The sequence below is a fragment of the Helianthus annuus genome, chromosome 2 (assembly GCF_002127325.2).
Source record: "Helianthus annuus cultivar XRQ/B chromosome 2, HanXRQr2.0-SUNRISE, whole genome shotgun sequence".
NCBI classification, from domain to species: domain Eukaryota; kingdom Viridiplantae; phylum Streptophyta; class Magnoliopsida; order Asterales; family Asteraceae; genus Helianthus; species Helianthus annuus.
In genome coordinates this window covers 72,854,922-72,927,010 of record NC_035434.2, presented here as the reverse complement: position 1 = coordinate 72,927,010, position 72,089 = coordinate 72,854,922, and the positions used below count along the sequence as shown (strand labels likewise).

General features: G+C 37.0%; 4 protein-coding genes, 1 long non-coding RNA gene and 1 other non-coding gene across 6 annotated transcripts; 2 read left to right on the top strand and 4 right to left on the bottom strand.

The window, feature by feature from the left end:
- Positions 1 to 12,922: 12,922 nt before the first annotated feature.
- LOC110893834 (metalloendoproteinase 4-MMP) lies at positions 12,923 to 16,176 on the bottom strand. The gene is made up of 3 exons (XM_022140983.1): positions 16,171 to 16,176; positions 15,589 to 15,727; positions 12,923 to 13,170 (listed from the first exon to the last, which is right to left on the bottom strand). The coding sequence occupies exons 1-3, from the start codon at positions 16,174 to 16,176 to the stop codon at positions 12,923 to 12,925; spliced, it is 393 nt and encodes a 130-aa protein (XP_021996675.1).
- LOC110919128 (replication protein A 70 kDa DNA-binding subunit B) lies at positions 16,103 to 19,909 on the top strand. Its single transcript, XM_022163410.2, has 11 exons — positions 16,103 to 16,385; positions 16,515 to 16,661; positions 16,758 to 16,913; positions 17,781 to 17,958; positions 18,053 to 18,323; positions 18,393 to 18,495; positions 18,568 to 18,692; positions 18,778 to 19,001; positions 19,088 to 19,248; positions 19,335 to 19,455; positions 19,545 to 19,909. The coding sequence occupies exons 1-11, from the start codon at positions 16,258 to 16,260 to the stop codon at positions 19,734 to 19,736; spliced, it is 1,806 nt and encodes a 601-aa protein (XP_022019102.1). The 5' UTR covers positions 16,103 to 16,257; the 3' UTR covers positions 19,737 to 19,909.
- A 986-nt stretch (positions 19,910 to 20,895) lies between these two features.
- On the bottom strand, positions 20,896 to 22,952 carry LOC110919135. Its single transcript, XR_002581567.2, has 2 exons — positions 22,728 to 22,952; positions 20,896 to 21,163 (listed from the first exon to the last, which is right to left on the bottom strand). It is a non-coding gene; the product is annotated as an uncharacterized LOC110919135 (long non-coding RNA).
- Positions 22,953 to 24,575: 1,623 nt separating this feature from the next.
- On the top strand, positions 24,576 to 25,151 carry LOC110893843. Its single transcript, XM_022140993.1, has one exon. The coding sequence runs from the start codon at positions 24,576 to 24,578 to the stop codon at positions 25,149 to 25,151; it is 576 nt and encodes a 191-aa protein (XP_021996685.1).
- A 1,797-nt stretch (positions 25,152 to 26,948) lies between these two features.
- Positions 26,949 to 31,441, bottom strand: LOC110919142 (protein LONGIFOLIA 1). The gene is made up of 6 exons (XM_022163424.2): positions 31,245 to 31,441; positions 30,754 to 31,010; positions 30,635 to 30,672; positions 29,440 to 30,534; positions 28,781 to 28,913; positions 26,949 to 27,865 (listed from the first exon to the last, which is right to left on the bottom strand). Exons 2-6 carry the CDS (start codon positions 30,869 to 30,871, stop codon positions 27,135 to 27,137), a joined length of 2,115 nt encoding a protein of 704 aa, XP_022019116.1. The 5' UTR covers positions 30,872 to 31,010; positions 31,245 to 31,441; the 3' UTR covers positions 26,949 to 27,134.
- A 17,296-nt stretch (positions 31,442 to 48,737) lies between these two features.
- On the bottom strand, positions 48,738 to 48,844 carry LOC118489845. Its single transcript, XR_004887858.1, has one exon. It is a non-coding gene; the product is annotated as a small nucleolar RNA R71 (small nucleolar RNA).
- Positions 48,845 to 72,089: the final 23,245 nt, after the last annotated feature.

Genomic DNA, 72,089 nt, shown 5'->3' with positions numbered 1-72,089 from the left:
ATTGATTCGTGAGAATATACCGAAAGGGAATACAACCGAAACTGGTATATCGTTGTCTCAATACGTAGTTGCATTAAGAGTGTTTAAATGACAAGTCAAACAAAAGTATGTGTAATTTCGTGCGGAACGGGTGACCATGATTAGCACAAGCTACAAGTTTATACCGACACCACAAGGTGTCGTAATGACATAATTCAATAATAGCGGTGACCGAACAAGTTCACCGTGTTTCAATTCAGATAAAAGTGTAATGAAGCAAACCTGAAAATTTGGTTCAAACGACATCGTAGGATTTTTCAATTGAATATAGAATATCAAAGAACTACTGTTTTCGATCAAAAATGAAAAATAATGAATACTGCAAGGTATTCGATCGATTAATGAAAAAACCGTTAGGAGGTACACTGGAATATAAAATGAATTTATGTACCATTGTCTTAACACACAATTGTGTTAGGACTGCTTTATTTGTGATAAAACAAAACGGATTTAGAGCAAGTCAATAAATAAACAATTAAATCCGTGTATGAGATGTGTAAATGAGATTAGCGCAAGCTTCAATCTTATGAAAACATCACCACAAGGTGTCGAAGTCAACAAACGACTTAATGGAGTCGTAGACCAAACAAGTCTACTACGACTCGGGACAAAAGAAACATTTGCAAAAATGAATTTAAATATGACACGCTCAATACATCATATGGTGTTTTGAATCGAATATGCGAAATGGACAAGTTCAAGCAATTGAACTTGGCTTTTGTGCAAACTGACAACAAACGTATGTATTGACATGCGGATTGCGGCATCGTTACAAAGATAAACCATGTATGTAACTTGAAAGAAAAGAAGTTTCAAGAGAGTGTGTTGAGTTGACAGCCAAGGAGCCAACAATTACAAAAATGTAGGTCATTCGAATCACAAATAAAAAGTTAGATTTAGCAAAATAATATTTAAACTTTGACGAAGCGTTTATTCAAAACGAACCACATGCATAACAAATGGTGTATGCGTAACATATGAATTTCCAAGAAATGAAGCAATGAGTATTCGCTATAATGAAGAAAATTGTCATGATGCAACTACCATTAAGAGGAGTAGGGATGTAAAAATCTACTCACTAGAAGCAAAAGTGGAAGTTTCAATAAAAGGAATCCGAGTACTTTATCCGTTCGGTTACTAAGCTAGCATATATGACAGAATAATGGGGTTTGCTTGAGTTAGCGGACGTAGTTTCTATGTGTTAACCTTTAATGAGTTTTGACCTAAGTCCCCGAAGGTCCTAAGTACATGTTTCCTAGATTCTCGAAGTCGTGTATTCTGTGTAAAATTGTTTTGTGCATCGTGTAGAAAACATAATATTAGCGTATGTTTAAAACAAGTGGTTGACTCACTGTACTTCGGTATACTCTCTTCTTAAATCCGCAGCTGGTGATAACCTGATCGAAGATTGATCTTGGTGTAGTAACTTGATCCCTGAAATTGGTCGAATAAATTATCATTCCTCGGTAAGGAATACCGATTCTTGATGGTTAGCTTGTTCAGCTCTTGGTAGTCGATACTCATTCGAAAGTTACCACCCTTCTTTTCGACGAACAGAACTAGAGCTCCCCAAAGCGAGAAACTTGGTCTTATAAATCCCTTATATAACAATTCCTGAAGCTGCATTGACAACTCTTGCATCTATGAAGGTGCAAGTCGGTAAGGTGTCTGAGCTACAGGCGCGGCGCCTGGAACCTAGTCAATGTGGAACTCGACTTGTCGTTGAGGAGGTAATCATGGCAAGTGTTCATGGAAGACTACAGGATATTCCCTTATCACAGGGATGTCTTCGAGCTTAGGTTCTTCGGCTTCTTTGTCCACAACATGAGCCAAGAAGGCAATACATTTTTTACGCAAAAGCTTTTGTGCCCTCAGACAACTAATAATCCGTTGAGGCGTATCCTGCTTTTCTCCATGAATCACGATCGTCTCTTCACTCGCCATCGGGCTGCGGGAAATCTTCTCATGGCAAACAATCTCTGCACGATTACTCGACAACCAGTCCATCCCAACTACGACGTCGAAGCTTCCCAACTTAATTGGTAGAAGATCTACCGTAACTCACACTCTCCAAGTTCTATCACATAGCCTCTAATTACTTCGTTGGCTTTCACTAGCTTCCCATTAGCTAGTTCTATTGAATACGAGATATCTAACTTACCTTCTACTAACCAAGTATACTCTTAAACTTTAGAGATGCGAAGCTAAAATTGGCAATAGTATCAAACAGCACAGATGCATAACGTTGACTAATATGGGACCTACCGATGACCATGTTTGGATCCTGGCGTGCTTCCCTAGCTCCGCTGTTGAGCTTTCATCCACGTGCCTGATTGTTTTTAGGGCAATATTTTATGAAATGCCTTTTGTCTCCACAGTTAAAACAACCTTGAACACGTTTTTGATCGTCACTCTTTCTGCCTTGATAGTCGTTGTTGTCGTTGTTTCCTCCGTGATTCCCGCTACCATCTTGGCCTCCATTTCCACGTTCAGTACCTTGCCTACAAGTCTCCTTGACATGCCCCCTCTTGCCACAGTTATCACATTTTCCATATTTACATCGCCCGACATGGTAACGTCGACAATTGTCGCACTTAGGTAGGATACCCATGTACTCTTTCCCCTTTTTGGCCTTGTTCTTGTTATTCGCCCGAGTACCCTTCTTGATATTTGTGCACTTTCTCTTGTTATCTCTAGATGGCTCCACAGGAGTCTCTTTTTTCTCCTCCGATGTGGAAAATTTTCCCAGTCTAACTGCTTCTTCAGTGAGCGCCACACTTAAGTCGATAGCATCGGTAATCTTCGAAGGTTTAGATGTTGTCACCATGCTTAGAATCTGAGGTGCCAATCCCCAGATGAAGCGTTCGATCCTCTTAAACTCTGGTTCCACCAGATATGGAACAACTTGCGATAAATCGTGAAATCTCTGCACATACTCAGCTATCTTTGAACCTTCCATTCTCAAGTTCCAGAATTCAGTTTCCAACTTCTGGATTTCTGCCCTTGAGCAATATCTCTTACGCATCAGCTCCTTCAGTTCATCCCACATCAAAGCATACGCAGCAGTCTCACCCAACGTCTGAACCTGAAGGTTCCACCATGACAGAGCCCCATCTAGAAAAAGTCCAGAAATGTACGTGACCTGGTGCTCTGGTGCACATTTGCTCAAACGCAAAACAGAATCCGTCTTCTCAACCCAACGCACAAAAGCTACGGCACCCCTAGTGCCGTCGAAATCCAGGGGCTTGCAGCCAAGAACTGCTTGTAGGTGCAGCCTGCTACATAAGCAACATCATTCACATAAGGCATTAGCAAAGCACACTTGGAAATGTCCAAACATTTTGTAATATGTCTTAAGTGACTAAACATTATCGTTGGGTGGGTTATTTCCTGAGATACCTCCGCTGCGTTCGGAGCGAAGGGCCTCGTGTTATGCGATGGCCTGTGAGATGCACTCTTGTAATTCCGCCTCTGTCGTCGGTAGAAGGTTGTTGGTATCGGTGTTCCTTCGAGGCGACATCTTCTAAGAAGAAGATCGGGTAGGTCAGGTCTTATTAAGGTCACAAGCACATAAGCTTTCACTTAACGAATAAGACCTAGGAGGTGTATATACATATGTATATAAGCAATCGTCATAGCAAGTAATTATATAACATCACAATTATAGCACAACCATGTAAATGGGAACATTTTTAATGAGAACATAACAAGCAAGCACGTTGTTGATTTATATGTTTAATGAGAACATGACGATTGGGCTTTCATTAATCATCGACCACAAAGTATCGTTACATGTTTTACAAGGTGTATCATATCAAAAGGGACACAGGGTCACACTACCCTTGTCCAACAATTCTACCAATCTACAAAAGTCTTACAATTGAAAGGTGGTCTCCAAAAGGCTTCACAAGCTCGGCTCAAAAGTGGTACCCTTATCAAAGGTAATGCATCTGCATAAACCAAAAACCAATTATGCTGATGGTGGAGGAGGAGGTGGAGAGAAGGAAAGCAAGCTGCGCACATGCGCAAGCTCCTCCTCAAGCTTATAGACACGTCGAGGCAAGTAACTGATCTGCTGCTCGACCGTAAGGAAACGAGCATCAAACTCTGGAGAAGGAGTAAGAGGAGCAGGTGAGAGTGCAAAAGGGGGAAGTGATGAATGTGGAAGATCAAAAATATACTGTCATTGATAGGGTGGAGAACATGGTGTCAGCTCAAGCTCCAAAACTCTACGACTCAAAACCTCAAACTGTAGTTGAAGTGACAGGAGCAACTCATCCCATATGTAGCCTCCATAATGTGGGGGATGATAGGGGTCTGAAATCGGCATAGTGTATGGTAGGGACCATCGGAATGGTTTGTCCAGCGGTGAAGAAGCGAAAGGAGCAAACGGTGCAGCCTGTGAGGTTGGAGAAAATGCTGCTGTAGCAAAAGGATTGTTATGTGGGTGCTGACCTGGAGTACCTTCCCCTGGACGGGGTGCAGGGATGTCCTGAAGGAAAAACAATCGACAAATCAGTGCGATGGACATCGAACTCTACAGGAGGGAGAGGAGCAACATCAACGGGTGCAGGTGGGGGAATAAACGGCTTGGCAAAAGGAAGATCAACAGGTGCAGATACTGGGTCAGGTATAAGGGTGCAATGTTTGGTAAACCAAAAGGGATAGGGTCATGATCAGGCATGGGCTCAGGATCAGCAGGTGCAACATCAGGATGATCAAGAGGAACAAAATCTAGCTCAGGATCAAACTCTGGGTCGTGCGGAGGTGTGGGATCTCGAGCAGGTGATAGTGCGGCAGACATAGCTGCGTCATCGTCTAAGTCAGTAGCAAAAAGGCTGCAATCCGGCCGTCTGTAAAGCTGAAGATGTCACAGACTCAAAGGAGTCTGAAACAAAGTGTAAACTAGTATCCGAGGATAACTCGATAACAGGAATCTCAAGAAGTGGAATGGCAATAACGTCCTCGTCTAGCTCTCCATCACCCCGGGCGTCATCAGGAGGACCATCAACAAACAAATCAACGTCATCAGCCAACAACTCGTCGAAAGGCAAATCCTCTAGTGGAATAGCCAAAAGAGGAACAGGGTCGAGGATTGGAGTCACAACATGCTCACCATCGGGATGACCGATGATGAGGTGGTCATGGGCTGGAACAGGGATGATAAAAGGATCCTCGTCAGAAAAACCATCAGCAAGGGTACATCATCGCCAAAGTCTGGTAGCGCGAACGGTTGGATGTCGTCCTCATCATTGGACAACATGTCAGGGTCACTCTCAGTGTCTGACGTATATATCTCCGGCGCGGCATAACCTCGTCGTCTGATGCGACTGCCTTCAGGTTGCGTGCATCTGACAACCCACTCTCTGAGGATGACGTGTGTTCCTGTATCGTCGTAATCCTAACATGTGTATAGTAACCACTAACACTCAACATGTCCAAACACAGGCAATTTATCATGTAATCATGTATTCACATTACCCCTCATGAAACCCTTCTATCCTTCCTAGCCTGCCTCATGCAGACTAAACCACCTAGTCTCCCAGACTAAACCACATAAGTAAACCTTGCAATCGTGTTTCTTGCCTTTCCTTTTTGTAAAAATGTTTGTTCCATGGATCTGGGCGTTCCGTGTATGAATGAAAACATGTTGTAAAAATATTTTCATGAGAGCCCTAATGATTGTAATCTAGACTCGAGAAAGAATCCTAGTTCGCTACAATCGAAGCTCTGATACCAAACTGTCACACCCTGACTTTTGCGGAAGCGTGATTTGGTGTGACTTGCTTAATATCATTGCATTCAACCATAACAAACAACTATATGATAAAACCAAGATGCTCATCCATTAATAGTTTTAAAACGTTACAAGCAACATTGTTTTAAATCCCAAAACAAAGATTTCATGTTCAAAATACATAACCCACAAGTTTTAGATCCATAAGGACTTCACAAAAGACACTAACAAATTAGGTTTCGAGCCATGTATCTTATCCAAGTTAAAATACATAACCCAAACCCTTCGACTTCGGATGACACCTTTTATTAGAGACACGACTTGTAAACTTCAACGCCTGCCAGATCCATACTTAATTTCCTGAAATACACGTAGTTTGAAAACATCAACAAAAGTTGAGCGAGTTCATGTGTTTAGTATGTGTGCACGGATAAACCTTGAAAACATTTGTAAGTATGTATGTGTGTACTTGAAATCCGGTATGAAAGCAAAACAAGGAAACAGATCAATTAATGGTTTGCAAGGCCATTGACATGCGTGCAACGATGTAGGAAGGCTCAAACCTAGCAGATTTTGTACCGGGCCTCCGGCTGTAAGACATAGTCACCTCATGGGCCAATCCCCGGTCCACATGGGTGTGGGCTCGCTACACCCAAATAGATCTATCACTCATGTCCCTCGGTCCTAACACGAGGATTAATGGTCTTAGGAGTGCACCTACTCATTCACATGATCTACTGTGCATTCCATAGCTAACCATACCAATTGTAATTGTTTGTAAACATTTTGTAACATGTACTTCACCCTCAATTTTATAAAACAAAATAGATAAAAGAAAAGGGGGACATGAACTCACAGTTTTGCATTCTTCGTATCCAACTGTAACTCAAAGTTTCCTCTGGAGTACACGACTGCCTACAACGTACTACGATCTATTAGACGAGCGGGTCGTGCCTTGACTTAGTATTAGTTAGTGTCTTTGAGTTATGTTTCTTTGTGTTTTCAATATTATTCCAAGTTATATAATTATTTGTTAAAATAATAAATATTTTAACTTAAATTATATTTATTAAACTTTTGGAATAATAGTTAAAATAACATATTTTAACTTCACACCTTTATGTATTTATATGTGAATATCCTTCCCAAAGATGGGTGTATTTGTATTCGTATACTCGTATATTTTTGCCATGTATTGGTGTCGTATTTCAGAGTGTATTTATACGTACGAGAATACGTATCTTTCTTATAGCTGTTAAGTATTCTTATACTTAATTTTGTATTAATTTTCCCGGAAATATATTTCTAGTAACAATGCATCAATACATTTCCAAATATATATTTTGAGAAATATTACTTAGAAAAATTATTCATAATTTTTCCTTTGGCAAAAATATTTGTAAATCTCATACAAGTTTCAAAAATAATATATTTCCAAGTCTAACTTAGAAAAATATATATAAACTCACTCAAAAATAATATATTTCAAGTTTGTTTGAGAAAATACATTTTCTCTCAAAAATAATGTATTTCAGGTCTGTTTGAGAAAATATATATATTTCTTCCAAAAATAATATATCTTCTAATATTTCCAAGAAAAATATATATTTTGACTTGCCAAAAATAATATATTTTCTCCTTGTCGAAAATATGATATAGTTTTGTAATAATTGTGAAAATCATATTTTTGTTTCCTTGGTGTCCAAAATATTATTTACCAAAATATACTTGTGAATAAAATTTCCGGAATATTTTGTGAGTTGTATTCCTTTGTTCGGTTTCACCAATATTTTGTGTATTCTTTGTATATCCGCATTTTTGGAATTTTGGTAATATTTTGGATTGTAATTTTCTTGGTTTTTTGGTAAGTTATATTATTTAAAGTCCAAAAATAATATAACTAATACACATAATATACAAATAATCACACACATGGTGACTTCTAAATATCTATTTCCTAAATACATATTTAATCACTTTTATTTAAAAAAAAACAACCTCTAATATTTATAATCTTTGTAATAAAAATTATGGCAAACTTTATGTAAAAATTTATGGTTTAAAATACACTTGTAAATATTTGTTTAGAAATATTTTTCTAAGTGTTTAATTTCTAGAAAACTTTTGTCATAGTTTCCCCTAAAAATGGAGGTTCCCATACCTTGAAGGTATATCATTTTCTTTTGTAAATCAACACAATCAATCCACAATCAACATTAAACAATCTATGCTTACCAATTTTGCCAAAATCAAGCATAAACTACCACTTTATGAACTTGAAATTTATAAAAATTTGTAGTAACTTACTAGTGTTTTTAGTAAGCTATGTTATCCTTTAAACTGTGATTGATTTCTTTAAAAACATCATTTTTAAAGAAAACAGATCTTCACAACTTGTAGTCACATTTTCTAAAAATGTTTCTTTATGAATTTTTCTTGTTACACATATGTTTCCACACATTATTAACCACCAAAAGTAAGGTTTATTTATTTAAAATCCAAGATTAAGTAAAACTTGTATTTTTAACTTAGTTTCTTGGAAAATCACTCTTGAAGTTTTAGATTTACAAGACTTACATTTGATTTTAATCATTATTTCACAATAACACATTATATTCTTTCAAGTTCATGGTTTATGTGAGGATGATTCATTAAACTCTAACATGTTCATCCTCTCATCTTGCTAGATTATGTTTTTAATCATGATCTAGCAAGATCATATGATGATCTACATCATTTACATAAGCAAACAATGATCAACACGTAAATCAATACATAAACAACATAGTTTCTTCATGATTTAAGCTTATGTTCAAGTTTCATTCTCTTGATTCTAAGTGTTCTTCAAGTTTAACATTATGTATCATCTTTTAACCACTTGAAATAGATGTAAAATGGAAAGATTAGTGTTCTTACCACTAGCTCAAGGCTAGGGATGATCAAGAGAAGAAAAGAGGTGGATAAAAGCAAATGATGAAGATTCTTCAACTTCCAAAAGTTCCTAGCTTCTTTGTGCACCTTCTAACACCCTTGTGTGTATGTAGATTGAATGGAAAATGAATGAAAAATGGTGGTTCTGTGGGACTGGGTTATGGTCGTAGGTTTAGAAGAGAGGAAGGAGAAGAAAAATGGTGAATGTTGTGAAGGAAATGAATGCCATGCTCTAAAGGTTAACTCTTATATTCGTTCACCACATAGTTTCCAATGTGTAATATGTTTGGTAAAGTATAAACAAGATCCAACATAATCTAATATTATAATCAAACAAAATCAAGGGTGGGACACACCCTATGTGGTCGTAGGTGGGGGTGGGGGGGGTCTACAGTTAGGATGTAATGGATAGTTAGTGGTATAGTTGAAATCCAAGTGTATTAGTTAGGTATTTAGTTACTAGGTGTTATATAGTGTGTTATGATGTTCGGGACCATAACTAGCTTGGTAATGTTAAAACAATGCTTCTAGTTAAAAATTGGTGTTTCGGGTAGTGTCCGGTTGGTTACCGGTTCGTTAAGGTGCTAAACTATGCAGTTCAGTTTTAATTCCCGACACTTAGGAAAGTATTCAGGACCATTTAACCATATTTCTGCATGGTACAAATGTGTTTAAATGCTGAATTTGCTGACTTTCTGTAGAATTCTGCAGTTTATGTGAGTTTTAGGCACTTTCCGGCACTTAAACTATCACTAGGAAGACAATTTTGTGATCCTTACTTTCCTGCACACTACACTAGTGTAATACTTGGTTTCTGGCTCATTCTGTGTCCCAACACATTGTCTGTCTATCTACTGAACTCCGTCAGCATTTTTCTGATTTGTCTAATAACTGTGCAGCCGGAGTTTCGTGCATCATTTGAATCAACAACATTTGCATGCAATAATGATATGTCATTGGCAATATATGATGACATGTATGTATGATAACAGTAATCAGAAAACAATTCTAGTCATAAATTGTAATTCAGCATAGTCATTAAGCACTAATCATTGTTTAATAATTGTACGGATGCATGCAAATTTGGCAGCTGTCACACAAGTCGCCGAACCGAACCACCTCAAAGGACACGAACCTCTAAGCACCTCTGAGCATTCTACCTCCGTTGCTAGGTCTGATTTGTCCCCTCCGAGTCGGACCTAGAGAATCTTTTGCAACAAACTCAGGACCCACTCCCCTAACTACCTGAAAATAACAGGTCCGGTTAGGACCACTTTGGCCACGTCAGCCACCCCACAAGTATAAATACCACACTTGGCTTTCCAAAAGGGGCAATCTCTACTTCTCATCTTAAACTCTCCTACTCTTTCTCACCGACTATTTTGTATTTTCCCATACTTATTCTCACGCCCGAGCTTAGTCACAAAGAGGCCCACCTCCTTATGACGAGGCTAACAATGTTGTTTCTTGTCCAATTGTGCATATCACATTGTATTCCCGAGGTTTTTTCCTGCCACAATCGTAGTTGCAGGTTTCTGAGTCTTCAGTGGTGTCATCCCCTCGTACCTATTTAGCACTACCATTCTTTCAAAGAGTTAATTCGTAATGGCAGCTTCTGCGCCATCTTTTTCTGATTTCACTTTGGGCTCCTCTACTTCTACGATAACATATTCCACCATCGTTAGTGGAACCATAGCTTCCCAAAATCCGCAAACAACACTCTCCACAGTTAGTAATGTGTTGACTACGTCAACACCAATTTCTTCAGGCTTTACAACACCACTCCCTACACCACTCCCTACGTAAGAATTCGACGACGCATTTCTGCAAAAGAATGTTGAATTACTCCGAAAGCTCAAACAGTAGCAACAGAGGGACGAAATCCTCCAGGGTTTGAGTGCAACTTTGTTCGGAAATACCACTTCGAGTTTTAGCTCGTTCTCCACTTGAGCTTTCTCCTCAGGACCCATGGTAAGTCCTACTGTTACCACTTTCACTCCATTGCTATGTAGTTAATATCCCGATATATCATTTATATATCGGTTATCAGTCCCTTATCGAGATATTGGTACAAAATATCGGTTATAATACTGGTACCGATAATATCAACGATATTTGGCCGATATTGGACTGAAATATCACTGATTTTCTCGACATCATTATCTTTCTTGTTAGTTCTACCATTTGTCTTTCTTCTTATTGTTGTTATTAGTGTTTTAAGTCTTAATTGTTAGTTATTGATATTAAATGTTAATGTTATAAGTCTAATTCAATTCCTACGTGCGAAAATTGTTAGTGTTTTGCAAATTGCTAAAGGGTAATTTGTTAATGGTAGGAGATTATACTGAATTGTTAGTGTTGAATTGCTATATATATATATATATATATATAAATTTAGCATGATATTAAATCACCGATATCCCACCAAGATCCCACCGCAATAATCGATATCCGATATTTTATCGCATTAACTACTTAGGTCCATTGTATACATCGTAGGGTCATGTATACTCATACGTTAACTCTGGTGGTTGTACACATGGTTTCTTTCACCAGGGACATTTTGGGTTCGATCCACGCGATGAATAACTCACGGCTCCATACCGTCTGACTTCCATGCCGTCACAATCAAAATTCTCTCAACGAATAGCCAACGCTCTACTCCTTACGAAGTTAAAAATGCCTCCCATGCTAAAAACTTATGATGGATCCGACCAGGATAATCACATGTTCTCCTTCACCAGAGCTGCTAAAGTCGAACTATGGTCCATGCCAGCTTAGTGCCATATGTTCGCTCAGACGCTCACCGGATCTGCTAGGGCCTGGTTTGATGGTCTACCGAAGGATCGTTTAGCAACTTCGAAGACTTTCATCGTTTGATCCTTCAGAATTTTTGCCACAAAGTTTAATATATGTATAATTATAGAATGGAATACAATGAAACTTGTACTCAATGCTCAAATACCATCGTTTGTAATCTAAATCTATACTATATAATAAAATAAACTATTTATGGGACATTTGTCATTAATTGAGACTATCTACTTTTTTTGTTTTCTTATTAAATTAAATAATTTACTATTCTGAGGATAAATGTTGATCATCAATTCTCAATTAAAAGATAACATTAAATCAAATCTAATCATTATTATATAATACTAAAATTATTGATTATATTAAATTTAAAAATATGTATTATTAAAAGTCGATTATTTTGAATTTACCCATTTACTGACATCTTATTATATTATAATTCATAGCTTAATATATTACGGGTTATAATTTGTTGTTGGGTGAATAAACGAGTATGCTAGAAAATAATAATCTGATTCTACTTTAATTTTATCATAGCTTAATATATTACGGGTTATAATTTGTTGTTGAGTGAATAAACAGGTATGCTAGAAAATAATAATCTGATTCTATTTTAAATATAAAATAATGATCGTTAAATTAGGTTATTTGTAGTCTACGAATGCCTTATATAAAACAAAAATTATAAATAAAATAACTTATATTTTTTTTAAATGGCTAATCTTTTTTTTTCTCTCTCCATTAATTCTTTTTTGGGTAAAGGGTTACCCCGGTGAATTTTATATCAACCAAATAAACCAAGTGAGAAGCAAAACACACTCCTCAGTTCTCCATTATTTCCATTAATTCTAAACTAAATAACTTATATGAGTATTGTCTACGAATCTATATCTATACTATATAATAAACAAACCTATGGGTGACGCGTATCATTTATTGAGGCTAACAATTTTTTGTTTTCCCTTATAATTAACAAATAGTACTTCGAAATTCATTTTTAAAGACATGTTTTGATGACTGTATGTGTCAACCGATTAAATTACATTTTATTCAACTTATATAATACACAGTTTTATTCAACCTTTATTACTTAATGTATAAAATTATATTTATTCAACCCGTGTAACACACAGGGTTTTAACCTAGTAAATAAATATATTAAAAAAATAAAAGCCTCACACAAAAATCGTAGTTTAGAAAACTTAATGAATTTAAATAAAGTAGAGGGAGAAAATTTCACTTTTTGTCCTTTACGTTTGCACTGAATTTTGAAATGTGCCCTTTAAAAGTTTTAGTTTCAATTTATGTCCAAAAAACACATGTTTTATATCACTCTATGTCCTTTACACCAAACTGAGTTAATTTACTCAGTTAGGTTTATTTAATGCAAGGGTATAATTGTCATTTGAAGTTTGATTGCAACTGTGTGCCTTTATATTCTTCACAACACATAGTTTTACTCGATTTAAAATCAACGGCCCACGTTTCAGCTTCATCTAAATGCAGCCTACCGTTTTTCGGCGAAAAAGCCTGAGCTAAAACCCCCAAAACGCTGTCAAACGGCTCTCCATCACCATGGTCGCCTTTATAAAATCCGATTTTTATATCGGCAGTTGAGTAATCATAACGCGGAAACATCGAGATGAGACGAAGTGTGAAGATTGCTAGAGACATCATAACGCTATTTGTGACAATATTTAGAAATTCCAAATTTCATTTCATTTCATAACTTCAAATAGTCAACATTACAAGGAATTCAAATACAACAAGTTTAACATAACAACATGATAACATAACAAAATTTGATACAACAATATTAAACCCTAACGTCTATATGTGTATCTAGGCATCAACGCTACTTCTTTTCTTAGCATCGTCCTCATCAACCTGTAACATGTTTAAAATAATTCAATGCAAAAGCAAAGGCGAGTATACAAGTTTGGTACATACATAGCATAAGATAAAAGTGTGAACAATTCCTCATAGCAAGCATGCGATTCAAGATAAACATTAAATATGGCATGTGTCTAACATATCAAACCAAGAAAACGCAACTTGCTCATGACATAACCAAAGTTTCAGTAGAGGCGGGTCGTTAATCCTATAGCGCTACATATGTCAAGGTTTGGCTCGTACGAAGTTAATGATAAGTTCAACACATAAGAATCACCCAAATTTAAAGTATCAAGCCATCACATATACAAGCATTGTTATAGGAATGTTCGTGTGTTTAGACAAAAGTTCATGTGTAAGTTTCAATAGGTAAACATGTTACACCCCAAAAGTGGTAAAAGTAAAAGGGGAAAAGTACGAGTATACTCACAAAGTTTGCATATGTTTTCCGATTATCCAATTGTTGACGAGTAGAGATTTAGAGTCCGAATGTATAAGGGTTAAAGTTCAAGTATGTTTAGAGTCGAGATTCGGTGTTTAAAACAACATAAAAATAGATATGAGAATAACATGGAAAATAATCATTTAGTACATATGATGCTTGTTCTTGACACTAGGAAACTCGAAGGAGTTTAGATGTTTTCATGGAACAAGGTTCCATTAGAATCGTGACAAGTTATCATAGTCTAGGATGATGTAATCTAGTACCCCGACATATGAACACTAGTTCATCATCAAAGATTCGATTATTCGAATAATATATTTAGGTTATATAATATATGTCCAATAGTTCAAGCATGAGGTAGAAGATTAAAATCTTCATTTTGGTACCTCTAAATGTCATAGAAGTCATGTAGGAGGTAGGAAGATCAAGTCTTCCATTTAGGCACCTCTATGTGTTCACCACTACACTTGATGTAAAAAAACAACCAAGGAGGGTCATGAACATACAATAAAGAATAAGAAATATACACACTAACTAAGAGAAATCATCAAATCACGTGAGGATTGTATGTTTGGACAACCCAAGTTGTTCCATAATCACTCATGTATCAAAGACAAAGTTTGACATGACTTGTGGGTTAAAAACCCTAAACAAAACACCAAGTTTATGAGGTTTAATCCTCTGATTTTAAATGTCTCAACCTTGTTTTTAAGCTTAACCAACCATGGGATAAGTTGTAAGCATTAGGACATAGGTATGAGATGTGTTGGACACAAGTTGCATAGGTTTAAACAAGTTTTTGATGAACATAAAAACAAACAGAAAGTTTATGGACTATTTCGGGGCATTTCCAGGTCTGATTTCTCCAAGGAGAAGTCTAGGAATCGAACCCCATGATTATACAAGCAAGTAGGAAAAAGAATCGAGTGAATCGGATAAGAATTGAGTGAGTTATGCCCATTTTCGTGAAGGGGTGTCAATCTACTCGAACCCTTGCTTTCAGCTACGGTTTAGAGGATGTTTTGAGAGTTTTTAGTGTTGCAAAAGTGGTAGGGAGGCTGGTTATAAGTGGTATTTATAGGGGGAAGGATTAGGGTTTCAATGGGTTGGGCTTTGGAAGTGTTTAGAAAGGGTTACACCTTGAAACTAGCCCACAAAACCCAACTATATGGGGCTGAATTTGGGCTGCCATATTTCTTTATTTTTTTATTTTTTTAAAACATTATAATGAGTAATTTTGTTAGTTAAGTTGTGTAATAATATGCAACAATGTTTCCCCTAACTTGTAACAAGGTGAAATATGAAATAAAACATGATTTAACTAGGTAAAAAGTGTAATGTACAAGTTTTATTTACGAAGCAAGTTCCGTATTTTACAACGATTACGATGAAAGAATGGTTATAAGAACACAAGATTTACAAAGATAGAATTTCACGTAAGGTTTCTAAATGTAGGATGTTTGAAAACGCAGGGCGTTACAATCTGACTCGGTGAAGTTCACCGGAATTACAGCCGGCCACCGCGAAAAAGACCACTGGAAAGCGTCTCGGACTTCGTCGGAGCTTAAATAATCTATCATATGATTACCGGAAAAGGCGTACGTTAGCGTCATGTGCGCCGATCTCCCCCAACGCGGCTCACCAGAAAAGTAGGCATAGTGTTTGCTGACGTGGATATTATTATTACTATTACTACTATTCGTTGATTGTTTCACGTAACCGCTCATACCACAGAACGGTGACATTATTTGTGTAACGGTGACGGCGTCGAGCTTTCCGGTGACCGTAAGTCCGAGGTTTTTCTGGTAGTTTACGACGGCTGATTCGAAGGTGTCATCGAATACGTCCGTGAAGTTGTGAACGATTATCTGGTAGTTTATGCGTTGTGAAAAATATAAAAGGGACACAACTGCAATCAAACTTCAAATGACAATTATATCCTTGCATTAAATTAAATAAACTTAACTGAGTAAATTAACTCAGTTTGGTATAAAGGACATAAAGTGATATAAAACATGTGTTTTTGGACATAAATTGAAACTAAAACTTTTAAAAGACACATTTCAAAATTTAGTGAAAACATAAAGGACAAAAAGTGAATTTTTCTCAAGTAGAGGCTTTTATTTTTCTTTTATGTAAAATACCCCCAAAAATTTGAAACCCATAAATTAGGCGCCAAAATTTTCTTAATATCCAGTACTAAAGCCCCGGGAAAACACCCAAATCTTCCTCAAGACTTGACTCAACTTCAAACATATTAGCGCTAAAATCACTTATACAAAAACCCCATTTCCCCCTCTTCACTATTTACCACCATTTCTCTCGATTCACAGCAGAGAGAAAACGAGAGTTCGAGTTAGGGTTTTTATTTATTTAATTTGTGTAATAGCAAGAGGAGATGACGAAATCAGTGAGTCCAGATGCGATATCGGTTATCATGTCGAATCCTAGTCCAGATTCCTCTACTGTTCTTCCGGAAATCGTTCTTCAAATACTCGATCTCAAGCCAGCTGGCAACAGATACACGTATGTTTCCAACTTTTTGTTTGTTATTTTGCATTCGGATCCTATGTATGTCATGTGTTCGTTTTTACTTGTTTCGGGTCGAACCCCACCCATATTTTTATCTGACTTTATTTGGGATATTTTCAACAGGTTTAATGTGAATGATGGGAAGAGGAAGTTGAAGGCTATTTTGCAAGCAAGTTTGTCATCTGAAGTAATCAATGGAAACATTCAAAATTTGGGTCTCATTCGTGTTATTGATTACACTCTTAATGACATCCCAAACAAGAATGAAAAGTAAGAGTTTGGTTTTGGAATTAAGTTATGAATTTGCTTCATTTTGTGTGATTTATGTAGTTTTGAATTAATCTAATTTGGTGTTGGTTTTGCTAGGTTCTTGATTGTGATAAAATGTGAAGCGGTTTCGCCTGCGTTGGAGGCAGAGTTTAAGGTGGAGGTGAAGACTGAAGGTGCAGGCATTTTGTTGAAGCCAAAGCAAGAAGTTGTTACTAAATCAGCTGCTCAAATTATCTATGAACAGAACAGAAAGTAAGTTCATTGTTACTTGATGGTTTTAATGGTGTTTGGACGCGTGTTTTCAAAGTTAATAGTACAATTTGAATAATTAGAATTATAGTTAGATGGTTTAATTTAAAGGTGTCTAGATGCTTGATCTCAAAGTTAATATTTTAGTTTTACATTTAGTTAGTTACAACATTAGATATCTTATTGTCACTTTAAGCGGTGCAAGATCGAAAAGGCCTGAGTCATCGTCGATGGGATCTGAAATGTCTAATGCATTTTGCGGAGATAAACCGACGTCTTCAAGACATACACGAACTATGGACTAAACTTATGGAAGAGAACCGGGAAGTGATCGAGATTATGCGGGATAGACAATGGGCTCATGACTTTGAATTCTACTCGAAACCGCACGACCACCTAACCGGAAAAGCGTTGAAGATGGCGTTGGCACAAAAGGAGCGAATTGAAAAAAAATATAATCTTTGAGTTTTTTATTTTATTTTTATGTAATGTTTTTTAATTTAATGAAATGGTTTTTAATTTTATAAAGTTAGAAATTAATTATAAAAAATGAAAATTAATATTTGAGTAATGATGAGGTAGGGGCTTTATGACTATACCCTCTAGTGATGTAACGTCCCATAAAGCCCCTCTATGACGTGGCATGCCACTTGTCGCATAACGCCCCCCAAGGGACTACACATGGCCTAAGTTGCAAGAATCACTTAACCTGTTTAATTAATCATGGTAACACATTGATTTGTTTAAATGCATTAGTGTTGATTGGTTAACATGTTTAATATTTTTAACTTGACATAACGTTTGTGATTCGATTACTTTGTTATCTAGATGCGCTTATCTCTTTTCTTAAAAAAATTATATGAACTGTAGCATGGCACCCACTGCACGGACTTCTATGACTAGACGGGTTCACCCGTTGGCTTCCTTAAACCCGTATCAAGGAAACTGGACGATTAAAGTTCGGCTCACATCCAAAGGAAACATGCGCCATTACAAGAATGCACGAGGCCAAGGTTGTGTCTTCAATGTAGAATTAACCGATGAAGACGTAAGTCCATATCAGATGCAACAATAATCAATTTACTTGTGTTTAAAACTTGAAAGTTGAAAAATAACATACGTTTTTTATGAACTTTTTTTAGGGTACTCAAATTCAAGCAACCATGTTCAACGAGGCTGCAAGGAAGTTTTTCGATGTGTTTGAAATGGGAAAAGTTTATTACATATCCAAAGGGACTTTAAAGGTTGCTAACAAGCAATTCAAGACCGTACAAAACGATTATGAAATGACTCTGAACGAAAATTCTCAAGTGGAAGAAGCAGTCAACGAAGCAGCCTTTATCCCCGAAACCAAGTTCAACTTTGTCCCGATTGATCAGTTGGGACCATACGTCAATCAGAAGGAGCTTATTGGTACAAACCTGCACATAATCTTTTTTGTTTGACTATCGAATTTGACTTTGACCTTACTATGAATTACAGATGTCATTGGTGTGGTCCAAAGTGTATCGCCAACCATGAGCATTAGAAGAAAAATCGATAACGAGTCCATCCCAAAACGTGACATAACTATTGCAGACGACACGTAAATTTACTATTTTCTCTTGTTATCTTCATTTTTGTACAAAAAACTAATTTAAAAAAATGTATATTTCAGGAAGAAAACTGTAGTTGTATCTTTGTGGAACGTTCTCGCCACTGATCTTGGTCAAAAACTATTAGACATGGCCGATGAGTCGCCTGTAGTTGCAATCAAATCTTTACGCGTATCTGATTTCCAAGGTAATATCATCACAATTTTAAACTTTTGCATGTATCTGAACATATTTACTTACAATTGTTTTTATTTTTATTTTTTTGCTTTCAGGGGTATCTTTGTCAACGGTGAACAAAAGTATCATAGAAGTTAATCCCAATTCTCCTGATTCCGAAAAACTAAAATCATGGTTTCAATCCGAAGGCAAAGAAACCAACATGGAATCTATCGGTTTGAATTTGAGCCCTTCAATGAAAAATGGCGGTAGATCAATGTACGCCGATCGTGTGACACTGAACCAAATCACCAGCAACTCATCTTTGGGTGAAGAAAAGGTATGTTTAATAAATAACCATAAATTTTTGTAATTTACAATTAAAGATAATAAAAATTATCATTTTTGATATTTTTGGTTGTGCAGCCTGTGTGGTACAGTATACGCGCTTGTATGAGTATGATTAGATCCGATCAAGCCATGTATTATCAAGCTTGCAAAACATGTTACAAAAAGGTTACTGAAGATGTTGGTTCTGGTTACTGGTGTCAAGCGTGCCAGAAGAACGAAAGCGACTGCAGTTTGAGGTTTGTAAAATTGTGATTAATTTGCAATATTTTTAATTATGAGTTATGACATCATAATGACTTACATAATTTTGTGGTAATTTCAGGTATATATTGTCTGCAAAGTTTTCTGATGCAAGTGGTGGAGCTTGGTTATCTGTTTTCAGTGATGAAGCTGAGAAACTAATCGGTTGCTCTGCTACCGAACTACATAATTTGAAGTCACAGGTAAACCATGAATTATTATTATTATTATTATTTACAATTTTAAACGTTTTTACTAATATATATATATATATATTTTTTTATAATTGCAGGATGATGGAAGCGAATACGAAACTCAACTTAAAAAGGCGACGTGGGTCCCATATCTTTTCCGGGTGATGGTTGCACAAAAAGAGTACAACAACGAGAAAAAACAAAGGATTACAGTCAAGTCTATTGCTCACGTTGATTTTGCAGCTGAATCTAAGTTTTTGCTGGAAGAGATATCTACAATGAAAGCTTAAAACATTGTCACAGTTGTTTGGTTTCGTGACAATGGTTATACGCCATCTTTAGTAGGATGATTATAGTTAGGTTAGTTTGTTTATTTTGGTCTTTGTGCATTGTGCTTTTGAATGTTAAATTTGGTTTATTGCTTTAAGTATATGAATAATGATGAGTAAATTTAAATCAGAAATGTTTTTTTATCGGGTGGCCATTAGTTGTAGACTTGTAGTCCTTGTTCATAAAGGTGGCTGCCATGATTACAGTTTGGTCGAATAACTGGTTGGGTTGGGTCGGGTCGGGTTTATGTTGGAAGATTGGTACTGATGCAAGTAATTATCAATGCTAGTAACAAAACCAATAACCAAACCGGCCAGTTTCATTAAGGATATGACCCAAGTACTTGGTTAGAGTCTAACCATTTACGATAAGCTTTAGTAATCCCAATCACATACCCAACGGTAAAACCATATAACCATTTACGATATCTAGTGCTAATGTGATTAAGAATTCTTATTACCCGAAACTCAATCTAAAACTCAACTAGTAATCCCGATTAATCGCTAGTCCCCACTACACCGGCCGACTAGCGATTCCTACAACCATGCTTTAAAGTCCCCAACACCGCCCCATACTTTGGTCAAAGGGGCTTTGCCAAGCCCATAACGGTAGTGGGGCCTATGTGCAAAGAACCAATCGCAAATTTTCTTGTCTTTTTTTAATTATTAGTTAACCCACACCTGGTTAGTTAAAGGATGAGTTGGGTGGTGTGGGCTAGCGCCCTCTTCCACCCCATCACTTTAAAGTCCCCAACACCGCCCCATACTTGGTCAAAGGGGAGCACCAAAGAGAGCTCTGCCAAGCCCATAACGGTAATGGGGCCCATGCGCAAAGAACCAATTGCAGATTTTCTTGTCTTTTTTTTAATTATTAGTTAATCCACATCGGGTTAGTTAAAGGATGAATTAGTGGCAGTGATGTGCTAGCCAAACCATACTGTGTAGAGTAAGAGGTGTCGTGGAACCACCCTTTCTTCTTAACATTGGAAAACTTGTGGATTTTTATCATAGATAATGTTTGTAAACTAACTGAGAGTAAGTGTTGTGAGCATAACTAAAGTGGATTTTTATAATTGTTTTTTGAATTCTTGCAGAAAACAGAACAAAAAAAAAAAAAAAACATTAAAGATGAGAAAGTTGCCATTTTCATGTCTCTACAAAAGTATCCATAGAAAAGTTGAAGAACCCTGAGTTAGTTAAAACAGAATTATTAAGTGAAAATCATGGCTCTACAAAAGTATCCATAGCAGTTTGACCACCACTAATAACAACTAAAAAACATGATTATAAAGACAAAGTCAAAGCTTCATATAGCCAGCCATAAGGTCACCAAAATTTCGCATCAAAACGATAGAACCAGCAAACAGCCCTACAGCACGTAGTAATTTCTGCAATGAAACATGAAATTGAAGCGTCTTTATGTCAGTCAAGTCAACTGTTAAACAACAAGAAAACAAAATCTCTATATAAATGGGAAACAATACAATTTCTTTGTAATATTAATTAAGATCAGTGACAGCTGACCCAATTTTATTTTAGATATCTAAATTTGACCCGTTTAGTTATGAAAGGCTTGATTCAGGTTATGTTTGAACTTTCTCTGGTCTGGTCAAATAACTAGCATACAAATAGATTGATCGATCGTGTCTGAAGTGTATCTCTGTATAAATTATTAGTTTATCAAAAAATAGGTTATTATTGACAAATCTTCAATTCTTATTTGAAACACTAATCATTTATAAAGGTGGTTCGAGCAATGATGAAAATGCAACATTGTAGCTGAAACAGACCAGTATTTAAACGAACCCTTATTCACTCAATTAGACCCATAATTTACTGAAACTGACCAACAATTTTGTAAATCAGATTCAGTTGAGCATTTAGTTTGTGGATTAGAAACAGGTGACCATCAGACTGAAACAATCCACCACTAACTTTTAGGCCAGGAGGTGTGGCTTCGCGCCACCCCGCCACCTCATCAAAATTAGCGCCCTCTGGCGCCCCGCCCCGCCCCACCCCGAGCCCGCCATTGAAGGGGCGCTAAAGCCCTCTCGCCAGCCCACTAACATGCAAAATAGCGCCTGTTTCGAGGTTTTTGGTCAAAAATACCGTTGGCAACGGTCGATTTTTTTAAAAAAAAAATTAAGTTTTAATTTTTTATTTTAATACTATATATACACTACCCCTTTAGTTTTATTTTAATACTATATATACACTACCCCTTTAGTTTTACTCAAATTATTCGATGCCACCTACCACCCCAACCTCCCCTCATCCGACCACGCCACCGATTCACGGTTTTATGGATATACTATTCCCAACCGCCATTTTTCCCCAAAACATACCCGAAACCCGAACCGTACCCGAAACCCAACCCACTTCCTCAAAAGGTGGACAATCTAGAAGGCACCGTAAGAAGGGTGAGAGCGAAGCACGTGCTCCTAAGACGATCAAGAAGTGGACGCCTAGGGAAGAACTTGCGTTGTCACAAGCATAATTTGGGCTTTACACCATTGCATTCAAGTCAAAGGAAGGGACTTTAAAGCCCCCTGTGTGACATGACGTTGAGGCGACGCTTATGTGGCGTGATAAAGCCCCTAGGGGCTTTATACCACACCCACTAGCCTTAGAGTTGAAACTGTATCTATGATCATTTCTCAGTGTTCTAGTATCAATAAATAAGTGAATGTTATGAATACTTAGTTTATAAACATATGTATACCACACTTGATTGCTTTCGAAACCTAACCCAAACACCCACCAGGATACTAAGTGAAAATCACAAACTTAAAAACAAAATACACGTCATAAGATGAACAATTAACCATCAATAAGTCAACCAATCCATAATACGGATAAGTATATATTTAAATCCTAGATTAGATTGGATTTTCACACATTCATATGCATACCAAGATTTCAATGATAGGAAGTTGTGATGAAAAGTATTACCGCATTAGTAGCCCAATTCTCTTCATCGTAAACTTGAGATCTCCATAAACCTTTGATTTTGTCTAATGCGTCGCCCATGGTAAACCCTAAAAAAGAGATCAATTTAGGGTTTTCGAGTTGGTGTTTTCTTAGGAGTGCAAAATGAGCAACAACCGACCATTGGATGCATTTTACTCTCGACCACATCACATCCTTATTTCCACACCCCTTAAACGTCGCAAGTTGGTCAAAGCACGACGTTTAAAGTTCTTTTCCAAACAAAAGTTGATGTAATTTTGATACGAGGTTTGATTTGGTATGATGTTGTCAGTTGGGTCACGAGGAACCCTAAATGTTGCGCCTTGGCCAAAGCGCGACGTTTCGGTCCCAAATTCTGGTGCTTTAAGAAGGCAGACCATGCATTCGACATTTCATTCAAATTCCAAATTGCAAAAGTGTTTCAAACAAACGCGTTTTTTGTTGTTTTAGTGACGTTTCTTCAAAATACGATGCCGTGGTTTAGCAACTACCTTTTCGGTGAATACTTTGATGAGTCCGTTGTTCAAGATTCTTACGAGGGGACCGCTATTTCTGACTCGTACAAGAAACCGATCCCGTCCAACATGAGGGAGGACATTGTGGAAGACTCGTACGCACAACACGGCTATTCGAATTACGGAGGTGAACCATACCCTCAGGCTGAATATTCGTACGGTCAGCCAAACTATCCCGACTACGGTTACGGTGGTGAGTAAAACTTTGTACGATAAGACAATCCCGACCACGGTTACGATGGTGAGCAGAGCTTTATACAACAAAACTATCCGGACCAGGGAGATGGTGGTGAGCAGAACTTTGTATAGCAAAACTATCCGGACCAGGGAGACGGTGGTGAGCAGGACGATCTGTTAGTTGATGAGAAAGGCTCTTACCCAATTATATTTTCGTTTGAGACAAACTGGACCTTTTTGTCATGTGATAAGTTGGTGGATTGGGTACAAAAGACGGAAAAGGACAATGGTTACATCATTGTGATTAAAAGATCGAATAGAAGAGAAAATAATTTCAAGGTTTGGTTTCAATGCACTTTTGGTGTGTGTTAGGCCACGCGATTGGATGAGTGACATCATTTTGTGCGAAGAACTCGACATAGTTTTCGATCAATTTGAAGCAGTTTTAGTCCGAATTTTTGTATGAAACTTTGTAGGATTGCTCTATGTTGAATTCCGATCCGATTGATATCAAATTTACTCAATTTCGTCCGTAAAATCTTGCTTAATTTTGTGTTTTTCCGGTTTTAAGGTGTGAAAATGTAAAAACTGCACGAAATGTAGGAGAAGATGAAGAAATTGTCAGAATCTCCGGTGAGATTTGACTGAAATCTATAGAAAATGACTGAAATCTCGGTGAAATGTTGTTGTTATCTCCGATCCGGCTTCCTGTTGCTCTGATACTACTTGTTAGGCCACGCGATCTGGATCTGTTCTAGTCGTAGAATGTAGCGGAATCGATCAGTGTCGAGGTGCGGAATCCCTCGACACCGTCTGAGAATCACTAACAACAATCTCAACGCTTAACATGACTGATTTCATTGATTGATGGTGAAAGTACAACAGTTCCTGATGAAAGTCAGACAGAGCTTTGCTTCAGCAAATCAGCAAAAGGTTCTAAACAACTAGCCCTACACTAGTATTTATAGGCAAATAGGGAAGGAAGAAGTGTCACCCAATCGGATGGCCATCCGTTCGGATGATACATGTCGTCCGACGGATTTCACTTAACAGTTTACGCACCGCTCCCTAATTTGTCTAGACACACAATGCATACATATACAAAAACACACAAACAGGACAAGTTACATAAGACTCGATGCAGACGGAAGCTACAGACATATGCACTAACAGTGTGGAGTATAAGAGTGTGGCTACAGTGAGGAAAACATGTAGCAAGAAACTAGGTTGCCCGTTTGAGTTGATAGGGTTTACGGAATCAAAGGGAAATGTTTGGAGGTTAGAGGTGACGAATCCGACGCACAACCACACTCCTATTGAAAACATAGAGGGTCACACTTATGCGAGAAGGATTTCTTCGGAGGATAAAAGACTGATTGAGCAGCTAGCAGAACAATATAATCTAAACCGTAGCATTTGGCGAACGTTGACGAAAAAGAACCCGGAGAAAAAGATTATTCCGAAAGATATACACAATGTTATTCAGAAGATCAATGCCGGGAAGAGGGTCAGCGAATCTCCAATGCAACAACTCGAAAACTTTCTTGTAAAAAGAGATTTCACTTATTACATACGAGAGAATCAGACCACGAACGCAGTTGAAGATATTTTCTTTGTCTACAAACTTTCATTTACTATGTGGTGTGCATTCCCGCATATGCTAATGATTGACGCCACCTACACAACAAACTTGTACAATCTTCCGTTTGTTTAGGTCGTAGGTATGACGTCGACAAACCAGTCATTTTCGGTTGCTCATGCGTTAATTTCTGCTAAGAAGGTAGAAAACTACATATGGGTGTTGGAGAGGATCAAGTCTATGTTGGTAGACTGTATGGAGTCGCATACTTGGCGCTAATGAACACGTGTGAACAAGTTTTCCCAAAAGCGTACAAGTACCTTTGTCGGTTCCATATTCATCAAAATATTAATAAGAACAACAAGGAGAAATTTACTGAGAAGGAGTGGAAAGAATTTCTTTGTTCATTTTCGACATTGTGTGAGTCTTCGACAGAGGAAATATACAGGTATAATTTGGCAAACATTGAATCACAACTGAAAGAAGTTGGTCGTGGACGTGAGTATTTCTTACATAATTATCTAAATACTTTTTTTACATACATACATACATACCTAACAAGTTATGGTTATATTTTAGAGGTTTTTGAGTATATGAAGAAATCCTGGTTGAATCCGTACCATGAAAAGTTTGTAGCTGCCTGGACTTACAAAACACTTAACTTTCACCAAACTACAACCAAGAGAGTTAAGGGCATGCATGCATTACTAAAAAGTCAGCTTCCAAGTCATTGCAACACGCTGGTTAAACTTGTGGGGTTTGTTGATCATATTGTTGAGAAACAACATATGGAGATAAAAAGAGGTTTTGAAACAAGCCTTAGAAAAGTAATGAACCATAACATGGTCCACCCCATGCTTGCAAATATACTTCAAAAGGTTTCAGTATATGCTATCGAGCTTATGAGTTTCGAGCTACGACGTAAGGAAGACGGGTTGAGAGCCTACGGTGCTACCTGTGGTTGCCATCTTTTTACCAGTTGTGGATTGCCATGTGCTTGTCGTTTGGAAAAGTTAGAAAAAACGGTAATTCATCCTATTGACTATTGGCTTTTATGATTTCACTACCTAATTTACTACCGTATGTTTTCGTTCATAGGTCAGCAAATCCGAATCAATTCGGTAAATGTATTCTGGAAGAATCTTGACTTCAAGCCGGCAAGGAGTAAGATTGAAGATATCGATGTAGATGCAGAATTTGAAAAATTGAAACAACAAATAATCCAACACCTCTTCAAGTAAAAAAGAGTTACCTTGAAAAATTTAAACAAATCATCATGCCATGCAATAATACCAAAAAACCTCCTGTTACCGGGTCGGGTTCTTCTCCTACCCGTATCGAATAGAACACGCTGAGCCAAATCTTCTTCATGTAAAACCTGCTTGATTTAGATCGGGAATTGTTTGTTGGCCCCGTCAGTCAAATAAAATAAATCATTCCTTTGGGAAGAACCAATCAAAGAATTTCTTTATATCCCTTCTAAGCGTTCTAAGGGGTCAACAGGTCAGGTTTTACTACAATTACTTGAAATGCGCCTGGATAACATCCTTCAAATGAATACCCGTGGTCATCCAACATTGAAGACGCAAGAACAAAGGGGGCGGTTGAAAATTCCAAGGGGTGCGGTTGAAAATTTTCAAAGGTGAGGTCAGGATCTTGTGCGAAATTTAACCGTAATTTTTTTTTTCAAGGGGTGCGGCCGCCCACCCACACGAGTGGGTAGGTCCGCCCCTGCATGCATGCACACCCGTTCCAGTTTCATACACATGACCCAATAAGAATCAGTTGATGAGACAAAACCCTTCATACCTCCAATTTTAAATGGACTAACAGACGCCTAGTAGCAAAACATGTATGATACAAGATCATTGATACGGGCTAATCTCACTAGGATTTCGTTAGCCACGACTAAACGACATCTAATCGTCAATGTAGCATTATAACAGAAAAAATCTGAAATGTTAAATAAAAGTGATTCTACAATACAAATTTATACTAGCCTAAAATTAGCATGTTAAAAAACCACAACAATAATCAAACATTTACAACCAAATATTATATATAAACTTCATATGATCACACAAAAACACAACCCGACCACCAGCGACCCTCTTAGTATCAAGTGGATTTGCCGAGAAACTCACTGGAGCTCCGGCGGGCACAACTCATAACAACTTCATCAACCAAGTCTCTAAAGATAAGTTGCTCAACCTCCACTCCAATCACCTGAATTTCACCACAAAAACCGGTCCAGTTTTCTGACATTTTCGACAAATCCTCCACCAAAATGTTCTTCAAATCATCATCCTCGTTCCCGGGCCCACACCCATCTTGTTTCTTGTGCACTACAAGCTGCTGCTCAATCTCCAAACACAACTCCCTCAAAAGCTTTCTAGAATCCTGCATCATCATCATCATCCTAGAAGTTGAACTTAACTTCCCGACAAGAATTTCATTCACAGCGTCAAATATTAGCTTCCTGTGACGCTTTCCGTTTTGAAGATTACTGAACTTGGTGTGTTCCAAGACCGAAAATAGCTCAGGGTTGATCGGGTGACTGGATGGGTGGAATTCGAAAGATTTTAGATCTCTGAGAAGGAGCCCGGAAGATAATAAGATTTGCGAGATGTATGTATTGTTCGGGTTTGTGTTTTCACAGAAAGATGCAATGTAATCTGCGGGAGATTCGTTGTGGCTGGAATTGAGGTTCTTAAGTTTTTGAACCAAATCCTCGACCCTCTTCAGCTTCTCACGGGTGATCTGAAATGATATAGTCGTGTTTGATTGAATACCGTTTACTGCTTCATGTCGATCTTTAACAATAGTATTAGCGGAGTTTGGAGTGTCATCTGTTGAAGAAGAGCAGGGTTAGTCTAGTATAATCATAATAAACACAAGAACATGATGCACATCATGTTGTAAAGATTGCGCTCTGCAACTCGCATATAGCAAGAATTTTGTTCGACCGATTACTTTTTCTACTTTTTAATTTATACATATAGAAAAAGTTTTAAATACAATAGTCCTTAACGTGTGATGCGTACGATATTAAATCACGCATGAACAAAATATAACATGCATGATTAGGGGTTTACCCCATGCGTGATTTTCTGATTTGTTCATGCGTGATTAGGGTTTGAATTTTATAACATGCGTGATTTAATATCGTACGCATCACACGTTAAGGAATATTGTACGTCAACCTTCCCCTGTAAATATATAGTTGAACTGTTGAAATAACAATATATTATTTATAAGTAAAGATTCATTTGAACACACGTTCGGTGACTTTTGACCCGTTTGACCAGGTTGACCCGTTATGCCCCCTTATTAGTTCCAGCTAAGTTTTAATATGTGCCCATTTTGCCCATTGGAGATGAAAAAACAATCCAAATCGATAAATTTTTACCCCAAATTTCCGTCTTCTGTTGTTTGATTAAGTTAAAATAAAAAAAAAAATAAAAAATAAAAAATAAAAATAAAAGATCTCAGAAAAGCATTTGTCTTGCCACTTAATAACCAAAGTTTGAACATATTCTAACGACTTATCGTACATGTGCCATCTTCTTTGCCCAAAAAGATGACACCTTGACCACTTTGCGCTTACATAATTGGTATAATATCAGTGCTCATAAAAAGTTTAACAGTAAGTAGAGTGAATAAAACTCCCGGGCCCCACCAATACCCTGCTAACCAGTGGAACCAGGTCAAACGTAACTTGCGCTGAGTATGTATCTAAAAGGGCATTAGGAAAAACAGTTTACCTTTTTTGGTAATCGTCGTGCGTTTCACAGGGGAAGGTGGATTATCCACATAGACTGAATCATCGAGAACAGAGACTGGACTCGGTTGTTCTGGAGCGACCCGTTCACCCACCTTCACATGCATCGTTGATTTCTAGTAACAGTAACAAAATCTTAGTTAGTTATTTAGTTAAACAATCTTTATAATCAAATTATAATGAAAGTAATATAGAAACATATAAATTTATTAGAGTAAACTACAATTTTCATCCCTGTGGTTTGCTGATTTAAACACTCTAAGTCCAATAGTTAAAAAGTTGCATTTATAATCCATTAGTTTACTGATTTGTTCAGTTTCAGTCCACATCACTAACACCGTTAGTGTAGTTCTATTAAGTCAGGATAAAAAGACTATAATACCCTTGGTATTCATAATATGAAAAGGGCATTTATGCATCACAACTCTCTTTTCCCTTTTGTATTTATAAATACAAAGGTCATTGTAGTATTTTTATAATGATTTAACGGAAATACGCTAACGACGCTAGTGGTGTGGACTGAAACTGAACAAATCAGCAGACTAATGGACTATAAATGCAACTTTCAAATTATTGGTCAGAGAGTGTTAAAATCGCAAACCACAGGGACGAAAATTGTAGTTTGCGCAATCTAGTATGTACCTCTGGTGTTGAGTTAGGACTCCTCTGCCTTCTGGTCCTAGACCCCAACTGCGGCTTGTTCGACTGCTTTCTCGGTTTACCAGAATCCGTACGAGGAATGGACGGTCGAGATCGCCTCTCTCCACGCGTACTCTCAGTAATCAGATCCTTACCCGTATTATTATTTATAAACCCCTTCTTCGCAGGTTTCATGATAACAATACTCGACTCGTTAGAAATTCCCGACTCCTTACTTTCAGACAACGTTTCTTGATCGTTACTACGGTCCGAAGATCTCGCTTCAACCGCCTGCATTGCCTCTAATATCTGTTTAAGCGCTCTAAGATCCTTTCCTGATTCCGAAAACTCAAGATTCTTTAATCGTTTATCCACTTCACTATAAACATTCAATACGGGCACGCGTGTTTTAGTTGACGCTGTTGTAGCACGAACACCATCTCGTTGCTTCCACGGTGCGGCTTCAATGGGAACCTTCGAAATCGGCTTTACGTCAACATTTTTCCAACACGGAGATGTTGGTTCCCTTAACGTACTTTTAATAAGCGTCACACGATCATTTGACGAATTGACAGATTTCAAAGATGGGAAAGTTTCCAAGCCCATCAACTTTGCTACGACACTGGGTGGCCGTCTTTGACTCAGATCGTTGTTGGCATTGACCTCACTGTTAACTTTCGGGTTTCGGTTAGACGGTTTATTGGGTACAAGTGAAACAGAACTAAGAGTACGTATCAACGGTTCTCTACTATCTAACGAAAGCCTCTGGTTTGTTATTTTAGAATCAGTTTTAATCAACAAAATGTCGGTTTCCTCCCCGTCGAAAGATAACCGTGGGTACTCTTTCGATAACGAAAATGAAAACCCATCTTTGAATTGGCAAGATTTTGATCTAGAAAGCTCTCTAGGTTTATGACAATACAAGATATTTGAATCATCTTGTTCCATTAAAGCATCATAGATCGAGTCTTTGACCACATCTCGATGGTCAATGTTTTGATGGTTGTCTATGTTATAATCTACATTTGAGAAAGGAGATGAAGGACACCATGAAGAGAAAGAGTCTTTAGATGATTCGGTTGATAGCCTATGCTTTTCCTGAAACAACATGTTAAATTCAAGCATTTATTAACAATCCGATACAAACAAAGCCAAATTTAAGATATGATAAATTATTATTATAATAAAGTAAACGTACCAAACTTGAGTCTCTTTCATTGTTGAAAAACAAAGTTCCTGCAGTGAAATTGTATCATCAACACTTGTGTTGTTTGTTTGTATATATTAACTAATCATAATGAAGAATGAAAAGAGTACCAGAATTGCACCGCTTTCCAACAATCCGCCTTGTGGAAACAGAATGGTGGCGATTAAAGATCTGAAACACGCACCCGATTTGCTCCGGATTTTCATCTGCCAAATAGTTTGCAGCCATTTCACTACTCAAATTACTACATTCAACTTTTTTATTTTTAATTCTCCCTTTAAATAATCAAAATCGAAACCCTTTGACCAGTCAACTCTCTCTCAAACAGTTGGTCTGCAACTGAAAATATCACCCACATTTCCTATTCCTGTAAATCAAACGTCAATGTGAATCATATTCTCAACGCAGAAAGAATCAATCAAATAAGGAAACAAAACGCCAACTGGGATAAAATTACACAAACCCACTTCGAATTATCAATGTTATTATCCAAAATTTGTGATTTTGTAAACAATTAACGTAGGAAAACATTCGAAATGGGTATAGCCAGGTGAAAGCAGTTACTTTATGGATAATGCAATAATAATCACACATTATTTACCTTGTAAATACATATGCTGAAGACAGGAGAATGTGTGACAGAGGTTGAAGAAGGCAGGCAGGGTATGTTTATTGTTTTGGGGTTCTACGAAATTGGATGGTGGGAATTTTATAAGAAAGAAGAAGGTTACATTACATGTGCAATTAATAAATTGGGATTATTTATCTCTATCAAGTCAAACAGCTAGAGAAATTGAAGTTGAGGGTATAATTGTCATTTTGTCTTCAATTCTGCTCATGCTATTTTTAACTTTCTAGATCACCCGAAAACGATCATGCGTTAGTTACTTCAAAAAGCTGGATCGATATGATTCGATTTAAAATTGAGTTGAGCTAACTCGGCTCGGTTAGAAATCCAGCCGAGCTCGAGTCGGTTCGTAACGATCTGGACTGGCTTGGCTTGGTTTGCTCTTTAGCTCGACTCAATTTGGATCGGATTATTTTACTTTTAATATAATTTGTGTGTATATACGTATAACTTTCTTTCATGTGCGATGAGTTTTGAACAATTTAGATTTTGGATGCGTGGCAAGCAAAGTTGAGAAAGACCAACAACGAAGGACGACTAAGAGATCCTCAGATGAGTTGTTGAGAGAGAGAGAGAATAGAAAGAGAAAGTAAAGGTGAAATTTGTGACGGTATGTTAGGATTTTACAGGACGTGTGATAAAGGGACAAGTCACAAGTGAGTAATTAAAGAAGAAAAATAAAGGGACAAGTCACAAGTGAGTAAATAAAGAAGAAAAAAACCACATAGCAGACTCGAACCCGACCTTCAAAGCTAGTTAATTAGCGCCTCAACCGCTGGACCAACATATTTTTCGTTGAACACATCTGTATTAAATGACTTATAAATACAAATAAATGATGTCGGTATAAAAAAACCATCAATGGGTGGACACCTGTCCACACATTACTATTCACAAGGTTCATTTACTAATATATAAGATAAGAGGAAAGTTCATTTGAGAAGAAATTTATTGTGAGAAGAAAAAGAAAAAAGGACATAATGGTAAAACATTAAATAGTTTATAACTACTTCCATTAATTATGTTATCTCTAACTACTAAAGCAGAAAAACATTTTATGCTACACATTTCAAAATTTATCCTACAGATGTCAAAAATTGTCCTCCACCCTTATTTTATCTTGAAAAAGTATATTTAAAAGTAAGTTACAAGTTTAATTAGTTAGGTAATTAATTACAATTAGAAATTTACTTGTGTACCCTTATTAATAACATTAAATACACATATTAATAAAGTAAAATGAAGCATTTCTATTGGTTTAAAACTTATTCTTTTTATTCTTACAAATTTTTTCTTCTCATTTGAACCCTCCACTATAGGATAATACATTATAAAAGATCGGTTATTATTTGCGGGTGTTTAAAAGTACAATTGTATATCTATGGCGTATTTAGGGCTATGAGGGTTTGATACTAATGAACTTATATTATATTTTGTTGAAATTTAAAACTTATTTTGTATGGTTGAACTTGATTTTAGCTTATAATGTATTAGGTTGAACTAGTTTTAGATATGTTTTTTTAAACCACTGAATGATATTTTCAACTTAGATTTCCAGCTCGGTTTCAAATTCAAACTAACATGGTTTATAATTAAATCAAGCCCGAGCTTGGACTTGGCTCATAAACAACCCCAATGGTGAAAAAACAAGTCTACGTAAACAAATGTCTAATCCCCCCCTCCCCCCTCTCTCTCTTATAACCTTTAATACATTATCTTTTTTATCTCTCTTTAAGTTACATCCTCTCTTAAAAAACACACCCTATTCTAAATGCACTTAATGATAATAATTAATTGGTGTTATAATTCATTTAGATTAGGGTTTTAGTTTTTTTTTCAACCTTTGTTACATATCCTCTTTTCATATGTTTATAATGCCAAGTGGGACTAGCTTACTTGGTAGAGGCGCTTGTCTCTTAGTAGGAAGTCTTGGGTTCAATCTCAAGCAAGAGTGATTTATTTGTAAATATAGAAGTTTGGGAGAGTAACATTAGTCATTCAAAAAAAAATGTTTATAATGTACATTAGTTTTATCTTATAATCTACCTTTGATTACATGATATTAAAGCATAACCAAGACATAACGGTAAGTTGAAAAGAGCAAAATTTTAGAGTAAGTTTGATTTCATAGACGTAATAAGTGAAATCAGAAAGTTATAACTTGGGAACCGGATGAGTGTGTCATCATTCCCACCATCAATCGTCATCCATGTGTCGCCTATATCATCTGACATCCTCCCACGCGACGGTGCGTGAGAGCGTATAATTTATTGTTCAACCTTCCTTGAAACTCAACTCATCAACGATAAACTCGAAAGATTCAAATTAATTATGGTGGGACAAGAAATGATGCACAGTTGATTCTATTGTGTGACATTACTTTATTATATGACATGTAAAGGGAACAACAAGACCGATCACTAACTGATTACATTACGAAATTAAAGAGAACTTATGAGGAATTTTAGTTCTTTTAAGTGTTGGTGTCATAATTATGCAATCCAAAAGGAAATATATAGAAAAGGGTGAGCAACCTGACCAATTTTCGACTAGAATATAATACTCTTTAATCTCAATTCTTGAATAAGATATTTCTTCTTTCAAATTTCTTTGTAACGAGTCTTTAGTAGGGTGCAAACTACTTGTTTAAAGCTTGAATCACACGGTGCTCAAGCCTAAACTAGAGCTATTTCTAAGAGATGAGTTCTCGCTCGAGCTTTACAGACTGAAAATAATTAGTCACTTGAACCTAAACAAGCGTGTTACTTAAGTATATAATAGTACTAGGCTATACTCCCGTGTATACACGTGTTAACTAATAAAAGAAGTTTATTGGTAAATAATACAAGTAGATGTATATGATAATCATTCCACAAGTTTGTAATATTTACTCATAGTAATTAATACCCAACACACTTGTAAAGTGCATGTCGCGGTCATCAATTCTTTAGGAAACTTTTTAGTTATTTTTACACCGTTAGCAATGAGGTAACGAAATAATGAAATAATTTTCATTAAATACATCAGAGAATCTACGACATATTTGACTATATCTTATTATGTTTAATCGTATCTATATTTTGTTATGTTTAATCGTTATCTATATTGTTGAATATTTTTAATTATAGTAAAATATATTTATTTATTAATGATAACAAAATTGAACGAAAAATTGACATCTGATAATTGTAGTTAAACATAATAACGATTAAACAAAATAGAATATTTTTAATTGTAGTAAAATTTAATTATTTGTTAATGATAACAACTAAACGAAAAATTGTCATGTGTTAATTTTAGTTAAGCATAATAACGATTAAACAAAATAGAAGCTACCTGTAGTAAAATATATTAATTGTAGTTATCGATATAATATTTTTATTATTTAGTTATCCATAAAGTATTTTAAATATAAAAATGGGATATAAATTAATATTATATTTAGGTAGCATAAGGAATTGCAATGTGGCATTTATTTGAATGGTTTATTAGAGTGTCGATAGAAGATTAGATAATATTAAAATTAAAATTGAGAGAATTTATAATAAATAATAATAAGGATAATAAAATTATTTTAAATAAAATAAAAGTAAAATTATAAGATTGAAGGAGAGATTGTTATGTGACATTAATTGGAGTCTTTTATTAATATTTAGATTTATATTTATATATTATAATATAATGCATGCTAGACATCATAGTGTTTTATATGAAGCAATGAATAAACTTCTGAAGAGAGAAGAAGTCGAACACTATGTAGAAAAACGAGACCTTTGAACAACCAAGTGCCAAACACACTTAGCTCAATTTCTACCGTAAATTTTTAACATTTAGTGTAAAATGTTGAATTTTTAAGAGTCCAGCCCCCACTAACAATTCTTTCAAGCTCCGTCACCAGCGGCCATATTTAAGTTCGTGTCTAGAATTATCATGAGACATTTTTGGTAGAGCATTCTTTATTTAGTGTGTGAAAACCCTCTATCAAATGTTTTTCTTCATTTTTCTTTATTTCTGTGTGTCACTTTGTAATCTTTTACTTATTAATACTATCAATCTCTTACATTAAAGATCATTTTTTTCCACATAGTTAATATTGTTTACATTATTATTGTTGTTGTGATAGATAAATAACCTGCTTGTTTGTAGCACCTTTATGATTATTATTATTGTTGTTGTTGAGATAGATAAATTACCTACTTGTTTGTAACACCTCTATTTTTTACCAATGTGGTATTAGAGCCATGCTAACATGTAAGATCGACACTTTGCCTTGTTTGATGTTTCTCAGTATAATGTATCCTTTCTCTAGAATCAAAATTATTTTAGATGAAAATATGAGAGGAATTCAAGGCAATAACTTCTTTATGGTTAAAAACCCTAGATCTTTGTTTTATCAAAATCTGAGGAAGTTTCTTGATCTTCTTATCCTACTATTAACAATCTCAAATTTTTAGACGAATTGTTTTATTGTCATAAAAATCAACATAATATTAATCCATAACGATTTAAAGCATATATATGTGAAGTGAAAAGAATACATGACAACTTACATAAATACTTTTAAGAAGTTAAACTATCTTACCATTACTAGACCTGATGACTTTCAAACGAGTGTTGTAACCCGGTTCATGTCTTCTCCAACCCAAACCAGGACGTTGTCGCAAAAAGTTATATCCCGTTTGAGTGCAAAATCCAAATATATGACACAAAGTACCTTCACTACATGAATTTGTTTATTTTTCTCAAGCTAAACAGTGAAATAAAGAATATTCATATTGCAAACACTAAGATGTACTATGAAAGGACCAAACATATAAAAGTTGATTATCACTTTATTCAAGAGAAACTACAAAATGGAAAAATTACAACCCGGTATGGTAGAAATGCTTTTGCCAAAGCATAAATTAATCGTATGAAAGGACCAAACATATAAAAGTTGCTTATCACTTTATTCAAGAAAAACTATAAAATGGAAAAATTACAACCCCATATGTTACAAATGCTTTTGCCGAAGCATAAACTAATGGTAGAGTTGATTATACTTGTAACAAGTTGAACATGAGAAGTTTTGTAACAAGTTGAACATGATATGTTTGTAACAAGTTGAACATGATAAGTATTTATGTTTCATTTTGAAAGAAAGCGCTTGAATGAAAGAATGTATTAAGTTAGCCCAAATGGGTTAACTTAAATAAATAGTTGATATTTTTCTTATCTATGCGTACTTTCTGTCTTTTTTTTATTGAGTTAAATGTCATTTTAGCCCATGTGGTTTGGGTAATTTTGCTAATTTAGTGTAAAGGTTTGAAACGATGTTATTTTAGTCCAAACAATTTTAACGTTGCCATTTTAGTTTACTGGGTTAATTTCATCCCTTTATTTTGTTAACTAGGAGGCATTTCGGCCATTTTAAATGTAATTCTGTTAACTAGAAGGGCAATTCGACTATATAAAATGATCGAATTACCCTTCTAGCTAACATAAAAAATGGACGGAGTTAACTTAGTGAAGACTAAAATGGCAACGCTTGAAACTATTTGGACTAAAATGGCAATGTTTCAGTCTTTTGGACTAAACTGATAAAATAACCCAAACCGCAAACACTAAAATGACATTTAATTGGTTTCCAGCTAATTAATTGGTTTTGTTCACTCAACTGTTTTTATACATGTGGGTTTGTTCACTTAATTGTTTTATACATATGGTTTGAGTTCACTTAGTTGATACCTATAGTTTACATTCTACATAATTATTCTTCAATTTTTTTTACACTGATGATAATGTAGAATAAATGTTCTCCAAAATGTTCACCAATAAAAATGTATATACGTGTATATACGAAAAAATAAAGAAAAAAATGCAAAAAATTTGATAAACACACACACAAAAAAAATAAGAAAAAAGAACTGATTAATAAAACCTAAAAAGAATTAAAAACCTTTTTTTAATTGACAAAAAAAAGTTGTTAAAAATGGGTAAATATGTAATTTTAAAGTTTTAGTAGGTATAAGGGTAAGATAGTCATTATATAATTTGTTTTTAACAAACTAATTCAAAATGGGTAAATATGCAATTTTTTTTTGTTAAGACAGAGGATATATGTAATTTTGGTTTCACGTTGAGTAAATATGTAATTACAAAAATTTGTAAGAGGCTATATGCAATTGTCCCTTTTGTCAAAAAACCAACACACATGTCACTCACATGCCAAAGACCATGCACATGCAAGTCACATGTATCTTCTACCATCTTTTTAAATGCCTAGAACATTTTTAGACGTGATTATTTTTTAATTACACTATAAAATCAAGTGTTTTATTATCATTCCAATGAGTATACTATTGTTATACTTTAAAATAAAAAAAATAACATGAACTGGGCGTTCGCGAAAGTTGGTGTTTTATGGCTTTATTGGAGTGTGTAATTTTATGGAGTCTTTTGATTGTGCAATTTTTTGGAGTTTTTGCACTGTGTAACTTTACGGAGTTTTTACACTGTGCAATTTTATAGAGTTGATCACGCGATTTTATGCACTTTTTGGACTGCAATTTTAAGGTTTTAACGGTGTTTTTTAAATAAAAAAACGCCATAAAAAGCAAGTTAGAAACATAATAACCTATTTTTAAAATGAAAACCGTCATTAGAATTTCCAATTAAAAACGCCATAAATATCCAGTTCAGAAAAACACAAAATAATGTCCCAATTTAAAAACTTCATCATAAAATCCAATTTAGCAAACACCATAAAATGTCCAGTTAAAAAAAGTCATAAAAACCCCCAATTCATTTTTTTGAAAGTATATTAATAATATACTCGTTTGAAGGATAAAAAACGCTCGATTTTATCGGGTAATTTTCTTTCTTAAAAATAATCACGTATAAAAAAGTAATGAACATTTAAAAATGCGAGGAATTGTTAAAAAGTCAATAATTGTTGCAATTACTATCATACCCCTCCATGTGATGAGGCGTGTGATATGTTTATAACTATACATATTTTTCGTATCGAATTCCTTACATTCTGATGATTTTGGATGTGGTTTTCTCGCGATTTGGATACTTAATTGTTTAAATTATGGATTTGCAGGAATTGATGATGAACTTGCTAATTTCGCGGTGAAAATGGAAGAAAAATGGTGCAGCGAAAGGAACACGGAAAGACGTGTCGGAAAAGCAAGGAAAAAAATAAAATAATGCTGTACAGGACCCTTTACGGACCGTAAGACCTGGTCTTTACGGTCAGCAAGGAGGGGACGCGCACCCGGATTGACCTAGTAGCTTACGGACCGCAAGGCCTTCACCATACGGTCCGTAAGGTGATCGTATTTCGCAAAAAAATTATAAAACCAAGGCAGCCGATTAGGGTTTGGGGCATTCACGCAACACAGGCGGCATTGGAGCATTCTTGGGCGATTGTGAGGCATCTTGAAGCTGTGCAAGAGTCGTGGAAGCTTTAGGTTCGAGTTGGAGCGTTTCGGGTTCGTTAAACATTAGTTTTCGGTTTCTTTTCGTCTTGAACTATGAATTCAGTTGTTTTCAGACCTTGTTTTGTTGATTTATTGAATATTATGAGTAGCTAAACTTCACAACTACCTAGGTTTTGATGAACTAGAAGATTGTAATGCGTTTGTGACATGTTTTCGGTTATTTGATGTGATTTACATAACTTTGCTTTGATATTGATCTTGATATTGCATGTTGGTATACTTTGATTGTTTTATTAGTCAATAAATTCAGCGGTTTAGGCATGAAGAAATTCCCCCTAGACTTAGAATTTAATCTAATTCGGTTATCTTAAGATTTTCGGGTTAGGTATTGTGTTGAGAAATTGACCAAGTTGTAACATTCCCAAAATTTTTATTTATACAAAATATATAAACTTATGTTATTAAAAGGATACATCATGGGTAAGTTGACCAATAGAAATATAAGATATTTTGGGCAAGCGTAGGAACCATTTAATAATTAAATTATAAAAATACATTATATTTGAACCTACTCCATTTTAATGAAACCTAGTTCAAAACATAGATACAAATATTCTCATTCTAAATGACATATTGATTATTTTATACAACGTTATATTTTAGAAGTTATACACACCAAATAAGTGAACCAGTTAAATTAATTATAATATATATATTAAATAAAATAATTATACAATAATAATTCATAAAACCAATATATCAAAAGTAGGAAATGCATGCAAGGAACTTGAGAATTGTGAAATACTGTACGTGAAAGTCAAAGGAATATAATAAGTGATACGTGGCTCAATTTGAAGGAACATATGATCTTACGTGAACTTGAAGCTAAACACATTCAGTATAAATAGACACAACCTTCAACAATTCAAGTTGTCTAGCCTTCTTTCCATTCCTTTATCCTGCTATCTCCCTCTCTCTCTCTCTAAAAATTATATTTTTATTTTTCACCCATAATAATAATAATAATAAGGTTCTGCCTCATTTTAAGTGTTTTAATCCTTGATTACTGATACCCTGTCCAAGTGACGTAGGGCCCCGTAACGTATGACAAGGCTCTGCCTAAATTCGTTGGGGTTCTGTCTCGTGACGTAGGGATAAAGTAGAATTGGGTCACTATACTTGATGTGAGTGCACTATATATTTTATTAAATAACTCAGGAGTTATACCTAAAATATATCAACCATCCTAAAGCACCCCTGACACCCTACACTTTCTAAAATACACTCCGTATGTGAAAACCGAGCCCGAAATACAATATAGCATTAAAAATAAATGAAAAACAAGAAATAGTAAGTTAAGGCGGGCCGCGTGAGCCCACCCCAAACCCTTACGCGGGCCGTATGTAAGCTAGAACCGGACTCCTTTGGTTTCTTAAGTCTAGGCGGGCCGCGTAAGGCCACACCGTTAGTTTACGCGGGCCGCGCGTGTTCCAAATGGTGGCGCAACTCTGAGCTGACACGTGTCGATATCGTGTCGAGTCTACCTAGTGACCAGGCTAAGCTACGCAGTTGACCAGAGTCAACGCGGGCCGCGTAAGCCCAGTCCATATTTTACGCGGGCCGCGAGGGAGTCCAGTATCAGCAACTATAAATAGCAGGCATCGGATTTCATTTCTGTTCGTCCCAAATTTCATTCTCAATCACAATTTCTGTAGTAGGCTTATAATACGCGGGTATTATACCCCCTAATTAGCGAAGCTCTGCCTCGTTGTAAGTATCATAACCCCTGGATACGTATTAGATACTCTGCCCGATTGATCTAGGGTTCCGTAACGGCTGTCGTGGTTCTGCCCGACGTAGTCGTTGGAATGCCGTCTCGGGGAGGGTATTACTAATGTTAAAATGGGTTATTATACTAACGCGTGTGCATTGTTTATTCAACTAGATTATAACCAGGAAGCCACAAGGGAAATACCTAAAATAGCAATGTGAGTAATCCTCTTTTTGTTAAATGCTTTTACAAAACCTTAAATACTTTTCCCTGCGAACGACAGTTATTGAGTATTTGTAAGAATACAATTATCGTGGGTATGTTGGGGTTTTGTATACAAAATTTGTTACAACCTGGTTATGGAGTAACATTACCACAAGTCGGGTGTCGACAGTACCACGGGTGATAATTGATATAACTTGGAAACAAATGTAATTGCGGATGCGCCCTCAATACTGTTCACTGTGACTTTTTATTTAAACTTGATTAAACTGGGATTCACTCACCAGTATTTCCTGCTGATAAAATGTTTTTAAACACGTGTTTCAGGTAACTTAGTGTAAAGCCAATAGAAGCCAGCTGGAGAACACTGGAGACTTGGAAAAGTGGCAATAAAGTTACCTAAAATAAAATAGATGTTTTTATTAAATAAAATAGGATTTATTCCTATGAAAATGCATGTACTGTAAAACTTGGGTTTTATCCCATGTGTTTAATATTATGAAAATATGGTGGTTTTACTCTGATAAAATATTTCCTAACTACGGTCCTGATGAAAAATTCCGCTGCCAAATTAGACAATACACGATACCACCGAAACTGGCTCACGGCCGCCCGTTCCCGAGGGATCAGGGGTTGTGACAGAAGGTGGTATCAGAGCTATGCCACTGGTTCAAGCCAAAGAAGTGTTCTGCTGACACTTAAGTTTTAAATTCTGTGTTAGGAAATTAATATAACAATTTATGTGTTATTATGTGTTGATAAATCTTAATATTTATATTATGATTTTTATGTTTTGAGTTCAGAGTATGAGTAACCAATATGACTAGACGTACCCATAGGCTACCTCGGCAGATGTGTTATACTACACTCTTATGCAATTAGTAACTTAAGGTATCACCTTGAGTGAGATCTCTTCTTAAATAAATGAATGTACCGTAATATATATACATATATATATATGTGTGTGTACATACTACTATGTGTATATCAACCTTACTAGGAAATATTAATACACGTTCATTTTGTAAAAATATCCATAGATCATGGATATAAATTTTAGATATTAAATCTAAAATCATAATTTATGGTAAATTTACATAAGAAATCGAATAACATTATGTATCCACCTTAAATAAATAAAAGTATGTTATTTTAGTTGATTCATAAACTTCATGATCTATACCATGATCTATCCTTATGAATGGTGGTATAGATTATGGCAAATTCCTGAATTGACCTTAAATCCCGAAATCGTGTTAATATACAATATTAATTGTATGTAAAATAATATACACGTTGTAGTATAGTATACTTCTAATAAACATATGTTATAATACACCATGGGTATAAAAGAGAGTTAATAGTTAATGTTTTTAAGAAGTAAAAATAAGGGAACCTCATTTCAACCAAATCCCTCAGGATACCCAGCAGATAATGAGAAAGAAATTTTTATTCGTAAGGCACAGTCTGAGAAACTATTTACCTCTAAAAAGAGAAGTAGGATTACTAGAAAAAAAAAAGAAAAAAAATATTTAAAATTTAAAAAGATCGCTTGAGTGGATTGAGCCAAAGCAAGTTTTGAAACCCAGGTGTACCAATTTTCCACTTTATTTTATTCCTTCTGGTTTGTAACCAGTTGACCATAAGACTTTATACTTTCATAATTTTATGTTGGGATTATTTGTAAAGGTTTCTATTAAAATACTTGGCGATAAAATAAATGGTTAAATGAATATGAGGGATATTCATGATTAAATAGAATCATTTAAATCTTTAGAGATTTGGGCTAGTTGGACTACATAGAAAGGCCTAACTAAACGTTGAAAGAGTTTCTACAAATCTTTAATATTAAGGTATGTTCAGAATAGGTCTTATGCCTGGAAATAATTAATATAAGATTATAAGATTAACCAGTCATATTAATTGTAGGATTGTGTATCCTAAATTATAAAGAAAAGTATTTAAGACAGCTTGGCTGATGTATAATAGCTAAATAATACAATATTAGTAAATGAGTTGAGTTAATAAATTGGATGTTAAACTTACTTTAAGTAGTTTCGAAATTCTCATAATTTAAAAAGACGATAATACAGATAAAAGAGATGAGATTGGATTGTGATTTGTTAAACTTAATACTAAAAGAGTAATAATGAAGATGGAGATTCTCATAAAATAACTGTAGTAATAAAATACCAGTGATGTAACCGTGACACAAATAAATTTTATAAAGTCGGTTACATGAATCTATAAAAGATCTATTTAATTAAATACTTGAAAAATAGATCTCAAATATGTACAAAATAAAGTATTAATCTTAACATATTTTGAATATAAAATAGACATACTTTGATAATATGGGATGAAGTACGTTACACAAGGATTGAAAAAAAAAATCACATTTTTGAACAGAGGGCAAAATCGTAAACTAATGTTATGTGTTTTAAGTTTATACTATATATTAATATTTAATATATATCTATTACATTGCTATAACTAAAGTCTTCAATTACAGAAAGTAATTTACATATAGTATATATATCTCTGGGTAACCCATAAATACCATGTCATGAGTCACATATGCACATATTCTTCTAAATAATGCCCCTCAATCTTAAATATATATTATGATTAATTCAAAAGGAAAAAGGTAGGAATGTGATAATTGAAATAAATATATAGATGGTTACTCGAGGAGAAATTATTAAGGTAATATAAATAGTAAGCCTGGTATAGTTTAACCCATTAGTTAAAAATGAAATTGTTCTTATGAGTCCAGAAAATTTATAATTGGAGTAAATTATTTTCCCTAAACTTTTAATTCCAAAACAGTATATTTGATAAGAAATTTATTCTACTTTTATAAAAGGATAAAATAAAGTCATGGAAATAAGCTTGATGATTGGTACCATGTGATGTATAGTTATTATTTTATATGTGTGTATATATTAAACTGGAGATTTGAAAATTTCGTTTGTTTCTAAATATACACATGTATATACAATCTGTTGATGGTATACACAATATAATAATCAAATATCTTCTGAAGATAAACATAAGAGAAAATAGCACTGGTAAAGGCATGAAGCCATTATAAGAATAAATCATGAAACCTATTATGTTTTAAAATACTATCTGTCTCAATAAAATATTCCGTGCATCGGAATCTCATAATATATAAGCATGAATAGAGTTAGCCGGAAGCATACTTATTACATTGAACCTAGCTATAATATCAATGGAAACAATGATATAATTGAAACTCCATTTTTAAACAAAAGAAAGCCACAACCATAATCATATCTATGCTTAAATGAAAGAGTTAGGATATTAATATTCACTGGTAACAACCAGGATAGTATTTAGACTTGAACCTAAGGAGAATGCCTTAGTATAAAGCTTTGAGATAAGCCAATTACTTGCATAGATAAAGTGTGATGGTTATTGGTATCCCGTGAGGATAATGACTAGAACAGTGCAAGTACGATAAATAAGCAATAACAACTGGCCACTGTTATTTCTTGTTTATTGATACTACTCGGTTCTAGAATATGATCCATCATGAGAATACTAATTTCCTTGTTCCTTGATATAAGCCATAATAAATGATGTACTTCTGAAATCATTATTTGAGAAAATTCTATTTACGGGAAATACAATGATAACTACCTCTCCGGCAAGTCTGGGTATGATGTGGTATACACTCCAGCTTGTCCGGGTGAGATGGGGGTACCTCTCCGGCAAGACCGGGTGAGATGAGGTATATGTATTTTAATGGAATTCCCTAAAATAGTACCATGACTTGATGTCTGACCTGTCTTTGGAAATATGAATCTGTTAAATACATTGACCTTATGAATGGTGTGTATATTACAGTATGTGAAATATGTGATTATATAGATATGTATATCTATGAGGAAATCCAAAGACCATATTGATTGACAATTAGGGATAAATCACGAACAGGTGTGTCAATGATAATTCTAGATTTAATTATCAGGAATCTCTCTCGTATACGTCTATAATTCCAATGTCAAACATTATTTCGTTTGATCATCAGTCTCGAAATTCGTGCAACAAAATGAATGACAGGAACTCTTTAAGTTAGGACGCCATCAAAAGTATAAGAATTTCCTTACGATTATTGACGCATTAGGAAACCTGTAACTAAAAGTTGTGCGAAAACACAACACATCTAAACACTTACGCTAATAATTTACTCTCATAAAAAAAAAAACAAAACTTGAGAAGATAAAAATCTCACAACATAGAGAATAGTTCGGGTCAAAGTTTAAAGCAAAGACCAGAATAAACTAGGCTCATAACAAACTAAAAGTATTTTTCTATATTTCAGGGAATCTCGAGGACGAGATTTAAAATAAGGTGGGGAGGATGTAACATTCCCAAAATTTTTATTTATACAAAATATATAAACTTATGTTATTAAAAGGATACATCATGGGTAAGTTGACCAATAGAAATATAAGATATTTTGGGCAAGCGTAGGAACCATTTAATAATTAAATTATAAAAATACATTATATTTGAACCTACTCCATTTTAATGAAACCTAGTTCAAAACATAGATACAAATATTCTCATTCTAAATGACATATTGATTATTTTATACAACGTTATATTTTAGAAGTTATACACACCAAATAAGTGAACCAGTTAAATTAATTATAATATATATATTAAATAAAATAATTATACAACAATAATTCATAAAACCAATATATCAAAAGTAGGAAATGCATGCAAGGAACTTGAGAATTGTGAAATACTGTACGTGGAAGTCAAAGGAATATAATAAGTGATACGTGGCTCAATTTGAAGGAACATATGATCTTACGTGAACTTGAAGCTAAACACATTCAGTATAAATAGACACAACCTTCAACAATTCAAGTTGTCTAGCCTTCTTTCCATTCCTTTATCCTGCTATCTCCCTCTCTCTCTCTCTAAAAATTATATTTTTATTTTTCACCCATAATAATAATAATAATAATAAGGTCCTGCCTCATTTTAAGTGTTTTAACCCTTGATTACTGATACCCTGTCCAAGTGACGTAGGGCCCCGTAACGTATGACAAGGCTCTGCCTAAATTCGTTGGGGTTCTGTCTCGTGACGTAGGGATAAAGTAGAATTGGGTCACTATACTTGATGTGAGTGCACTATATATTTTATTAAATAACCCAGGAGTTATACCTAAAATATATCAACCATCCTAAAGCACCCCTGACACCCTACACTTTCTAAAATACACTCCGTATGTGAAAACCGAGCCCGAAATACAATATAGCATTAAAAATAAATGAAAAACAAGAAATAGTAAGTTGAGGCGGGCCGCGTGAGCCCACCCCAAACCCTTACGCGGGCCGTATGAAAGCTAGAACCGGACTCCTTTGGTTTCTTAAGTCTAGGCGGGCCGCGTAAGGCCACACCGTTAGTTTACGCGGGCCGCGCGTGTTCCAAATGGTGGCGCAACTCTGAGCTGACACGTGTCGATATCGTGTCGAGTCTACCTAGTGACCAGGCTAAGCTACGCAGTTGACCAGAGTCAACGCGGGCCGCGTAAGCCCAGTCCATATTTTACGCGGGTCGCGAGGGAGTCCAGTATCAGCAACTATAAATAGCAGGCATCGGATTTCATTTCTGTTCGTCCCAAATTTCATTCTCAATCACAATTTCTGTAGTAGGCTTATAATACGCGGGTATTATACCCCCTAATTAGCGAAGCTCTGCCTCGTTGTAAGTATCATAACCCCTGGATACGTATTAGATACTCTGCCCGATTGATCTAGGGTTCCGTAACGGCTGTCGTGGTTCTGCCCGACGTAGTCGTTGGAATGCCGTCTCGGGGAGGGTATTACTAATGTTAAAATGGGTTATTATACTAACGCGTGTGCATTGTTTATTCAACTAGATTATAACCAGGAAGCCACAAGGGAAATACCTAAAATAGCAATGTGAGTAATCCTCTTTTTGTTAAATGCTTTTACAAAACCTTAAATACTTTTCCCTGCGAACGACAGTTATTGAGTATTTGTAAGAATACAATTATCGTGGGTATGTTGGGGTTTTGTATACAAAATTTGTTACAACCTGGTTATGGAGTAACATTACCACAAGTCGGGTGTCGACAGTACCACGGGTGATAATTGATATAACTTGGAAACAAATGTAATTGCGGATGCGCCCTCAATACTGTTCACTGTGACTTTTTATTTAAACTTGATTAAACTGGGATTCACTCACCAGTATTTCCTGCTGATAAAATGTTTTTAAACACGTGTTTCAGGTAACTTAGTGTAAAGCCAATAGAAGCCAGCTGGAGAACACTGGAGACTTGGAAAAGTGGCAATAAAGTTACCTAAAATAAAATAGATGTTTTTATTAAATAAAATAGGATTTATTCCTATGAAAATGCATGTACTGTAAAACTTGGGTTTTATCCCATGTGTTTAATATTATGAAAATATGGTGGTTTTACTCTGATAAAATATTTCCTAACTACGGTCCTGATGAAAAATTCCGCTGCCAAATTAGACAATACACGATACCACCGAAACTGGCTCACGGCCGCCCGTTCCCGAGGGATCGGGGGTTGTGACACAAGTTGACTAATAATTAAAATCACGATATTAAAACTTGTATCCTCATCTTGTGACTCGAAAGACGATTAGGGTGAGCAAGGTTATTAGCTAATTATTGGTGGGTAGATTGGGTGACCGATAGCTCGGGCTCGTTTATTGCATCGTAATTAGGGTTTCTTAGGATTTCAATTATCAAAGTTGGGTTTGCTTTGCGATTTTGGGATCTTCTCTTAACATAACTGTCTCTGATGTCAATAGGATTCTATTTTCGTAGGACTTGGTATCGATAGCTCGAGCCGGTTCGTTCTAGCACTTCACATTTAGTCTTGCTTTCTTGTTTGGGACATCTCTAGCGGGGGGTCAATCGAGGGAAATAGATATTTAACCGTTATCATTGTCACATTAGCTTTGCATGATTCTAAGGATTCGACACCTAGGTAGCCTTTATCTCATATATATTTGATCACAATTTGCTCACGTGTTTGCTTCGTTTGTCTGTTTTGGTTCCTACATTTTCTTGCTTATTTTAGTTATTAATTAATTATTTAAAATCACTCAAAACAAATCTAAAAATTTGACTACTTATTCGATAGAGGTTCATTATCTAGAGTTTGCATATAGTGTCCACGGATTGATATCCGGTCTTGCCATCTACACTACACTGCGACCGGTGCACTTGCCGATTGTGTGTGGTTTAGGTTGTGATTCCATTTTTAAAACTTGTTCGAATTTAATATACACATTTTCACACATCAAGTTTTTGGCGCCGTTGCCGGGGACACTAGCACTTTAGAGAACGACCCGAGTCGTCTATTTAGTCGTTTACTTGCTTTCGTAGATTTCCATTGCCTTTAGGTGCCTTTTGCTTGCAATTTGTGCCTTTAGGGTTAGATTTGCTTTAGTATTTAGTTAAGTAATCTTTTTCATTATATGCACCACACTCGTTCACAGGGGCCACCTTCGTTTGCTGCTTCGTCTGAGCCCGAGCGAGATTTCCACGAGCGCCTTCGCACTTTCCGAGCTAGTCAGGTACACATTCCATCTTCTGCTTTCACTATGGGTGATGCCGATCCCCCTGCTAGGAGAGTCGTCGCTGACTACGCCAGGACGAACGCGGCCAATGCTCGATCCAGCATTACCCGACCCGCTATCGGGGTTAATCGCTGGCAGATTCCACCCCAGATCATCACGATGGTTACGAACACCATCCAATTTCATGGACTACCTTCTGAGGACCTGAATGTCCATCTCTCGCGCTTTTCAGCTATCTGCGATACGTTCCAGGAGCAAGGTGTCACCGAGGATGCCTGCAAGCTGCGCCTATTCCCATTCTCGCTCGCTGACCGTGCTCATGCTTGGTTGGAATCCCTCCCTGCGGGATCCATTACTACCTGGGCCGATATGAAAGAAAAATTCTTAGGTAAGTATTTCCCTCCTTCCAAAACCGCTCGTCTGAGGAGCCTGATCCAAGAGTTTCGCCAAAAGGAGGGAGATTCATTCTACGAGACATGGGAGCGTTTCAAGGAGTTACTACTCAAGTGTCCTCATCACGGATTTGAGGATTGGGCTTTAGTTGAGAGATTCTATCATGGAGTGACGCCCACTACGAGGAATATGCTGAATACTACTTACGGTGGCAATCTGCTGACCGCCAAGACACCAGATGAGTGCATGGATATGTTCGAGGATATAGCGATGAGTAGCTACGAGTTTCCTGAGTCTAGAGATTCATCCACTACACATAGAGGAGTGCACAAGGTCGATGAGGTCACCAGGATGCAAGCACAGATTGACGCTTTGAAACAGCAGGTGGGTGATATGAAGGTACAGAAGGAGCAGCTATGCGAGATATGCACTGGTAGGCATGACACGACCGTGTGTCCTATTGCTCCTACTGAGACACCAGAGCAGGTAGAGTTTGTGGGTAATCGAAATCAAGGAAATTTCGGGGAGCGTTACAATTCGAATTGGAGGAACCACCCGAATTTCAGTTGGAAGAACAACAACCCACCGGGGTTTCAGCAGCGTCAGAACTTGTTTCAAGACGCAGGAGCAGGATCGAGTTCGGGTACGAATAATAACCCCACGTTGGAGGAGATGCTGAGGCAGAACCATGAGACAATGAAGCAGAATCAAGAGACCCTGGTTAAGCAGACACAGTTACTGACTCAGTTCATGACCAGAGAGGAGGCACGACATCAGAAGAACCAGTCGCGATTCTTGGAGCATGAGACTTTCATGAAGAATCAGAGCATGGCTTTCTAGAATCTTGAGAGGACTGTAGGTGCGATGTCAGAGAAGTTGAGTCAGAGACCTCCTGGTGGTCTCCCTAGTAGCACTGAGGGTAATCCAAATGCCACTACAAAGGCTGTTACTACGAGGAGTGGTCGAGGAGCTGTAGAGGTCGAGCCGGTAGTCGATGAGGACCCAGAGGTCGACGAGGAGATTGAGATGGAGACCCCTGCTGGCAAAGTGCACCCTAGGCTGCGCCCAGCAAGTATAGCACAGTCCAGCGGGTCTCCAGGAGAGAAGAAGGATGCAGAGAAGGAGCCGATGAGGGTGTATAAGCCGACACCCCCTTACCCTGGTAGGTTAGTGAAGGGTAAGGACGCGGAGTAGTATGGTCGTTTCATGGAGATGCTGAAGAAGTTACACGTGAACATCCCGCTCGTCGAGGCTTTGGCGAAGATGCCGAAGTATGCGAAGTTTTTGAAGGATCTTCTTACGAATAAGAAGAAATTAGAGGATCTTTCGACTATCACCCTGAGTGAGGAGTGTTCTGCTGTCGTGCAGAACAAGCTGCCAAAGAAAATGACTGATCCTGGTACCTTTACCATCCCATGTCTGATTGGGAATCTTACTGTCAGCAATGCGCTTGCTGACCTAGGTGCTAGCATAAATCTCATGCCCTATTCCATATTCGCTAAGCTTGACCTAGGAGAGCCTTCCCCTACGCGCATGAGTATTCAGCTCGCCGATCGATCGGTGAAGTATCCGAGGGGCATCGTGGAGAACATGTTGGTGAAAGTCGACAAGTTCGTGTTCCCAGTTGACTTTGTCATTCTCGACATGGATGAGGACTCTGAGGTCCCGTTGATCTTGGGCCGTCCATTCCTTGCCACTGCACAAGCAGTCATTGACGTATTTGATGGCAAGTTGACTCTCCGTGTCGATAAGGATGAGGTCACTTTTGATATCCAACATTCGATGAGGCACACCCGTCAGCATGATGACACCCTTTACTTTATTGATACTCTCATGTCACATGTGGGTGGTCTTCTCAGCGAGATTTGTGGTAGAGATGCGTCTGATACGCAGGATGTGAGTATGGATGATCAGGGGAGTGAGGTCACTGAGTTAGATGTTGAGCAGGACCCTCTGTTGCAGGCTACCGAGCCTTCCCCTAGATTCGAGGTGTTTGAGGTTATAGGTGAGGAGGAGACACCGAAGGAGAAACCGTCTGTTGAGGTACCCCCGCCCCTGAAGTTGAAGGAGTTGCCATCTCATCTGGAGTACGCATTCTTGGGCGAGGGATCGCAGTTACCCGTCATCATTTCTGCTGGATTGACGGAGGAGGAGAAGAAGAAGCTGATGAGTGTTTTGAGAGAGCATAGGCAGGCTATTGCGTGGAAGCTGATGGACATCAAGGGTATTAACCCTTCATTTTGCATGCACAAGATCTTGATGGAAGAGGAGTTCAAGCCGGTGGTTCAGCCTCAGAGAAGGCTAAACCCTAATATGCAGGAGGTTGTGAAGAAAGAGGTGATTAAGTTGCTGGATGCAGGACTGATTTACCCGATTTCGGACTCTGCATGGGTGAGTCCCGTCCAGGTGGTCCCCAAGAAGGGGGGTGTGACAGTGGTCGTCAACGATAGGAATGAGTTGATACCCACCCGGACCGTCACCGGCTGGCGAGTTTGCATAGATTATCGCAGACTCAACGATGCCACGCGCAAGGATCACTTTCCTTTGCCATTCATTGACCAGATGCTGGAGCGACTGTTAGGACAGCAGTTCTATTGCTTTCTTGATGGATACTCAGGTTATTTCCAGATCCCTATTGCACCATAGGATCAGGAAAAGACCACATTTACATGCCCTTTTGGCACCTTCGCGTATCGACGCATGCCATTTGGGTTATGTAACGCTCCAGCCACATTTCAGCGCTGTATGGTGACGATCTTTCACGAGTTGATCGAGGACTCCATGGAGGTGTTCATGGATGACTTTTCTGTATTTGGGAGTTCCTTCGATCACTGTCTGCGTAATCTCGAGCGTGTGCTTACTCGATGTGAGGAGACGAACCTGATGCTTAACTGGGAGAAGTGTCATTTCATGGTTCGAGAGGGAATTGTGCTAGGGCACAAGATTTCACAGGCGGGGCTTGAGGTTGATCAAGCGAAGGTTGATGTTATTTCCAAGCTCCCGCCGCCTACTTCTGTGAATCAATTCGGAGTTTCTTGGGTCATGCGGGATTCGACCGCCGTTTCATCTGCGACTTTTCGAAGATTGCTCGCCCGATGACCCAGCTGCTAGAGAAGAATAGGCCATTCGTATTCGACGATGAGTGTTTGAGGGCCTTTGAGTTGATTAGGGAGAGGTTAGTAAGTGCTCCCATTCTGATTGCTCCCGATTGGAGCCTCCCATTTGAGATCATGTGCGATGCCAGCGACTTTGCTGTTGGGGCCGTTCTAGGGCAGCGTAGGGAGAAACACTTTCATCCCATTTACTACGCTAGCAAGACCCTAAACGACGCCCAAGAAAACTACACCACGACGGAGAAGGAGTTGCTGGCAGTCGTATTCGCGTGCGACAAATTCCGTTCCTATCTTGTGCTATCGAAGACTGTTATTTTCACAGATCATGCGGCTCTTCGTTACTTGTTTGCAAAGAAGGATGCGAAGCCTAGGCTTATTCGATGGATTTTGCTGCTTCAGGAGTTTGATCTAGAGATTAGGGACAAGAAGGGGGCTGAGAACGTTGCTGCTGATCATCTGTCGAGATTAGAGAGCCCCGAGATAGAGAAGACTTGGGAGGACAGGATTGGGGATGAGTTTCCCCATGAGGCGTTGATGTTTTTGAAAGCCCACGAAGAGGGTTTTCCCTGGTTCGCTGATCTGGCGAATTACCTGTCTACAGGTGACCTTGTGGAGGGCATGACGTATTAGCAAAAGAAGAAATTCTTTGCGGATGTCAAGCACTACATTTGGGAGGATCTGTACTTGTTTAGGATCGGTGCAGACCAGGTTATTAGGAGATGTGTGTTTGGGTTCGAGTCTCGCAGCATTCTGCGACATTGTCATGAGGGACCGACTGGTGGCCATTATGGTGCTGCTTATACCGCCAAACGCGTGTTTGATGCGGGTTTTTATTGGCCGACCATCTTTAGGGACGCACATGAGTTTGTGCGAAGCTGTGATGCCTGTCAGAGGACATGAAATATCTCATCCCGTAATGAGATGCCCCAAAACCCCATTCAGGTGGTTGAGGTCTTTGATATATGGGGTATCGATTTTATGGGTCCGTTCCCCATGTCGAGGGGGAACCGATACATCCTCGTCACAGTGGATTATGTTTCTAAGTGGGTGGAGGCAGAGGCCTTGCCTACGAATGACGCGAGGGTTGTTGTGAGATTTTTGAGGAGGTTGTTTGCTAGGTTCGGGACACCGAAGTCCTTGATATCTGATCGAGGCACCCACTTTTGCAATTCACAGATGGAGAAGGTCTTGAAACGCTACGGGGTAACCCATCGGCTTTCAACGGCCTATCATCCACAAACGAGTGGGCAGGTGGAAAATTCAAATAGGGGGATTAAGAGGATCTTGGAGAAAACTGTCGGAAACAGTCGCATTGATTGGTCCGAGAAGTTAGATGACGCTCTGTGGGCTTTCCGTACTGCTTATAGGACGCCTATTGGGACCACACCCTTTAGGATAGTTTATGGGAAAGCGTGTCATCTACCGGTGGAGCTAGAGCATCGTGCATACTGGGCATTGAAGGCAGTCAATCTTGACTTGCCAGCTGCGGGCAAGAACCGGTTTCTTCAACTTCACGAGTTAGAGGAGTTACGCGATGAGGCGTATGAGAAGTCGTGGGCATATAAAGAGCGTACAAAGGCGTTGCACGACAAACACTTGAAGCAGGTGAAAGAGTTCAAGTGTGGGGAGAAAGTGTTGCTATACAATTCCCGGTTGAAGCTGTTCCCGGGAAAGTTGAGATCGCGTTGGCATGGACCGTTTGTGGTCCCGTACGGAACGATAGAGGTTGAGAATGAAGACGGTCAAAGGTTCAAGGTCAATGGGCATCGATTGAAGCATTTTGTCAAGGGACCGACAGAGGATCGAGAGGAGGAGGTGATCGACCTCCCGGTTTTGAGCACCTGAGAGTTTGTTTCGTACACTCGGGGTTTCCCGAGTTGTATAGTTTGTACCATTATTTGTGTATTTTATTTTGTGTATTTTGAGTCTATTAGAGTCTGTTTTGAGTCGAACGTACTGATCTGTTTGTCGAGATGCGTAGTTCACAGGTGGAGAAAACCGAACAGAGGCGAGCGGGTGAAGTTTTGAGAATGAGGTAAGTTTAGGGTTTTCGAATTTAATAATAATAAAAATAATAATCATAATAAATATGTGAAAAAAAAAATCTGCTTTGGTACACTTTACGGACCGCAAAGGGGTCCCTATACGGTCCGTAAGCTCTTCGCAGGTCCAAAAAAAATAAAACCCCAATTTGGGGTCGTCTTCCCCATTTCAAACATTACCACCGCCTGCTCACCACCGCCTTCAATACCACAACCACCCCGATTTTTCCTCGCCATTACCACCGCCATTAGCCACCATCTCCATTCACCATCTTCACCGCCGCACCACTCCACCCACTCTCCACCTTCACACAACCAACTGCCACCACCGATAGCCCACCATCACCCGCCTCCAGCCGCACAACCGCCACCATCTCCGCCCCTTACCACCGCCGACCAGCTTCACCATCCACCGAGCTATCGGGCACCGTCTACCAACCACTGTTCACCTCGATTTCCGCACTCAATCAACAGTTCAGGTATGTATATTGTAATTCTGTCTGTTAAAACAGTACATGAGTCTGTGCATTTTGGTTTGTTTTGTCTGAGTTGCTTCAAGTGTCGAGTCAGTTTCTCGTGTCGGGTTCTGTCATGTGGTTGTCGGGTCATCTCAGTTGGGGGTTTTAGCAGGTTTGGGTTGTGTCGTTAGGTCGTGTCTGTGTCGTGTCGGTTTGGTTGTATGGTAAGTCAGGATTGTCAAGTCCTGTGTCATGGTGATTGTCGAGTCATTTAGTCATGTCGACTCATCTCGAGTTTGTGTAAAGTTTTGTAAAGTTTATTCTTTGTCGGATCGAGAGTAGGTTATGTCGTTTTAACGGGTCTTGTATCTTTTGAGTCGTTTCAGTCTTAGTTTAGGCGTTTTGTTTGTTGTTGTATGTTGTTTAATTTGCGTCGGATGCGTCCTATACAGTGCACTTGAACTTTGAATTAATATACATTAAAGTGCAACATTGCTATTGTGTTTTATTTGCAGGATTGCGATCGCCTCGCCCGTACTCAATCTCCATTCGGGCGAGGACGGTTGGTTCTTGTAAATACGTCGGGGGCATGCCGAAATTTCTAATTTTTGTTGTATATTTATTTGTTGCGGCCGCGAACGAAATGCTATACGACCGCAACTACCACCCCCAGCACACCAAAAATATATCTTTTCGCTTTCCGTTTCATTCATTTATTTCGTTTACTTTAATTGTAAAAAAAAAATAAAAAAAATTAAATTAAAAATGCATCGAAAAACGTGTTGGGGGCGGTGTCTTGTATTATTTATCTTGTATTTCTCACTATTGTAAATGAGTGCAGGTATGGCATCTTCGTCGTCAGCACAGTCGTCTCGCAAGCGAGGACGTCCTTCACGCACTCCAGTACCACAGCCGCCGCCTGAGCGTCCTGCTAGAGTGATCCGATATTCTGAGGATCCGCAGATGCCTGATCCGTTTGCAGCGATACCACCGCCAGCTGATCTCCCACCGGAGGAGGGGCACACACTGCTGCAGTTTCACCCAGATTCAGATGAGTACACAGCTTTACAGAGGTATCTCGGTTTGCGCTATCACCGAGCTAGAGTACTGGATTGGGGTTTGATGGGGCGCATGGGCGTTCGTGTGAGACTCGAGGAGTTGATCACACCTCGCTGGAGGAGGTTGTTAGACGAGAGGAGAGCGTATCATCATGAGCTTGTGCTGGAGTTTCACGCCACCTTCAGGCTACATCATGTTCACATTGCTGAGCCTGCAGCAGTCAGTTTCGCCCTTGGACGACAGACACACATACTGTCCATCGCTCAGTTCGCCGTCCATGCGGGTTTGTATACATTGGAAGAGACCACGCAACCTATCTTCACGGAGAGTTTGATGGGATGGACAGATGCAGAGTTACCTCAGTGTGTCACTACGACACAGCTGACGGCTTTTTGGTCCACTATAGGAGATGGTGCGTGGGTTTCAGGGATTCCAGCCTCACAGATCAGAGATCCGGTCATTCGCTTTCTATATCGGATTCTAGCTTGCACCATACTTTCTCGATACATGAGTCTCGAGAAAGTTACATATCATGATCTGTTTGCGTTATATTGCATGGTGGAGGGCCAGGAGGCCAATTCAGCAGTTTTCTTACTTCACGCCTTTGATAGAGCTCGAGGACGCGGTACAGACTCCAGGATCTGCATGGGTTCATATATCAGTGTACTTGCTGAGAGCTTGGGTGTGTATCAGGATTTCCCACCAAGATGGTTGCATGAGGAGCCTGTCGGGTCACTGCATAGGTTGAGTGACATGAGACAGATGATACAGTTGTTGGCACCGGGCGATCCGCCAAGATTTCTTGAGCCGAGGGCCGTGCAGTTGGGTATTGCGGCCGGAGGTGAGGCACAGGAGGAGGTCCCGGTGGTAGCACCACGTTTTAGGCATGGTGATAGGGAGAGAGCTCGGGTTAGGGGTGCTGGAGCCCCTAGAGCAGCGAGGACAGTGGAGGAGAGGTTGGATAGTTTAGAGCAGTCTGTAGATGGGGTGATAGATACACAGGCAGAGATCAAGACGATGCTTCAGCGCATCATTGATCATTTTCACATCCCTCCACAGGATCAGCCGCCACCACCAGATCTGCAGTAGACAACCTCAGAGTCGAGATTTTTGGGTTACCTTTGTACTTTTCCCTTTATTTTTGTTTTTGTGATCATGGTCTGTACTTGATACATATATTCGGGGAAATTGTAAGGGTAACCGGTTGGGTTTTGTTGTTGTACTTGTACTTTGTATATTTTATTGTATATTATGGTTATGTTTGATTTATTGCTTATAGCCGTGCAGTTTCATTATACAGGTTATACTATGATTGTTGAATCACGTAGCTGAACGGTTTCTCCATCTACGAGCAGTGTATCGAGCATGTCAGGGGAGTTTCAGTTTCACTCTTCCTGATTGTTGTTGTTGTATATTCTTTGTTTATTTCCTTTTTGTTCACATTGGGGACAATGTGTCTTTTAAGTGTGGGGATGGGGGAATTTTGTAAAATGAGTCTGTAAATACCTTAAAAAAAATAAAAAATTAAAAAAATTAAAAAATCGAAAAAAAAGAGTTGGTTTTGTGAGTCCCGGTCTTTAGCGCGTAGAAAACAAGAACTTTTTCAAAACGTCGGTCAAAAACGGTTTAATTGTCGAATCTGCGAGTTGGAAAGCACGTGTTTCTTTAAGTTGCGGGACAGTAGGTTGACTGAATCGGTTTTTGGGAAGTAAAAGGGTTTGGGATGCCTAGGATAGTGGATGGAGCCGGAGAGTTAATTAGTTGCGCATTGTCGATATCGGTAGCCCTTATTTACCACATGATAGTGAGATTTGAGCCTTTACATGTTCATATTTATATGTTCACTATTTTCGTTTCATGTGTGTTTACCGACTTTGTTGCATTACTTTAGAACTTGTGCGTTTTGATACAGTTTGAGACCTTCAGTTAGGATTTGGCATGGATATGATAGAGGCATTAGGATCACCTTGTTTGTGTTACCTTTGTGTTTGACCTGTTTCATCATTACCCCTAGATACACCACTTTGAGCCTAGCCATTCGTTTGTTACCCGTTTGTGATTTGATAGCCGGATCGTGTTATGTGATTATTATATAAGGAAAAAAACGAAAAAAAAAAGAAAAAAAGAAGAAAAAGAGTATGGAAATGAAAAAAAAAAGAAAAAAAAAGAAAAAAAATAGAATAAAGTTGTGGGTCAAAATGACCAATATGTAGTATTTGTTTCGTGTTTATCCGGTTTATTTTGTGATTATGTGTTTAGCCCATTATTTCCGAAAAAAAATAAAATAAAATACCTACCCTTAGCCCTTACCTACCCAATAAAGTCCTCTTGATCCGTGTTAAATCTTAACAAATAGGTGGAATTCTGATTGGCGTACAAGCTTATAATAGTGTGCTTCATAGTTTGGTTTTGAAAGTTCACTCAAAATAACATATTTATCAGCCGAGAGATGAGGGATATTGTGAGGGGTATTGACATTGCATGATTGGTTGCTCGAAGGTAAGAAAAGCTTGATTAGGTAGGCCCGTTTTCATTTAAATGTTATGATTCGTCACCTTTTGAACGTTGTAAGTCTTGCGAAACTTTTGTGGTGGATGACTTCGTGGTTCGCGTTATAACTTGTTCGAGATTTGTGTTCTTGTTAAAGTGTTTAAGTTGGACATGCTGCTTAGGATTTTGCTTAGGGACAAGCAAAAGGTTAAGTGTGGGGATGTTTGATATGTTTATAACTATATATATTTTTCGTATCGAATTCCTTACATTCTGATGATTTTGGATGTGGTTTCTCACGATTTGGATACTTAATTGTTTAAATTATGGATTTGCAGGAATTGATGATGAACCTGCTAATTTCGCGGTGAAAACGGAAGAAAAATGGTGCAGCGAAAGGAACACGGAAAGACGTGTCGGAAAAGCAAGGAAAAAAATAAAATAATGCTGTACAGGACCCTTTACGGACCGTAAGACCTGGTCTTTACGGTCCGCAAGGAGGGGACGCGCACCCGGATTGACCTAGTAGCTTACGGACCGCAAGGCCTTCACCATACGGTTCGTAAGGTGATCGTATTTCGTAAAAAAATTATAAAACCAAGGCAACCGATTAGGGTTGGGGGCATTCACGCAACACAGGCGGCATTGGAGCATTCTTGGGCGATTGTGAGGCATCTTGAAGCTGTGCAAGAGTCGTGGAAGCTTTCGGTTCGAGTTTGGAGCGTTTCGGGTTCGTTAAACATTAGTTTTTCGGTTTCTTTTCGTCTTGAACTATGAATTCAGTTGTTTTCAGACCTTGTTTTGTTGATTTATTGAATATTATGAGTAGCTAAACTTCACAACTACCTAGGTTTTGATGAACTAGAAGATTGTAATGCGTTTGTGACATGTTTTCGGTTATTTGATGTGATTTACATAACTTTGCTTTGATATTGATCTTGATATTGCATGTTGGTATACTTTGATTGTTTTATTAGTCAATAAATTCAGCAGTTTAGGCACGAAGAAATTCCCCCTAGACTTTGAATTTAATCTAATTCGGTTATCTTAAGATTTTCGGGTTAGGTATTGTGTTGAGAAATTGACCAAGTTGACTAATAATTAAAATCACGATATTAAAACTTGCATCCTCATCTTGTGACTCGAAAGACAATTAGGGTGAGCTAGGTTATTAGCTAATTATTGGTGGGTAGATTGGGTGACCGATAGCTCGGGCTCTTTTATTGCATCGTAATTAGGGTTTCCTAGGATTTCAATTATCAAAGTTGGGTTTGCTTTGCGATTTTGGGATCTTCTCTTAACATAACTGTCTCTGAGGTCAATAGGATTCTATTTTTGTAGGACTTGGTATCGATAGCTCGAGCCGGTTCGTTCTAGCACTTCACATTTAGTCTTGCTTTCTTGTTTGGGACATCTCTAGCGGGGGGTCAATCGAGGGAAATAGATATTTAACCGTTATCATTGTCACATTAGCATTGCATGATTCTAAGGATTCGACACCTAGGTAGCCTTTATCTCATATATATTTGATCACATTTTGCTCGCGTGTTTGCTTCGTTTGTCTGTTTTGGTTCCTACGTTTTCTTGCTTATTTTAGTTATTAATTAATTATTTAAAATCACTCAAAACAAATCTAAAAATTTGACTACTTATTCGATAGAGGTTCATTATCTAGAGTTTGCATATAGTGTCCATGGATTGATATCCGGTCTTGCCATCTACACTACACTGCGACCGGTGCACTTGCCGATTGTGTGTGGTTTAGGTTGTGATTCCATTTTTAAAACTTGTTCGAATTTAATATACACATTTTCACACATCAGCGTGTGGCAACTCGCATTTTCAGGTTATTACCGTTAACCTGCCTAGTTAAATCTTCACGACTTTCTTGCGCTTACGTACTTGCATGCAAATTACACATGTGGGTTTTACATACAAACACGTTATACGTGTAAGGTTATAACCAGGGGCGGATCTAAGGGGAGGCGATGGGTAGCCCGTGATACTCCTCAACTTTCTTGGCGAAGTGCAATTTTTTCTTTAAATCTTTGTTTTATTTATCGGGGATACCCCTAAGTAAATGTTAAGATATCCCTGAGTGTAGATGAAGATAAAATAAAACGAAAACTTCCGGTTGGAAATAAAAAATCCTGGTCGACAAAAAGTTGCAGAGCTCCTTGTAAGAATGGAGAAGATGAAGTGCTTTACTAAATAATGAAAAGGATAAAATTAGATCATGGGGTATGGAATGGATAGTCTCTTTGGAGACTACTCGCCACGTAGGCGCTACGTTATCACGGGAGGAGGACCCAAGGGTGTGGAGGACTACCCACTTTTAATAAAAAAAATCAATATATTACTAAAGGAGAGAGAGAGGGCCCACCAAATGAAATTGCAGCCAACCAACCACCATGTCGCCTCCGTCTTGCAGAAGCCGCCGAGGACGCGACGGGCCCCTAGGGGGCGGTGTGGGACGGTCCATGGACGACCCTGGGACGATGTGACACCTGTGTCACTTCAACCACTAAACAAACACCAAACCAATGAAATATTGTATTTCATACTTGGTATTTGTATAAATATGTGTATCGTTTCCACATATCAATTCTTGTTCGATTTCAAGCTTTAAATCGCTTTCTGGAAGGTTATACGCGCACCGATGCGTAAATATAACCAGTTTAATGCAACGAAAACTCCGGAATAGTGAAATAGGATTAACATACCTTAAATAACCTTTACATAACTTAGAATTAAGTCTTGGATGGTTTGGTGTGTTGAAATCAAGTTTGTTCGATCGAAGGGACTAATTGTGTCAAACTGCGAAACTATACCGATTTGTATAGAAACGAACATTCCGAAACTTGATCATAAGTTAAACATACCCTAAATATCCTTTACATAGCTTAGAAATAGGCTTTGAGGGGATCGGTATGCTAAAATAAACTTTCTTGATCAATAGGGACTAAAAGCGTCAAAAAGTGCATAAGTTTGCATTTTCGCGCATAACTTGCGTTCTGAATACATCCAGACATCCAAAAATTTATGTAAGCATTAAAATATTTTATTTTAGTATTTGGCATAAGAAAAATCCATTCGTCGCGTAGTTTGGATCGTTTTTCGCATTCATGCGCATTTCGTCGTAAATGAGCGAATATCACGATCGTACGACCAAACGAACCGACATCCGGCATATTTTTGAGCATGTTTCATGTCCATTATGTTTAGGCATCATTTTAGACCCTTGAAGATCTGCACAGAATCAATTCCAGCCTGTTTCCAGCTGTTCTACCTGTTTTTACTTCTTGCAAATGGTATTTTGGATACCATGGGCTCATTCTAGGGGCATCCATGGTTTCACAAAACAAGGGGCACACATGGAGGGCTAGGATTGAAGCTCGTTTATCGAGGAATGATCCTAACGGTTGTGATTTTCCTATAAATACCCACACCTCCATTCCTTGCAATTCACACAAATCTGATCTAATGTGCTCTAAGTTGAAGCCTTTGCTTCATACCTGAGCTATTTGGATCAAGATTTACTTGCTTGGACCCTTTGTAAGTTTTCCTTCGTTCTTTTATGCGTTTTTCGTTTAAAAGTGAAACTTTGTTTGACTTTCTGCTTTGACCAGTTTATAGTTTATGGTCAACATGAAGTTCGTTTGAACTTCATAACGTGAGTGTAATCACGATGGTTTTAGTCCCTAGTAACTATACCTACTGATTACCACGTTATTTAGGTTAGTGACGAGTCGTAGTTTCGGCCAAAATACGTATTCTCGCGTATTTTGTAACCAAACTACTTTTAGGTATCAAAACCGTTTGTTTTGATACCAAACCTGTTTTCTAACTTAACTAAACATGTTTTAGCATATTTAGCTCGTCACTTTAGGTTTAGTGCTTATGTAGAGTCGTAAGTCAAGCGGTCTAAACAACCGCTTAGACTTTCGAACTAGACCCGTTTGGTCGATCTTTAGGATCCGACCAAACATGTTTAGTGACCATAGTTGTATAGGGAATAACCTTCCGAGGTTATACCTTATGGTCACTTCGTTTAGGTAGTTGTATGATAAGTAGTTTATATGCCTTAGGAAAATTACCAAAATACCCTTTTTATGCATAATTGATATTTAAGCATATTTAACCCAAACTTTTGTCATTTAACTAATTATGCAACATAATTAAGTATGTTAGGGCATGTAATACTTGTCGTAGGACTAGTTAGACGGTCCGAACGCGTTTTACGCGAACGACGCGTTAAAGTAGCGTATGCTACCTAAACGGGTCGTAATTGGTCGTAAGCACTTAGGTTAGGTTTCCTTTTAGTATGCAGGCCTTGTTAAACCATATCATATGAGTTCCCACACTCATTTGGTTTACGAGACCTCATCCTATCCAATCTTCCGAATTAGGTCCGGCTTATTTATGTAGTTACCTATACTAGGTGCCGTTTGATTCCGTGCTCCCTCTAGCTTGCTTGGTAGTAGTTCAAGACTTCTAAGTACTCTCAAGTGAGTACATAGTCGCCTCTTTTACTGTTTTCAAATATTTTGGGGGTGAAGCATGTGTACCTATCTGTTATTTTCATGATTTCAAAATATAATTGATTATACATGTTAATACTTATCTTTTAACAAACTGAATGATTATTTATAGTTTAAACACTGATTTTACAAAGATTATAAAATTAATGTTTGGAATAGTACTTATTCTTGTTCACCAGACCGGTTGGTAGTATGATATAGCGCTATAGGATTTGACACCCCATTCCTGTTATCATGGAATGTCTGAAACCAATTTATTTTTCTCCATCCAAATAGGGATTGCCTTTGTGGTATTCCTATAGTCTCAAAGGTGTATTTTGATGCACTAGGTCTGAATGAATTCTTAAATCACATTATTTTTGTATATTTAGTTATGCTGCCAAAAGTATAGTTTGATATGCTCTCATATGTGATATTGTACAAAACCAACATATATTTTGTTAAATTAATAAAACATAGTTTGATATGTTATTTCTAAAACCAAAAACATAGCTTAATATGTTATATCTAAAACCAAAACATAGTTTAATATGTTATTTATAAATCTAAAGTATACTTTTGATATACTACTGAAAATTATTATTTTTAACAACTAAAGTATATTTAATATACTATTTGTTTAACGAATGGATTTTGGTTAGTGTTTAGGTAACGGGACGAGTGTAATGCGATGAAAACATGGTAGATACGCCGCTGGTACTTCTTATATATAAGTGTTTTCATCACATTACATACCTTGGCGTTATTTAGTACACTTGGGTAAACGATTTTCAAACTGAAATATATTTTGATATATTACTTATTCGACGTTCTTAAAACCAAAGTATATTTTTTTATATATACTATGAACCTTTTTATCAAAATATTGTTTTTCAAACAATATATTTTTTTTTACAAACTCATTTTACTTAATTATTTAATTTCCTATGTATTATTATTATTTTATATCAACTGTTTTCTTATCGATTTTTATATGGTTTACAAAACAAAAACATTTTTACAAGGATCATGACTACTTTTATTAAAACATTTTCTTTAAACTTATAAGTCATGAATCCTAATTACAACAAAACCTATGTATCTCACAGGCATTTTCATGCTGACGTACCTATTTTTACACATGTTTCAGGTGCTGTTATGTGATGATTGTTGGTGCATGCTATACATAGGATGGACTCGTGCCTTAGCGACTTTAAAATTTGAAAGATCATAGTTGTACTTATTTGATTGTATTAAAACAATGAGTTTATTAATTCAATAAAACAAAATTATTTATTCCATGGTTGTGAAACAATGATTCTGTTACAACACTCCCCGACGTTTCCGCCACGTTTTGTTGTTTTACGTGGTCGGCGTTTGACAGACGAGCCCCATACCCGGTTGTCTTATATTAATATATGAGCATTGGGAATGAAAAACAAAAGTCTGCAGGTCAGAAGTTCATTTAGTCAAATTTTGATTTATATTAAACCATTTACTTTGGTTAATTTACCGTATAAATTACTTATTTGTTTTTTTACTTTGTTTATCTAATATTTACCTGCACAAAAGCTTCCTTGTAAATGATATGCACCTACCTTTTCACAATTTATACTTGGTGATTCTTTTTTAAGCAACAAAAATATTAAAAGTTAAATTAATGCAGAAAGAAGCATTAAAATAGTTGTTTTTAAATATAATTTACTAAATTATTGTTTTTGTTTAAATGCAAATAAATATTATATAAACATGAAAAAAATATGAATATTTTATCTATAAAATTTTTAATTTACATTTAAAGTTTTATCAAAAAAATTATTAACATTCTCTCGTGTGTGGTACACCCATTAAAAAAATAATGATAACCAACATACGCTTTAGAATGTAAAAATAAAATTGTATTTGGAACATACAATTAAATTTTTTTGTTCTCACTATTAGAGAGTGACACAGAATAATAAAGTACGGATTAAGAAAGGTTGATTAACAATTTTGATTTATAAAAATAGTTTCACCACACACGTATCTATACCTACTTAATACGCAATTTCAATTATATTTTATCTCAAAAATATCATATTATAATTTCAAAATCTTATTACTAATAGTTTCACCACACACAACTCTCGAATTCTTATGGATGATGTTAGGTAAAAGAAAAATCTAAGGGCCCATTTTTAAGCCGCACAAGGCCCCTAAGGGGCCGCTGAATTCTCATGGACGAGCCTAGGTAAAAAAATTGGGATACCCCTGAATTTTTCTTCTAGTTCCGCCATTGGTTATAACACCCAGCTAACATAAACTAGTGGGACTAGTTTTGTAAACTCGGAAGTTAAATGCTAACTTTCTATGCAAGTTATAAGATTGAAAGTTGAAGGACTTAATGTGTATATGATGAAAACATCACCACAAATTCGGAATACCACACCACACCTCCATAAATTCGGAGCCCTAACCCTACCCCTTTGAAAATTCGGAACACCCCAAACCCCATATACAAACCCGGACCCCTTAAACCTAACACCATAAATTCGGAATTCCTAAACCCCCACACACAAACTCGGATAAATTCCTAAACTAAAATGGGAACTTCTATTCTCTGTATATAAATTTGGAAACCACCTCATCGACTCTTTCAATGGTTCCGTGTGTATATATATTAGCATGCAAACCCTAATCGCAGTCAGAACCTACGATCTTTCTTGCTTTATCTCTCTAAACGATGAAGCATCACACAAGGCTTTCAAATCTCTTGTTCGTCAAGTTTCCTCTTGATCTTATTCGCTTCCAGTATTATATCTTAATCTTATTTATGGTTTCTGTTTATACGTTAATCATGGTTGCGTTTTGATATTTCTTGATGATTGAAACACAGGGTTTATTAGAATCTTTACGTTTATGAGTTTGATGATTTCTGGTTTGCGTATACATGCATGTATGATGCTAGGGTTTCAATTTATAACATGAGTTTGATGATAACTTGGGGATAAATTACATGCTGTTATAGAAGTTATAGTAGTTGAAAAGAATGATAACATGATCACAAACATGTTTTTATAAGGATCTAAAAGCAAACAATTTCTGCGCAGATTTTTATGGCAACTTGTATTGGCTGTAACTTGATCAAAACATAAAGAAAACATGTGGTTCTTAAGTCTAAAACGAAGTTTGATAAAATAGCTTTCAAACCAAACTGGATTCATAATTTTTTGACAAGTTTAGGTTAGTTAAAAGATTAAAACGGAAACACAGCTACACGCTGCATTTTTCTGCAGAAGTTGCAACCTATTATGAAAGTTGTAACTTGATCTACTGTTGGAGTTAATACTTGAAATTTTTACAGTAGATAGTTCTAGGAGGTAACTAAATTTTGCAACTAGAATTTCGTCAATCGGATCGACAGGGATTTTATATAAATTAAACCGTAAATTGACGACAGAATGTGGCGAAATTGCTCTTTATGTGCTAAATGATTTTTGGTGATTTTTCTGTGAAAATTTATCCTTTGAGAAAATTACATAAACCTTTTCGGATCTAATGACACGTCTCATTATTCGTATTTTTTGTAGTTTGTTTACTATTTTAAACGAAAATCAGGAAACAGCTCAACGACGGACGTTAAGCTGAAACTGCTGAAACATGATGTTTATGTGTACATGGGCAATTGCTTGTTAGTATGAAGTGTTAATTTACTTGACGTCTAATCGAATATCATTGAACATGTTACATCTTATGAGTTGTACACATGCATGAACCCACGCGAAGGAACAATAAAGTGTCAACATGTATGCATATTATGTGATAGTATACGTGTAGAATCAATATGATTTGTGTGAACAATATCTAATGATAAAACGGTAACCATATCAGGATGTAGGGATGGCAAAAATACCCGAGTCCAATGGGTATACCTGAAACCCGACACAAATGGGACGGGTATACCCGATACCCGATGGGTATTTGGCCGGGTATGGATTAGTTTTAAAAATTTTCGCGGGTATGGGTCGGGTATGGGATTAGGTGATACCCGACCCGATTGCCCGAAACCACATACCCATTTACCCAAACTATATACCCGAATTTTTTAATTTATATTTTTTAATTTATATTTTTTAATTTTTATTAACCTTTTTCTATTAGTAATTTATTTTCGTATGTTCATAATGTGAAATATAAATTTTTTTAGTATATGTATTTGATATAATATATATATTTTGTATGTTGTGGAGTATATACATATAAGTGTATAAGTATATTAAAGTTATTATTAATTTATGATAAAACTTTTATGTAAGTAATGCACAGTTTTTGTTTATAATAGTAAAGAAATGTATTTGGGAAATCCCAACGTATATTTTTTTTAACAAACTAATGGGTATACCCGATACCTGACGGGTAATTACCCGACAAATACCCGACGGGTATTGGGTCGGGTATGGGACACAATTTTACAATTGGGTATAGGTATGGGATTACCAATACCCGACCCGAACCCAACCCATTGCCATCCATATCAGGACGTTGTTGACCACACTTAAATCTGGTCACTAAATTCTAGCTGAGCAAATCTAAAATGAGTGTATAACTTTACTAAAAGCATGCAATTCCCGGTTTTGGAATTACACTATCTCTAGTTTGTGACCAGACTTATATTCCTGGACTGGAATATGGCAACTTAAATACTCTAGTTTAATTTTATGTCTATAGTGGCCTAAATAGAACATCTATCTGGAAAGTCCTTACTCTTTATACCGATTAGTTGCCGGGTTGGCAAACGAGGTATTAGATGATAGCACTATTAGGTTTGACAAAACCTCACACTGTGCTGGGAGCCGGGCATGAACCTTTGACCTCAACTATTGCATCAATGCAGATAGACATTGATGCGGAGGGTACAAAACTTACTACTTCAGTTTTCAGTATTACATGTTTAGTTGCTTAACAATATGTTAGCTACCCATGACATAACGGGCAGCTTGGAGAGTGTCATGGTGTTAATGAACTATTTTCATTATTTAAGCTAAAAAATTGTGGTTTTCCATTATGTCTGGATTTTATACTTTGCTTCCGCTGATAACTTAAACTTACGTTTTCAAACTTTTAAAACAAATATCATTGTTCATGTTGAATGTGGTAGTTGAGCGTTTTAAAATTAATTTGAAATTGTTCAACATGATTAGTGGCTTGATCCTAGAATGTCACGCGCCTCATGGCAAAACCCCGCATGTGATTTGAGGGTGGGACAAGGCGCGCCTACAATCATAATCTCCAAGATCAATGACTCAAATCTATTCCTATGGTTCGTAAGGTTTTGGCTATATGTGGCCAAACCCTACACATATAAGTATTATAAACATTTAACCCATTTAATTTTATAAATTATTAAAAAACAACTAAATACGCAGTTGAGTTTGATTTTTTTCTTGGCATTCAGATATAAATTTTGTTGAAAATAAAAAATGTACCCAGAATCTTGTATTAAATCATCCTAGACTCTTGAATTCGATCCCGTATCAGTTCATGTAACGCTTCGCTTATCCGCAGCCTTCCGTTTTTAGAAAGATTGTATCGTAATTCTATTTTCGGAAACTCGTTTCCTTTGTAATCGCTTCTTATTTCGAACCATTGTAAATTCGAGACTTTGATCGTACTAAAATTGATATTTTATGTGTTATATACATTATTTATACATGTTTAGACCTTGACACATACATTCGTTTAACACATGATTCATAATTCTCATAAATGAAGGTTTAACTCGCAAACAACTATCGTGTATTCATAATCTCAAACCATCCATACATACAAATGCTTGATCACTCAATGATAAGGTATTTTGTCACTCGATTGGTACCTAAACACCTATTATACAAACTTGTTTGTTGCGTATTAGTCTATCACATGTCTTCATCTACTTCATTCACTTAAAACATATTTACTTCACACATCTTAAATACATAATATACTCAGCAAGTATACATCTTATAATGTTTAAAAAAAGGAATATGGGCTGGGCATAATCAGCGATCGGACAGCCTTTGGGCTGGGTTTAGTGTCTTGTTTCAATGTTAAATGCCCACTAATCCCATTCAAAGCCCAACCCACCTAAACTCTAATCCTTTTCCTATAAATACCCACTTAGTTCCAGCCATTTTCCCATTTTTACAACCCTCAAACACTCTCAAAAACCCACTTGAACACAGCTGAGTTTCAGCATCAACATCAGAAACTTTCAGCCGTTAAAAGTGAGTTCTAACTCACTTCTTCTTCTATTTCTTCTAAAACACTTGGATAACCTCTAGGAAGGTTTTCACAAGTTTGCTTGGGCAAACTAAGGTGAAACCTCACCATTTTTGAGGCCCAAAGGACAACAAACTTTCTGCTCATTTTTATCTTTTTAAATCTTCATGTTTTGATAGAAAACTTGATGGAATCTTGTTCCCATCAAGCTCACAACTTAGTCTATGGTTGTAGGTTTGTGTTTAGGGGATTTCCATCAAAGTTTTGGGTTCAAACACCCATTTTATTTCTGTTTATACATAACAAATCGATGATGAAAACAAGCACAAGACATTATCTTTTATATGATGAACTTGTGACTTGTGAAGTGTGAACAAATGGAAGCTTTGGCTTTCCAAACTAAGTTCCACTCCTTCATTTGAACATTTTTATAACTGGTTAGTTTAGATTTACTTTTGTTGTTATTCATGACCCTCCCACCATCTTCAAGATGGTGTGTGTAGTGGTGAATCATACAATGAGGTTTGACAATACATGATATTACATGACAATACTTGATTGGGCATAGTTTTGGACATATTATTACCTTATACATATACCTAATATTATATAAAAACATGGCTGAGTTTGTGGTATTAATCAAGCTATGATTAATCACCATAAACCTAAACTAGCATATCAAAGATTCTTGAGTACTTGTTATGATTCCAATGGGTGATTTGGGACCCATGAAACCACTTGATATGGTGTCCTAAACAAACTCTTAGAACTTAGATATTACTTTCATATATATATATATATATATATATATATATATATATATATATATACTTTTACTACTTTAAATTCCTAATTCTGATTCTAAACACTCCCATAAACTCCATCACCGAAGACATTCAATCTCCTGTTCTCATTAACTCGTCAACACATGGATAATTGGAAGACTTAGCAATTTTGTGAGTATACTCGAACCCATTTTACTTTTAACACTCTTGGGTGCAACATGTATTCTATATATAAACACACGAAACACTTGAAACTATTTGAATCACTCTCTATCCATGTTGAACATGAAACTTTATGATGCTTGTTAATCTCGTATGTTATGTAAACTTTTCGTGTCTATATGCTCATTAACTTCGTACAAGCCTACCTTAACAATTATAGCGCTATAGGAGTAATGCACCGCCCACGAGTCTTGGGGTATTGTTAAGTTAAACATGTTAACCTCCCGTTATTCTTTGGGATAGGTTATATTAACTCATTGGATTCTTGGGTTTGTGTCACACCCTGGCTTTGCGGAAGCGTGGGTTATTTGGTGTGACTTCTTAATACCATAGCAACAATCATAACAATGCTACATGATAAAAACATGAGATATTCACCCGTTAATAGAGTTTAGAAAAATACCATATTGTACTTGTCTTAAAACATCAATCACAAAATGAGTTACAAACCTTGACTTGATTTAATGAGTTCGTAAAAACTTAGCAAAAGACTTTAAACAATACTAGGTTTAGAGTTATGTAACCCGTCCAGGAAGAGGTTACACCTTCTAAACCCTGGATGACTTCTTTATTCAAACACAACTTGAAAATGCGTGCATACCGTGCCAGATCCATTAGTTCCCTGAAATACATGTAGTTTGAAAAGTCAATAAAATTGTAAAACCCTAATAGGATCTTTCGATAATATCAAACTATGACTTGTGTAAGTGCGGAAATCAAACACAAGTTGATTCAAGTATATTAGTAATTGAAACCAACAACAATATGATCAAAACAAACCAGAACTTGCATTCACTAATTGATTCGTGACAGATACAAGACTTCAACAAGGTTTCGGCTCCCCCTAGTTCTTCACAACTGATCAACCTCAAACCAACTAATGAGGTTTTACTATATACTAAACACTATGGGCCGTAAACCCAATAAAACCCAACCGAAACCTTATATAACCCATACATAGTTTTCGACCCAAAACACTAATTTGTTAAACATACATGAACAACCCTAAACTTTCATATTTCTCTATGTATAAATCTCAAGGTTCCAACAATCTCCCCCTAGGTTTATGCATAGAGAGTCTTGAGACTTCAACTATCACGAGCACCACCCAGACGATCTTTTAACCCACCAAAGCCTTTTGTGCGAATGTGAATGGCTGAAGCAACAGCTGCAGTCCATCCTTTAACAATTTCTTCATATTTCTCAGTAGCTCTAATTTGATTCTGAGCTAACACCTCTAGATCTTCATAAGCAAGATTCAGTAAATCAACTTGATCCACCAAGCGGAAATTCACATCATCATCACAAACAATCACTGCTTGCCCTAGACGTTCATCATAAGCCCAAAATGCAAAGACTTCAAAGCCCCTTTTGGAATCTTTCTTACTAAAGGAATCACTTTCTCCTTGTCGGTTGCAGGCCAGTGAACAATCTTCATTCGCTTGTTTGTATATGGATCTCGAACACCTTTAGCTGGTTTAACAAGAGACTCTGCAGTATGCATAGAAGGAAAACCACGAAGAACCTCTCTCTTCAATCTCTCGTAAAACAAGTAACCACGACCTCCAGGCTTATCATCCACATAAGGTGAATTAGACAGATTTGTCAAATCAACCTTTGTAAAAGTCTGAAATTGAGCTGGATTCTTGTACCACTCCATAGGTCCAACCTTTCTCTTGATCCACCATCTTCGACGATCATGATCAAATCCCCAGCTAACCACACCAGATCGATTTCCAACTTTATCGTAGAGAGTTTCACCAACATCCATTAGATGATGAGTTACTTGAGCATCATCATCATCTGGATTAAGATTCTTGTTCTTCAGTATAACAAACTCCCTTTTCTTCTTGATTCTCTCAGCCTTTTCCTTTTCTGCAACTGGATCAATCACCCTTTCAAAGTATTTTTCCATAGCAGCACTACGTTCAGCATCATCTCTATCAAAGGCTTTTCTTCGGTTCTCTACATCTGTTGGATCAGAGAATTCATTCCCAAATTTCTTCTCCAACTTCCCACGTAAATCATACACCATATTAAACAACAAACTGACATCTCCTTGAAGCTGTTCAATCTTTTGATCTTTCTTCACTATAGTATCTTCAAGTTGGACAATCTTGGCGTCTTTATGAATAGAATCTTGCTCAAGCACAACCAATCGTCTTTTCATCTCCCTCATGCTAATAAACTCATCCTCATCACTTGAGTCATCATCAAACGGCATTCTCAACAACACTTCAGGTCTCTTACCACTTGAACTGCTGGGCATATCATGAATAATGCCCGAAGGACCTGCAGAGTCAGAAATACCATGTGGCATTGCATCAACAACAGGATCAGAGTCAGCATTTGTAACTTGAACATCAGCAGTGGTGGTCTCTAATACAGTTCTTTGGACATCAGCGTTAAGCTCAAAGATATCTTCAGCAGAGGTGGTGGCATCAGTG

Bases quoted from the DNA above. Each gene is read 5' to 3' on its own strand.
- LOC110893834 (XM_022140983.1), bottom strand. The intron at 13,171-15,588 runs GTATGAGCGGTT...TCTTCACACTTC, and splicing joins AATAATGTCACCGTTCTGTG to GTCTCATCTCGATGTTTCCG.
- LOC110919128 (XM_022163410.2), top strand. From the start codon at position 16,258: ATGACGAAATCAGTGAGTCCAGATGCGATATCGGTTATCATGTCGAAT. The intron at 18,324-18,392 runs GTACAAACCTGC...TATGAATTACAG, and splicing joins CAATCAGAAGGAGCTTATTG to ATGTCATTGGTGTGGTCCAA. The intron at 18,693-18,777 runs GTAATATCATCA...TTTTGCTTTCAG, and splicing joins ACGCGTATCTGATTTCCAAG to GGGTATCTTTGTCAACGGTG.
- LOC110893843 (XM_022140993.1), top strand. From the start codon at position 24,576: ATGCAGACGGAAGCTACAGACATATGCACTAACAGTGTGGAGTATAAG.
- LOC110919142 (XM_022163424.2), bottom strand. From the start codon at position 30,871: ATGGCTGCAAACTATTTGGCAGATGAAAATCCGGAGCAAATCGGGTGC. The intron at 30,673-30,753 runs GTACTCTTTTCA...ATTTCACTGCAG, and splicing joins TGGAAAGCGGTGCAATTCTG to GAACTTTGTTTTTCAACAAT. The intron at 28,914-29,439 runs GTACATACTAGA...TACTGTTACTAG, and splicing joins GTCCTAACTCAACACCAGAG to AAATCAACGATGCATGTGAA.